The sequence below is a fragment of the Tachysurus fulvidraco genome, chromosome 26, assembly GCF_022655615.1.
Source record: "Tachysurus fulvidraco isolate hzauxx_2018 chromosome 26, HZAU_PFXX_2.0, whole genome shotgun sequence".
In the NCBI taxonomy this organism is placed as follows: domain Eukaryota; kingdom Metazoa; phylum Chordata; class Actinopteri; order Siluriformes; family Bagridae; genus Tachysurus; species Tachysurus fulvidraco.
In genome coordinates, this window is record NC_062543.1 from 7,854,575 (window position 1) to 7,926,663 (window position 72,089).

The 72,089-nt window shown below is 40.5% G+C and overlaps 3 protein-coding genes across 5 annotated transcripts; 2 read left to right on the forward strand and 1 right to left on the reverse strand.

Annotated features, from left to right (window-relative positions):
• Positions 1 to 1,050: 1,050 nt before the first annotated feature.
• timm8b (translocase of inner mitochondrial membrane 8 homolog B (yeast)) lies at positions 1,051 to 3,577 on the reverse strand. Its single transcript, XM_027165369.2, has 2 exons — positions 3,330 to 3,577; positions 1,051 to 2,405 (listed from the first exon to the last, which is right to left on the reverse strand). The coding sequence occupies exons 1-2, from the start codon at positions 3,444 to 3,446 to the stop codon at positions 2,238 to 2,240; spliced, it is 285 nt and encodes a 94-aa protein (XP_027021170.1). The 5' UTR covers positions 3,447 to 3,577; the 3' UTR covers positions 1,051 to 2,237.
• Positions 3,578 to 5,636: 2,059 nt separating this feature from the next.
• On the forward strand, positions 5,637 to 30,517 carry bco2a (beta-carotene oxygenase 2a). Of its 2 annotated transcripts, none has more exons than XM_027165362.2 (13): positions 5,637 to 5,772; positions 14,995 to 15,081; positions 15,584 to 15,770; positions 16,982 to 17,193; positions 19,015 to 19,130; positions 19,907 to 20,009; positions 20,223 to 20,351; positions 20,888 to 21,048; positions 26,963 to 27,130; positions 27,242 to 27,379; positions 27,519 to 27,701; positions 29,200 to 29,310; positions 29,405 to 30,517. In XM_027165362.2, the coding sequence occupies exons 1-13, from the start codon at positions 5,712 to 5,714 to the stop codon at positions 29,519 to 29,521; spliced, it is 1,773 nt and encodes a 590-aa protein (XP_027021163.2). In that variant the 5' UTR covers positions 5,637 to 5,711; the 3' UTR covers positions 29,522 to 30,517. The 2 variants fall into 2 exon arrangements, with proteins under 2 accessions (XP_027021163.2, XP_027021164.2); XM_027165363.2 differs by lacking the exon at positions 5,637 to 5,772 and adding an exon at positions 7,378 to 7,534.
• Positions 30,518 to 32,524: 2,007 nt separating this feature from the next.
• LOC113655077 (carotenoid-cleaving dioxygenase, mitochondrial-like) lies at positions 32,525 to 45,120 on the forward strand. 2 transcript variants are annotated; one of them, XM_027165365.2, is made up of 13 exons: positions 32,567 to 32,674; positions 35,324 to 35,359; positions 35,449 to 35,635; positions 35,830 to 36,041; positions 38,872 to 38,987; positions 40,430 to 40,532; positions 40,606 to 40,734; positions 41,876 to 42,036; positions 42,142 to 42,309; positions 42,410 to 42,547; positions 43,213 to 43,395; positions 44,600 to 44,710; positions 44,838 to 45,120. In XM_027165365.2, the coding sequence occupies exons 1-13, from the start codon at positions 32,647 to 32,649 to the stop codon at positions 44,952 to 44,954; spliced, it is 1,689 nt and encodes a 562-aa protein (XP_027021166.2). In that variant the 5' UTR covers positions 32,567 to 32,646; the 3' UTR covers positions 44,955 to 45,120. The 2 variants fall into 2 exon arrangements, with proteins under 2 accessions (XP_027021168.2, XP_027021166.2); XM_027165367.2 differs by lacking the exon at positions 35,324 to 35,359 and having other exon boundaries at positions 32,525 to 32,674.
• Positions 45,121 to 72,089: the final 26,969 nt, after the last annotated feature.

Sequence of the window (72,089 nt, forward strand, 5' to 3'; positions counted from 1 at the left end):
CAGCTGTACACATTATCACGGATCCGATAATAAACTAAGGGGAAAAAAGTAAATAAAAATCTTATACTGCAATTTGATTAAATAGTTGAATCCCGAGCAAGTTCTAGTTTTAGACTCAATGTCCCAAAGTCACAACTAAATCTCTCCCATTGTCATAAATCATGACTTTATACAAAGGCTAAAATTCATTCATTCATAATTCACACAGCAACCTTAAAGCGAGGTGCCAGACTTAGAGAGGTGCATATTATTATAAAGCGATTATTTTGATCTGGAAACCGGATTCATTTTCAAGCAAACGTAAGATACTTTGTGTTTTAGAACGATGTACTGTACTTACTTCCTCTCCTGTCAATCACAGGAGCACTAGCTAACAATCAGGGTATCTGTGAGTTCACGTATGCAGAAGGGGGTGTGTAGCGCTTTACTCTGAGAGTCGTGCTGCTCCATGATGCAACATCAGCAGATTGAAAAGATGTGTTTTGGAGACTTAACGTGACTCTGAGGAAGCATGTGTTAAAACTTCAGCTTCCTGAGTTAGCCGATGTTTAACAAACGAGTGGGAAATAGTCGAGAATAAATTCTGGTTAAAATAAAAATTAAAATTAAAAACCCACCCTACCCTCAACCCCCACTTATACACATATATAATAACAAGAAACATTTAAAACAGGTCCAGACACCACACTGACAAGCCGCTCAGTACACTTCCTTACTAATAGATTACGGTTATAAGAAAAGTTGCCAGTTTTATTGCCGTTATTAAATTCCATGTGCTGTTGTTAGACAACAGAATCATTTTTAAACATAAAATATATAATTGTAAGCACACACTTTTTCTTAAACCTCACCGTTATAGCTAAAGGTTGCTGCTAAAATTTATCAAAGAAAAATTCCAAAACAAAACTATTGACAAATTTGAATTTTCTCCAAACAAATCTAGATTTCAACAATCTAAACCTAGCACAATTTTTCAAATTGAATTTCAGACTTTTGCATAGAGGTTTGTAAATATACACCAAAGACATAAGAAATTCAAAGCAATGGAAATCAGGATAATTATTTATTCTAACTTGCAGTAATGATCTTGAATGAGTTAAGAACAGTGTGAAACTGTCCTTAAGTGTGTATATTATACATGAAAAGGTTAACTGAAAGCACGAGAGCACGCACGATGTCATGTCTTGCTACGTTTTCATTAACACTGGTGTTAAAGAAACATCTTCAACTTGAAACATAAGGCTGAACTCCCCAGACTTGACAGTGAATCCAGACGATCTGTGAGCTTATTGTTTCATCTGATCATTAGAACCGTAGTTGGAATATAATTTCAGACAAAAGTCCAAGAAGCTGCAGGGACATGGACAATAACAGATTGGACATAATGATGTGGTTGAGAGGATCATTACGTAAATCTGGTTCTATAATCATGCACAATCCACTGGGAATCATCCCTAGTTATTCTTCTGTAAAAAATAAGATATATGTGAATGTATGAGACCTCAGACACTGAGGCTAAATCCCAAATGGCTCCAAATTTGAAGCAAGAATATTATACAGAACATAGTGATTTGGTGATTAAAGCAAGTACCCCAAAACTCTTTCAATTAAAGATGGATGATTGCAAGAACGGTTTTAAAACATTGGATCAAATCTGTTAACACTAGTGTTAAACAATTCACTACGTCAAATCTGTCACAACTGCTTGTTTATCTTACCGAGTTTATCTAGTAAAAATACTTGGATTTTACATTTACATTTCTGGCATTTATCCAGACTACACTATCCAGAGTGACTTACATTTTATTTCCTTTTATACACCTGGGCAATTGAGGGTTAAGGGCCTTGCTCAGGGGCCCAACAGTGGTAGCTTGGTGGATCGGGGACTTGAACTCATGACCTTCTGATCAGTAGTCCAACACCTTAACCACTTAGCTACCACGTTCCCTCAACAATGATTAGAAATGTACAGATTTTCCTGAGCCAATTGTAGTGAGATAAAATGGTACACTTGGGGTTACTTTAAGGTGGAAACTGCTGGAGATGGGAGGAAGGGATTGACAAAACTGGAGAAGAATCATTTTCATATACCCTAATTAGTACGTCTGTAGAAAGTAAAGTGTCATTTGGGATCCAGTCCAAGACTATGGCATTAGATATTTCCTTCCTATTCATCAGAGGACGCTAATAAGAATGTAAGCCATTTGTCCTTGAGAGGTCGCACGGTGACAGCATATTCAGTGTGTGCCCTTCTGCACCATCTGTGTGAAGCGGTTTGTGATGGCGAGAGTGGTATCAATGAAGCGCTCCACACAGCTCACGAGACATGCTTCAGTGCGCGAGTCCAGTTTTGAGCTCGGCTTATCGATGCATTTGTCCCAACAAACGTCGGTGAAGTTGTGCACCTGTAAATACACACCGTCTCAGCATCAATTCAAACAGGACGTTCTGATCAAATCCGATCAAAGCAAGGTCAATTATTTGTATATTTAACATATTTTGTAGCAAAACATATGCTGCACGTGAGTTTCTACCTGGTTACAGGATCGGATCATGATCAGTACCGGATCATTATCAGTATATAATCATTATCAGTATCAGTATAGAATCATTATCGGTATAGGATCATTATCAGTATCAGTATCAGCACAGAATCATTTATCATCAGAATAGAATAGAATCATTATCGTCTCATTATCAGAACAGAATCCTTATCATTATCAGTATCAGAATACGTAGAATAGAATCATTATCAGAATAGAACAGAATCATTATCAGTAGAAGATCATTATCAGTATCGAATCATCAGTATTGGCTCAGTATCATTTACATTTACGGCTTTTAGCAGACACCCTTATACAGAGTGACTTACAATTTATTATAATTTAAAAAACTGAGCAATTGAGAGTTAAGGGCCTTGCTCAGGAGCCCAGAAGTGGCAGCTTGGTGGACCTGGGATTCAAACTCATGACCTTCCGGTCAGTAGTCCATCACCTTAACCACTTAGCTACCACGTCCCCGGTATCAGTATCGGCTCAGTATCGGCTCAGTATCAGTATAGAATTAGGATCATTATCAGATCATTATCATTATCAGTATCGAATCAGTATCATTATCAGTATCGAATCATTATCAGTATCGGCTCAGTATCATTATCAGAATCGAATCATTATCAGTATCGGCTCAGTATCATTATCAGAATCGAATCATTATCAGTATCGGCTCAGTATCATTATCAGGTGCCGGCAGTAATGAGTTAAGATATCCGGGTTCAGCAGATCCCTCTTTCTCTAGTGAGTGTCTGCAGTTAAAGTGTTAAGGTAACAAACCTGAGCCTGAAACTGAGCTTTTTGTTGTTCCACAGCGATCAGACGCTGAAGTTCAGCAGCCTCGGCGTTTTCCGGCGAACCCATTGACGGCCTGTCGAAACTACTGAAATCTGCCATTTTCCGTTTATGCAATATTTTATAAACCAAGAACGAGCTGGTTGACAAAAGTCACCTCAAAGGGCAAAGCACAGCGAACACAAGCATGCAACCTGGAAAGACTTCCGCAGCCGGCGGAAATGACGTCAAACCCACGCGCTCGACCAGCCCAAAAACATAAACGAAATATTTATGTTTTAATAAAATTAAGCAAAGAATGACGTGTTACGTAAAATCTCCACAGTTTTGTTCTCGTATATTTTCGTGTCTCAATTCCATGTAATTATATTGACCTTCAAGTTCATACTTCTTTATTCCGCTAGATGGCAGAAAATGAAAAGTAAAGAAAAACATTGGGCCATGCGTTTGGTATAAGGGCCATAGAAAGGAAATCACGTGGTGTTATTTACAGTATTGCGATGCGAGAACGCGTCCGCCATATTGGAAAGGAACACTTGAGCAGAATCAGGTTTATTGGCCGAGTGTGTAGACACACACAAGGAATTTGGTTCCAGCTGTTGGTGACTCACAAAAGTACAGACATAAATAACACTATACATTTAGCTTGGACTAAACAGGACAAAAACAGACAAAACAAGACAAAACAGACTATACAAGAGAAAACAGACAAGACGACAAAACAGACTATGCAAGACAAGACAAAACAAAACAGACTATGCAAGACAAAAACAGACAAGACAAAACAAAACAGACTATACAAGACAAAAACAGACAAGACAAAACAGACTATACAAGACAAAAACAGACAAGACAAAACAAAACAGACTATACAAGACAAAAACAGACAAGGCTGTACAAGACAAAAACAGACAAGACAAAACAGACTATACAAGACAAAGACAGACAAGACAAGACAAAACAGACAATGTGCGACAATATAGACAATGCCAGATAATATAGACAGTTCGAATATTAAATATGAATACAGAATATATGACAGATCAGTTATGTACATAAAGTGTGAGAAGTGTGTGGTAGTGCAAATAACAGTATTGTGCAATATTTTGATTTGTACAATATACAGCAGCAGTAGTGTGTGTATTATATACCATGATGTGATGATTGACAGTCCTGATAATGCAGCACTTATAGATATGAAGCAGGGAATTTAATTATTGTGATTTGTTAATCAGGGTGATAAGGGGCCTGGGAAAGAAACTATTCCAGTGTGTCTGGCAGTTTTGGTAAACAAAGCTCTGCAGTACCTGTCAGGACACATAATAAAATCTCCCATAATGAACTGATTCGTTGCACACATCATAAATTCAAACTGAACACATTAGCTAAATTTAACATGAGTGCCACCTCAAGCTTACCTTCTGGCTAAGATAACTTCCATTCCTTCCATAATCATATCCAAAACATTTATGCTAGTGCTACTCAATTATAGATCAACACACACACACACACACACACACACACACACACACACACACACACACACACACACACACACACACACACACACACACACACACACACAATGCATATCTAATTTTACGTATACTACCAAATGTAATTAAAAATGAGCTAAATCTCTGTCTTGTAGTAAACAGTGGTTCAACAAAATACAACATCCTGCTTTATTTTGTTTTCTGGTTTGTTATTTTGTTTTGCACTTCTTGGCCACCATAGATTTCCAACCAAATCTACAAAGTTTTTTTTTTTTTAAGCAAAGTTTAATAGCATTTCTAAAACCCTGGATGTTCCCAGAAGTACAGTGGACTCCATAATTGTAAAATGGAAGAAGTTAGGGACAACCAGGACTCAAAAACTCAGGAATCCAAAATCAAAAACCGGGCTAGAGGTCCTTGGTCAGGGACATTAAAGCATGAGGAAAAATATTCTCTGGTCTAATGAGACAAAAATTGAGCTCTTATGGTGGTTTAAATTAGCCTCCAATTTCAGAAATATGTTTTTCCTATATGTTTATTCCACTTTAGTCCAATTTGTTGAATGGAAGACTCATACTGTATCTCCATAACCATGTTTCCCAGTGTATCTAAAGCACAGTGGAAGGGATAACATTTAAAATAACAATTCATTTACAACAAACAAGCAAAAAAAATAAAGCATTTCCTGTACAGAACACACCCACTTCTTTGGTGAATGGAAAAGCATCTCAGAAAGCGTAGCATGCCAAAGCGGATTGGTCAGAAAAGCAAAACTCCATATCAGGTTCCATAAACCTCAACCAAGAACAGTAATCTGAGACTGCAGTGGGCACAGGCTCAACAAAACTGGACAGCTGAACACTGGAAAGTCATGCCTGTTCTTTCCGGTCTACATGAAGTTAGGCTGCAGATAAACAAGCTGCTGAAAATGAGTGAGTAATTCTAAATACAAACTTGTGTACTATGTTACTGTCTGAAGAAGTAACCATTATAAAAACAAAATATCAAAATATAACATATTTTAATAGATTATTTAATCAATAAATGCTGATGGGATATGCTGTCATAGAAAAATAATCAACAGGGTGTGATACATTCCCATCTTGATTTTTTTTTTTAATCTAAATTTATTAGCACTTTGCATTGTTTTTTCCTCAATTACAGAAAAGAAAACATGCTTTTAATCAGTTTGTAGCTAGAGTTAATATTGTGGAACTTCTGTAAAACAAAATTAATTCTTATTATCATTTATGTTTTAGCAGGATTTAGCAATCATGTCCTGATCTGATTTTGATAATCTGACAAAAAAAGGATCTTAATATTATGACAAATATTAAATATTAGAGCTGGGGCTGTAGAGTGCTGCATTACAAGCAACAGAATCTGAACAGAGACTTTATATACAGTATCCACTGTATATGCATCCATCCATCCATCTATCCATCTTCTGTACCACTAAATCTACACAGTGTTGCAAGAATATTGGAGCCTATACGCAGGGCCGCTGAATTGGGTACCAACTCATGACTACTGTGCTGTGTATGTATTTTAATAAAAACATATCAGGGCTGTCAAGTGTCACGCATTGAGAGTGACTGTCACCCATTTGGGTCTTTTGTCACGCTCTCCCGCCACACATCTTATTGCTCACACAGAAAAACATTTTGACTATTTATTATATATTTAATAAGCTGCAGCACTCAAAATGTATCAGTCCACGCCGCTGTCTCTATGGAACCGGGCAGGAATCAAGCATGTCTCCCCTGGAGCTCTTGGTCAAGCCTGACACTTATCAGCCAATCAAAAAAAGGAGGCTACACAAATGCCAATCAGAAAGATAAGATACAACCAATGAAGAAATAAACATTCATTAGCGAGGTTATTTTCTATGGTCGGTTTGAACAAAACCTCAACACGAAACAGCTTGTCTCTGGACGGGACATTGTCCTCAACCATGACCCTAAAAATGGCTGGGCTTGAGCTGAGCTGTTTTAAATGTTTTAAATTACTAATGATAAAGGTGTCCAAAAAGGCAACAACCACTTACAATAAACAACACCAGTCATAATCTCTCTCTCTCTCTCTCTCTCTCTCTCTCTCTCTCTTAATAAATGGAAATTATTCTCTCCATTAATAAATTCTCTCCATTAATAAATGGAAATTAAACAAATACTTTGTATTTGTTTAAATTGCGGTCAGTGATCCTTACCAAACACAACAACTCCCCCATTATTTTATTTTATTTTATTTTATTTATTTATTTTGGTGGAGATGTCACGCTTGCCTGTCTTCAAAACTTGAGAGCCCTGACAAAACAAAGAAACAGATGAAGTTATAGCAAAAAAATTTTCACACCCATTTTCCTGCTCATTTACGGATCAAAGTTCATTACATTTCACACTCTTTTGCACTAATTACACTATAAGATTAGATATAACTTTATTCGTCCCACAGTGGGGAAATTTCTAAGAATATGCTTGTCTTACTCTCAGATCAGGAAATGAAAAACCCTGCTCAGAAGCATGTTTATTTTTATTAGCAGGAAGTGGCCCAGTTAGAAGCATGCTTACATAATACAACCAAAGATTGCACTCCTGCTCTAGTACAGAGCAAAGGTTTCTGCTCTACATTTGCTGTTTGCTTTTCTGTTAGCTTTCAGTTCTGGATAAAAACATATACAGTTAGCCATGATAGGTAAGTCTGATTTTTACTTTTGATTTGTGATCATGTTCTCAAAGTCTACCGGCTATCACATATGTTTGTAGCTTTAGGCTTATGTAATTCACATCAGAGTCTCACATCATGTCCTTATTTTGCAATAGAGGTAACAGATAACAGCCACTCTGTCACTAATGCATGTGATTTTCCCATTTAAACACAACACACCAATATTATCCATCCAATGGGGCAAAAAAAATTTGATTTAAATCCAATTGCTTAACCACATCAACAACAGTAGGTCTTGTATTAGGTATTGTACTGTAACCACTGCCAAGTCATGCTGCATTATAGAGACATTCTGTCAGGAGGGGTTGTTCACATCACAAACACATTCACACACACTGTGATAGCTGAAATAGATTTTGTACAGAGGATTTTAGGACTGGCATGCATCAATCAAAGGAGAAGGGGTTGTACTGTGCTTCTCCTTACGTTTCCAGGCAAATATATACGTTATACAGTATATGCAAACATATGTGGGTTGCTGAGCAATCACACCCATTAACTTTTTGAACATTGTGTTCAAGATTTTGGTCCTCCCTTTGGTGGATCTCTACTCTTCTTAAAATACTTTCTAATGGATTTTTAAACATAGCTGTAGGGAGATTTGCCATTTCAGCTACAGGAGAATAAGTCGTGTCTATCAGTGAAACAGATGAGGGTGCTGGGAAGGAGAACCCAAACGCAGGCCAGGGTCCAAAAAAAGAAAATTTATTAACATAAAGGACATTTATATTAACATAAATGTCTATATATGAAAACATAAATGCACAGAATGTAACCAGGCAAAGTCTTGGGCTGAAAAAAAAAATAATCCAATCAGAAACGGGCAGTAATCCACACAGGAAAAAGGGTAATCCGAAATGTCAATAACCGGAGCGCAAAAAACGGAACCAAAACAACCGGCAGCAGAGAAAACTCACGTAAGGAATGACAGGGAAAAAAGGTAATCCGAGACGGGAAAATCCACACGGAAATAGAAAACGCGAGGCACAGATAACACTCGGACCGGAGGCTGGCAGGAGTGACTCAACAAAGCGACGTACTGACGAGAGATCATCTGGCGAGAATCTAGCATGAACGGCGTGCTTAAATAGCAGTGCCGAGTATAAAAGTCATGCGACAGGGAATGACGTCACCAGAGTGCGCCGCGAAGGTGAGCTTCGGATGAGTGCGCTGACAGTACCCCCCCCCTCCACGGGGCGTCTCACGACGTCCCACCAGGCTGGTCGGGGTGGTCACGATGGAACTGGGAGAGGAGGTCCGGGTCCAAGATGAGGCGTGCCGGAACCCAGGAGCGTTCCTCAGGGCCGTACCCCTCCCAGTCCACCAGGTACTGTAGACCCCTCCCACGGCGTCTGGAGCGCAGGAGCCGACGGACAGTAAACGCAGGGCCGCCATCAATGACCCGGGCGGGAGGAGGGGGTCTGGTGGAGGGAACCAGTGCACAGGCCTGGACAGGTTTCAGCCTGGAAACGTGAAAGGTGGGGTGGATGCGAAACACTCTGGGCAGCTTGAGCCGGACCGCAGCTGGATTGATAACCTTAGATATAGGGAACGGTCCAATGAAACGGGGAGCCAGCTTCCTGCATGCAATCTTCAACGGGAGGTCTTTGGTGGAAAGCCACACCCGTTGCCCGACACGGTAAGGAGGAGCGGGGCGGCGTCTGCGGTTGGCCCAGCGAGCATAACTCCGGGAAGATCTCAGCAAGGCGAGGCGGGCTCTTCTCCAGACGACAGCGCCTCACGAGGGCCAAGGCTGAGGGAACTGAGGCTTCTAGCTCCTGTGTGGAGAATAATTGGGGCTGATAGCCATAGGCAGCCTGAAAAGTGGAAAGACCCGTGGCAGCAGTAGGCAGAGTGTTATGGGCATACTCGACCCAAACAAGGTTGGAGGCCCAAGACGAATGATCCTCGGCACAGAGGAGACGGAGCCCCGTCTCCAGCTCCTGGTTGAGCCGTTCCGTCTGCCCATTGGACTGGGGGTGAAACCCAGAGGAGAGGCTAATGGAGACGCCTAAGAGCTGGCAGAATTCCTTCCAAAAATTGGAGGTGAACTGGGGTCCCCTTTCCGAGACTATATTCCGGGGAATGCCATGGAGCCGGAAAACGTGTTGGAGGAGGAGCAACGCCGTTTCCTTGGCTGAAGGGAGTTTGGTCAGGGGGACAAAATGAACGAGCTTGGAAAAGCGATCGACCACAGAGAGGATAGCGGAGTAGCCATCAGAAAGAGGGAGGCCGGTGACGAAATCAAGTGAGATGTGGGACCAAGGTCTGCAAGGAATCGGCAGGGGCCGCAGGAGGCCGGCAGGGCGAGATCGAGAGCTCTTGTGTTGCGCACATACTGGGCAGGTAGTGACAAATTCCCGTGCGTCATGTCTGAGCGAAGGCCACCAGAAACGACGCTGGAGAACCGATAGGGTCCGAGGGAAACCGGGATGACAGAAAAGCCGAGAGTTGTGACACCACTGAAGAACTTGGGAACAGAGCTGGTCAGGGACATAAAGTTTGCCTTCAGGACAGTCAGTAGGGTTAGCAGGTTAGACACGGCTTGCTGAACCCTTCTCTCTATCCCGAGTCGAAGCGCCCGAACAGTGACAGAGGGGGGAAGAATGTGTTCAGCAACGGCCTCGACAGGATCGGGGGAGAACTGACGAGAGAGAGCATCTGGCTTCCCATTCTTCGTTCCCGGCCGATAAGACAGCACAAAGTTAAACCTGCCGAAAAAGAGTGCCCAACGAGCCTGTCGGGGTTTCAGTCTCTTGGCAGTCCGGAGATATTCAAGATTCTTATGGTCAGTCCAGACCAGAAACGGTAGTTCCGCACCCTCCAGCCAGTGCCGCCATTCCTCCAGGGCGAGTTTGACTGCCAGTAGCTCACGTTCCCCGATAGTGTAGTTACGTTCAGACGAGGAGAGACGGCGTGAAAAGAAAGCACACGGGTGAAGTTTATTGTCCTTGACGTCCTTTTGAGACAAAACGGCCCCAACTCCGGTATCAGATGCATCAACCTCAACCACAAATTGTCGCGTGGAATCCGGCAAGGAGAGGATGGGGCAGAGGTAAAAAGCTGCTTCAGCTTCTTGAAGGCTTTCTCGGCTTGAGGCCCCCAAGAATAAGGTTGAAGAGGAGAAGTGAGCTGGTGCAAGGGTGCAGCAACCGAGCTGTAACCCCGGATGAATCACCGATAGAAATTAGCGAATCCCAAGAACTGCTGGAGCTGCTTACGTGTTCCAGGGCAGGGCCAGTCCCGAACAGCCTTGATTCTGTCAGGATCCATCCGAACACTCCCTGCTGCCAGAATGAAACCCAAGAAGGTGGTTTTCGTGACATGGAAATCACATTTCTCAGCCTTGACATATAACTGGTTCTGCAAAAGCCTCTGGAGCACTGCACGGACGTGACGGATGTGTTCCTCAGGTGTGCGGGAAAAAATGAGGATGTCGTCCAAGTAAACAAACACAAATAGGTTTAACATGTCCCGTAAAACGTCGTTAACCAGTGCTTGGAATACTGCTGGGGCATTGGTGAGGCCAAACGGCATCACCCGGTACTCGTAATGGCCAGTGGGAGTGTTGAATGCGGTCTTCCATTCGTCGCCCTCACGGATGCGGCCTAGGTGATAGGCGTTCCGAAGGTCCAGCTTGGAGAAAATGGTGGCCCCCTGAAGGAGCTCAAAAGCGGAGGCCATGAGAGGCAACGGGTAGCGATTTTTAATGGTGATGGCGTTCAGACCCCGATAGTCAATACAGGGTCGTAGAGTCCCATCCTTCTTCTCCACAAAGAAAAAACCTGCACCGGCTGGGGATGAAGACGGGCGGATAATGCCTGACTCCAAGGACTCCTGTATATACTGGGTCATGGCTTCCCTTTCAGGCTTGGATAGGTGGTACAGGCGCCCCCGGGGGGGGGCAGTGCCTGGCAGGAGGTCGATAGCACAGTCATAAGGTCTGTGTGGTGGTAGGGAAGTGGCACAAGCTCTACTGAACACTTGTCCCAGATCATGGTATTCAGCAGGCACCAGAGAGAGATCGGGGGGCAGGTCCTCCTTGACTGATAACGAGCGGGGTGCCAAGGTGGTCAGGCAATGAGCCTGGCAGTAGATCCCCCAACCAAGGACCCGGCCGCTGGACCAATCCAGGTGAGGGTTATGTTTCTGCAGCCAAGGTAATCCAAACATGACTGGTGCATGGGGCGAAGGGATAACGAGGAAGGAGATCCACTCCATGTGTTCCTTGGTGACGGACACCAGCAGGGGCTTGGTAAGGTAGCGAGCTCGGTGAAGGATATGGCCATCCAGGGCCCGTACCTGGAGACTGGCGGGTAGAGGTTCAGTCTCGATCTCCAGCTGACGCACTAACTCCTCATCAAGGAACTTTGCGTCAGCTCCAGAGTGAACGAAGACCGCTAGATCATGTTCTTGGCTCTTGATCTGGAAACGGGCTCGGAGAAGTGGCTTGGGGGAGGCTAAACACCAGAGGCTCGCCGCGGGCTCCTCCATCAACGGCGAGCCCTGTCTTTTGCTGGGCATGCGAAGGCAAAGTGGCCGCTCCTTCTCTGCTGCGGACAGGAGACGCCGTCCTATCTCCATGGGCTGGGGAGGTGGGGCGAGTGTGATCTGTAAGACTCCGAGCGGGTCTTGACATATGGGTTTCTGGGAGGCCCATATGACCTGTCTGGTTCGACAGGGGGCTTGGCATTTGGGGTTCTGGGAGGCCAGGAACGGGTTGGGCGTCCCTCCTCTCTTCGTTCCTGGATACGGCGATCGATCCTGGTTGCCAGACAAACCAGGTCATCAAGCTCTTGAGGGAGTTCTCGGGCCGCGAGTTCATCCTTCACCTGGGGGGACAAGCCGCGGTAGAACGTGTCGTAGAGCGCCTTGGGGTTCCAGCCACTGTCCCCAGTTGCCATGCGGAAATACATATCATACTCAGCCACTGAGCGGGACCCCTGAGATGATTCGAACAAGGCTCGAGTGGCGTCCATCTTAGGCAGAGTGGAGTCGAAAACCTTGCGCAGCTCAGCCGAAAAGGCATCGAACGAGAAGCAGATGACTGACTGACGTTCCCACTCTGCTGTTGCCCAGATCTTGGCCTTCCCAGATAACAAAGAGATAACATACGCTACCTTGGACCGATCCGAAGGGAAGGAGAAGGGTTGGAGCTCGAAGATCACTGAGCACTGCATCAAAAATGCACGGCAAAGTCCCGCCTCACCAGAAAAACGCTCGGGATGGGGCAGATGTGGCTCCCGAATGGGGTTTATGTTCTGCTCGACCACGGGTTGGGGGGGCTGGGCAGGTGGCCTCGTAAAGGGCGAGGAGGCCTGTGTCGTGGTGAGCATGCTCATGCGCCGAATGAGCTCATTGGTGGATGCGGCTATCTCCTTGAGTTGGCGCTCATGCGCAGCGGAGGATTTGGACAAGGAGTCGAGCTGGGACTGCATCTCCTGAGATCCTGCTGGGTTCATTATTGGCCAGATGATACTATCAGTGAAACAGATGAGGGTGCTGGGAAGGAGAACCCAAACGCAGGCCAGGGTCCAAAAAAAGAAAATTTATTAACATAAAGGATAGTAATAAATGTCTATATATGAAAACATAAATGCACAGAATGTAACCAGGCAAAGTCTTTGGCTGAAAAAAAAATAATCCAATCAGAAACGGGCAGTAATCCACACAGGAAAAAGGGTAATCCAAAATGTCAATAACCGGAGCGCAAAAAACGGAACCAAAACAACCGGCAGCAGAGAAAACTCACGTAAGGAATGACAGGGAAAAAAGGTAATCCGAGACGGGAAAATCCACATGGAAATAAAAAACGCGAGGCACAGATAACACTCGGACCGGAGGCTGGCAGGAGTGACTCAACAAAGCGACGTAGTGACGAGAGATCATCTGGCGAGAATCTAGCATGAACGGCGTGCTTAAATAGCAGTGCCGAGTATAAAAGTCATGCGACAGGAATGACGTCACCAGAGTGCGCCGCGAAGGTGAGCTTCGGATGAGTGCGCTGACAGTGTCAGTCAGTGTTCCATTTTGGTTGAGGCCGAGGGTCTGTGCATGGCCATTTCTACACTTCCACTCAAACTTAGCTAACCTTGTCTTTACAGAACTTGCTTTGTGTAAAATGGCCTTGTCATGATTGAACAGGTTTGGGCCTCTTCAGTTCCAGTGAAGGGAAATCTTACTTCTGTTGGGAATAGAAGTAATACTTCTGTTAGTTCTTTGTAATAAATCCAGGAAATACTTACATGGGGAATACTTACTTTACAGGAATATGAAAATAAAAAAATCTAAAATTTTAATTCATATTTATCCATAATGAGCAAACCAGAGACAATGATGGAAAACCCATACTCTAGGTGAAATATGTGTGTGATGGTCAGGTTTCCACATACCTTTGGCCTTAAAGTGTATTTAGGCTTGAGTGCCTATTTATTGGGCAACTAAAAAAACCTGAAATCCTTTTTACACTTCAAATGTTTGCTTATTCGTCCTACCAGTAACACAATAGCAGATATATAAGCTGCATAATCAATTTCATTGTCCTCTTGCATGCTTTTATGTGTTATTGTATAATTGACAGATAAATTAAACATATATCCATGTTAAATATTTAATGCTGTATTACATAAACATATGGATTTAATGAAATTTCTTTAAATATTAAAAATATATAATAGAATAGTAATAGAATAAAATAATATACTTGCAATCAAATATAACCTGGTGTTATTTATTTATTCTTTTTTTTTATTTTTTATTTTTTATTCAAACTGTTTATCTGGCCAGGGGGGCACGGTGGCTTAGTGGTTAGCACGTTCGCCTCACACCTCCAGGGTTGGGGGTTCGATTCCCGCCTCCGCCTTGTGTGTGTGGAGTTTGCATGTTCTCCCCGTGCCTCGGGGGTTTCCTCTGAGTACTCCGGTTTCCTCCCCGGTCCAAAGACATGCATGTTACAGTAGGTTGACTGGCATCTCTGGAAAAATTGTCCATGGTGTGTGAGTGAATGAGAGTGTGTGTTCCCTGCAATGGGTTGGCTACCGTCCAGGGTGTATCCTGCCTCGATGCCCAATGACGCCTGAGATACAAGTGGTAGAAATGGACAAGTGGTAGAAAATGAATGAATGAATGAATGAATGTTTATCTGGCTAAATATACTATGAGTTACCCTAAAATTAGTTAATTAGTTAGAGAACCCTTACAGGGTATATGGGTGGGAAAGTGTTGTAGTAAGCATTTACATCAACAGTCATAGTCATAGTCATAGTCAAATAGAATGAACACAACATCATATTCGGTGACAGAGAAAATGTTTTATGTAATTTCTCTGTCTGTCCCAGCTGCACAAAGAAATTGGAATATTGTATTGTAATATTTATCTATAAACATATATTAAATGACATTGAACTGATCTGTCTTTTCTTCCACAGCCCAGCGCACACGCTTCCACTTTTTCCGCTCTGCCATCAGCAGCACATCACATTTTACAATTTTTCATGGAAAGCATCATCCAGCAGGTACGATCAAATCACTTCTGCCATGTGTGCTACTTCTTTCTCTCTCCAGATGTAGTGAATGTTATGATATATGAGGTTATAAGTGTTTCAGCTGTGTTCATATCAGTAGCGACGTGAATTGAGGCACTCATTTGAGTCTGTGTTGAATGAAGGATCTCACTACTGTATACTCTCTGGAACTCTGTTTGTTCAACCCTTTGACTCAAATGACATTACTCAAATGTATTCAGTAATATTTTTCCATGTTTACCTTGTTCCATGTTAATCTTTATATTAAAATTTTCTGACAAGTAAGAAGATTGCATACCTTAAAGCTGTTATTGTGCTTTTAAAATGTATTCTGATTTAAAGAAGGGTGTAATATGTAGGGGATAAAGGTACTCTGGATAAGGGTGTCTGCTAAATGCCAGTAATGTAAATATACAATATGAAAATAGAATTCATAAAAGATAAAGGTCTTTTTCTGGACAGATTGTGATGTCTGCATTTGTCTTTTCTTCAGTTGTGATCAATAAACAAAAACATACCTTCAGAAAGCGGCATGGGCTTCCAGAAATTTCCCCACTGGTGCAGAGTGTGGAGGAGACTCCTGAACCTATCCCTACCACTGTCAAAGGCATAATCCCTACATGGATTCGTGGGAATCTTCTCCGCAATGGCCCTGGAAAGTTTGAGTTTGGAAATCAACAGTGAGTAAAGATAAACAAGGTTCTACTTTTTTATAGAATTAAATTAGAACAACATCATTATTACACTATTACTCTTCTTCACATTTCTTAATATATAATATTGTTGACTAGTCAGTTAGCGCAAACAACATTGGGATTTCACTATTTTGCACGACATTTCACCACCACACCAACAGTACTTCACTTATTACAGGTACTTCCTTGACTGTAAAGCACTTGGTCTTGGCTTGCCAGTTACCTGGTGATTTGTGTTAGTTCTGAGATTTTATTATTCCTGATTGCTGTTTCATGCATGATTCTTGATATTCTTTTGTACAGATTCGTTCATTTATTTTTTAGTAGGAAAAAAAACCTTTTTTTTTATGCCAGAAGCCTTGGTATACTGAACGTAGTGACATCTTATGCTTTGGATAAAGCACAGTTCATTTATACAGTATACGTTAGCAGTCGAATATGCACTGAGAGAATATTAATTTAAATCAAATACATTTAAATAATTGTAAGCTAACATTTTAAACAACATTTTATTCAAACCTATTCATGCTTTTATGTTATATGGTGGTATTATGAGCTTTGTTTTCAATGAGAGTTTCTAGACTTTTCTACAAACTCAGTAGAATTAAGTGTTCACTATTTTTTTTTTGTTCTGTACACTAAAAATTTACAACCATCTTAAATATCCATTTGATTCTAAACATTTGACATTAATAATAGAGATTTTATATTTTTAGATTGATTCATTTCTATAAAATTATTATGCCTTTCTTTAATAAAATGAAAAAATAATTATTGTAATAATAATTGTAACACATTTTATTATTGTTATTTTCCAATAAGTCTAATCTTTTACAATGGGAAAGCTTTCCACTATATTTTGGAGAGTTGCAATGGGAATTTGTGTTCATTCATCCACAAGAGCATTAGTGAGGATTTGTGCCCATTCAGCCACATAAGCATTAGTGAAGTCAGACACTGATGTTGGGTGAGGAAGCCTGGGGCACCATCAACATTCCAGTTTAGGTTTAGCAACATTTTGTGCCTCAGTGCAAAGGTTATTTTTAATATTTATATTTGTAATGCAGGAGGAAGTCTTCATTACAGCCCACATTACTACTGCTGCAAATAGTGCAGTGAGAACAAACAGTGTCTGAATCCCCACAAACATAGTAGCAGGAAATTTGTGACTGTCTGTATTTTTTCTCTGTTCTTAGCTTCAATCACTGGTTTGATGGAATGGCCTTGATGCACAGCTTTCAGGTCGCTGATGGTCAGGTGACCTACAGGAGCCGCTTCCTACGCAGTGACTCGTACAAGAAGAACAGTGAGATGAATCGTATTGTGGTATCTGAGTTTGGCACTCTTGCACTCCCTGACCCATGCAAGAATATTTTCCAGCGCTTCATGTCCTTCTTTGAGATGACAAGTGAGTATAGTCTCCTGGGAACGAATGCAAAAATGTGCAGATGTTGCACTTTGGTGTCACACAGCCCCAGGGCAGATACAGGTTTTGTCACATTTTTGTGTTTTCCTTAACATTTTATTTTTAGTTCATTAAGGTACATATTTAATACCTTACCGTGCTGGTGTGGATTTGTAAGAACAAGGGCAAGAACTAAGGTGACAAATTTAACTGATGGTGATAGGGTGCAACTATAAAACTCAAAGCATAAGCATAAAATAAACAGTGAAACAGTGAAGTGACATACGGCTAAGTACGGTGACCCATACTTAGAATTTGTTCTCTGCATGTAACACATCCAAATGGCACACACAGCAATGAACACACACACCGTCAACACACACCCGGAGCAGTGGGCAGCCATTTATGCTGCGGCGCCCGGGGAGCAGTTGGGGGGGTTCGGTGCCTTGCTCACGGACACCTCAGTTGTGGCCGGCCCTGGACTTGAACCCACAACCTTCGGGTTACAAGTCAGACTCTCTAACAATTAGGCCACGACTAATGGTTATGTCTGTATAACAGTAATAGTTAACAATTTTTATTCATTAAATGCAATTATACCTAATTTTAAAGTTAATTACTGAATTATGTTTTACAAAACTAAACAGGTCATATCTTTTTAGTTGGCTGCTTTTTAATTGGCATGCACTCGCTGGTCCTGTTCAATGTCACTGTTCTCCCATCAAAATCTAATCTAGGGCATCATACAGTATATCTTTCCATAATAGTAAAAATGTCAACCTCTGTGACTTCAGTAAATACAGACAATCTATTCTCTAAAAATAACTGGTGCAGATTCTCATGATTTCAATTACTTGTCTATTTTCAATCCTAATTTTATGTTGAATTCTTGAACTTACTAAAGTATCTCAGTTCCAGGTTGATTTGCATAGCAATTATCTTTATGAGCCATTTCAATCTGTTTTCTGGCCCCAACACAGCACTAAAACAGCCATTGTTACATTGACCAACCATCTCCTTGGTGCTGCTGACTCTAGCCTTCTCACCATCCTCATCCTCCTTGACCTTAATGTTGCCTTTGATACCATCTCCCAATGTCTGGTATCTCCCAATGGTAAACTATTACCATTGACAACCACATGATTTCCATTTCTTTGATGTCACATCAGTACCATCTCACAGACTGCTTTCTTTCACTCACACAATAATGACAGACTCCAGCTTTTTTTCCCTCTCATCACACCACTCAGGTACTCATTCAGGCCCTGGTAACATCCAGTATTGTCTACCGTATTTTCATTTGTCTTGTAGAAAATATCATCTTTCAAAACTAATCTCTGGGCATCTTTGGGACGTCACTTGTTTAATCAGTTCACTATGAAGTGAGCCTCCAGTTTAGCTGTAACGAAATCCTGCAGCCACACTATCATTTTCCAGATCATTTTTAGGCAACCTCTAGGTTTAACCCACAAACCAAAATCCCCTGTAGCTGTTAATGCTCACTGTGAGTCTCACTGGTAACACATTGAAAGAAACAACTCTGAGACAAAGAACAGATTTAATATGTTTTGCTGAGTGAAGAGCAGACAGATTTTTATTCAAGGTTCATTGTGCATCTTGTTGCAACTGACCTCACTAAGTGCTGTTTATGTTTATTCAAGGTCTTTAAGATTACAATGTTGGCACAGGTGTTTTCATTTTTTTGACTCTACCTATCTATATGCAATAAGATTTTTATTTACTTCTTGTTATTTGATGTCATGAACTTCCAGCACCCCGAAACAGTAAGCTATTTCGTTTAACAGTACAAATTTCCCTTTGTAGAGCCCACAGACAATGCTAATGTGAGCTTCGTCAAATACAAAGGTGACTACTATGTCAGCACAGAGACCAATTTTATTCACAAAATTGATCCAGACACTCTTGAAACAAAAGAGAAGGTACGTAATGCAGAATGTAATACCACCAGTCAGTTTTTCACTCTTTTCTCTGTCAAGTTTCTTTTTGTTCATGATGTCATTTAATGTAATCCATTCAAATCATGTCATTTAATGTAATCCATTCAATTCAAGTTTATTTAAAAAAAGTATTAACCTTTTCAGAAATACACAATTCACAAAATAGTGTCTCATTCTGCACACACAAGCAAAATATACTGTAGATACTTTCTCAAAAAAATTGAAAAATAACAGATTTGCTCCATATTGTATTGAAAATGACTTTATGTATATTTGACCATGTGGCATCTTATTTACAGTTGACTTACATGTGCATAGTAAATGTGTTTATAATTGCACACACTGGTTTTCAGCTTGCATTTGCCAAAAAAACACAGACGTTTCTCAATTACACACGACTCTAATATTATATATAAAAATACGATATTCGTAAAATCATCAGATGAGACAGCAATCGGAAAGATTGCTTAGCCTAAGTACTGTTTTTTAATCTATGTATAAAAAGAATACAATGGCACAAAACCATGTTACTCAATATGCCACCATACTACCCATAAACCATATGGCATACAAATATATATATATATATAAAACCTCATCACATGAACATACATTTAACCTTAACAAATGTAATTATCAGAGAGATATTTGACTCACTAGGAACTTAAGCATGTTTTTAAATCAGAATATAGATCTTTATGTGGTTGTAAATGCTGTTTTCTTTTCACTATTTTTGGTTTTCCACAATAATGTCTAAGGTGGACTGGAGTAAGTTCATTGCTGTGAATGGTGCAACCGCACACCCCCATGTTGACCCAGATGGTACAGTCTACAACATGGGCAACTCCTATGGCAGGAAAGGTGAGATCATGACACACATACACACTTGAATAACAGAAGAAATTAATAATACAGCTCTTATGTTAGTTCAGTATAAAGATTTATGAATGTACTTCAGACGTTTGCACAAGGTTCTTGCAAAGAGGTCCTAGATTATTCAATATCCCATTATTCATATGCATTAGATTTGAGACATATGGTAAATCATAGTCACATGTTGCATGTGATTGGTAGGTACTTTATACAACATTATCAAAGTGCCTCCCGGAAATGAAGCCGGTGATGATACGCTGCAGGGTGCAAAGGTGCTGTGTTCCATTTCACCTGCTGAAAAAAACAAGCCTTCCTATTACCACAGCTTTGGTAAATCCACACACCAGACATTACACATCTAATCATGGTTGCATTTATAATTTATTCTGAACAGTTAATTAGAAATTAGCAGAAAACAAAGGCAGTGTGCATCAAAAAACAAAAAACTCTGAAAGAGGTTATACATGTTTAGCTGCCATGAATGAGACCAGTTTTTGGAAAAACAAAAAACAAAAACAAAAAAAACCAAAACAATAACATTTCAAGAAAAAAGCTTTATACAAATTTAAGAAGAATTTTGAACTTAAAATTTGGTAAAGTAATGCCTATGAGAACTTATCCCACTGAGATTTGATGTACTAGGTATGGAGCAAAAGTGATTTCAACTGAAATGGCTTAAATTTTTAATTTTAATTGAATTAAATATGGCATATCACTGTCCAACATAAAAAGATTAAACACGATTGCCCTTCAGCTTTAATCTTGGCTTTGTACTACAGTATATTTGAGGAAGATACTAAATGATGCAACATACTGTTATAGATGTGTAAATGTAAAATCTGGTTCTTTTTCTTTTTTTTTCCTAGCCATGTCTGAGAACTATGTGGTTTTCATCGAACAGCCCATAAAGATTGATATAATGAAGATAGTGACAGCTAGAATGAAGGGGAAAGGCATAAGCGACTGTATCTACTGGGACCCAAAACAAGAGACTGTCTTTCATGTTGTAAACAAACATACTGGCAAGGTGCTAATAAAGAACCGGCTTAACATACAAGCTAAAAACAGTATTCCATAAGGTTTTTAAATGACAATTAGTTTGAGATTTTCATACTGAAATTTATTCCCCTGTTTATTTTATAACATGTTATAACTGTCATGATCAACACACCTGCCTCACCTCCGCACCCACAACGGAGAGAATCGTCTCCGGAGTACTAAGCGCTCCCGGACTACACTTCCCACTACACCCCGCTCAGCCTAATCAGGGCGGCACCTGTTCTCCATCAGCTGACGCACTTAAATAAGCAAATGAACTTGATCCCATTGCGAAGTATTGATTTGCTACGGCTGTCATTCTGAGCGTTGTCTGGTTATTTCTGTTTCTGGTTTTCGATCTGTTTCTGTATTTTGCCTCACGACTGATTTCTGCCTGCCCTGACCTTTTGCCTGTTGTTCTGACTACGTTTTTGCCTTACCTACACTGTCGTGTTTACCGGTACTGAACTCTGCCTGTTGTTTCCGAGATTATATATTAAAGCTGCAAATGGATCCTCAGTCTTACGACTCATCGTTACAGAATACTTCGCCACCGAGCGATCCAGCAGCCGTCTCTCAGCTTGCCACCCAGCTCTCCGCTCAAGCCCAGCAGCTCGCCGGACACCACCAACAACTAACATGACTTACCTCGCTCATCGGAGAGCTCGCTGCGGCGTTACAAGGTCTGCGAGGCCCCGCTGCGGCTCCGAACCCTCCGGCACTGGCGCCCCGTCCGCCGACTGATCCAATCGCGACCCCAGCTGTCACCAGCCCGCGGCTCGTGTTTCCGGAAAAGTTTAACGGAGATCCTGGAAAATGCGGAGGTTTCTTAATGCAATGCCAGCTCTTTGTGGCGCAACAACCGTTCCTGTATCCGACTGCCGCTAGCCGCGTAGCGTTTGTGTGCACGCTCCTCACCGGGAAAGCGCTGGAGTGGGCCACGGCGGTTTGGCAAGAGGATGGCTCCGCCTTCCCCACGTTTGAACACTTCCTCTCCCAATTCCACGCTGTCTTCGAACACTCCGCCACGGGTGAGAGCGCAGAGGAGCGTTTGTTGGCCATATCTCAGGGCGACCGTCCCGCCGCTGAGTACGCGCTGACATTCCGTACGCTCGCCACCGAGACAGGTTGGGAGGAGCGACCCCTAAAGGTGATCTACCGCAAAGGGCTGATTTGACGGAGTTCATTGACCTGTCCATCCGCATTGACAATTTGATGCGGACACGTCGACCTCCTACGCACGCCGTCCGACATGCGCACGAGACACTTCGCACAGCCCGACCGGCGGACCCCGAGCCCATGCAGCTCGACGCCACGCACCTCACGCCTGAGGAGAGAGCAAGACGCTTCCGCCTCCAACTCTGCCTCTACTGCGGAGAAGCCGGACACAGACTGGCCGCCTGCCCCAACAAACCGCCCAGCAGACGGAACACATCGGTGAGTCCTGACCCGCTCATTCCTCAATCTTCGAACTGCGCGGTGGTGCAAGTACAAATTGAAATACGGGGGAAAATGATTAATCAGTCCGCTCTAATCGATTCCGGCGCCGCGGGCAATTTCATGTCAAGGGAGTTTGCGCAAGCCTATAACGTGCCAGTGACCCCATGTGCTTTTCCTTTGGCAGTGGAGGCGGTAGACGGCAGGCCGCTCAGTGAGGGCCACATCACGCACATCTCCAGGCGTCTCCGGCTGCAGGTGGGCCCTCACCATCAAGAATACCTGCCTTTCCACATCATCCGCTCCCCGCGTCACACCCTCATCCTAGGCTTCCCCTGGCTCCAACTTCACGACCCCGTCATCTCCTGGAGAGACCTGCACATCTCAAGCTGGGGCGAAGCATGCCACCGACACCAGCCACTGTCTCCGAAAACCCCACGACCCAGCACCACGCTTTCTGTATGCTCCACTTCCACCACCTCTAAACTCCCAGCGGAGTACCAAGACCTGACGGCGACCTTCAGCAAGACTCGGGCCACCGAACTACCACCGCACCGGCCCAGTGACTGCGCCATAGAACTTCTGCCTGGAACCACTCCACCCAGAGGGAGAATCTTCCCGCTGTCGCAACCAGAGACGGCAGCCATGAAAACCTACATCGAGGAGGAGCTCCAGAAGGGCTTCATCCGACCCTCCGTCTCCCCGGCATCCGCCGGTTTCTTCTTCGTGAAGAAAAAAGATGGAGGCCTCCGCCCATGCATTGACTACCGGGCGCTGAACGACATGACAGTCAAGTTCCGGTATCCTCTTCCCCTCGTGCCGTCGGCTCTCGAACAGCTCCGCCGGGCCCGATACTTCACGAAATTTGACTTACGCAGCGCTTACAACCTCATCCGGATCAGAGAGGGGGATGAATGGAAGACCGCCTTTTCGACCCAATCAGGCCATTATGAATATTTAGTCATGCCGTTCGGCCTTTCGAACAGTCCCGCGATGTTCCAGTCATTCATTAATAACGTGTTCCGCGACATGCTGGACCGCTGGGTGGTCGTATACATCGATGACATCCTTATATATTCAGAGACTATGGAGGAACACATCCGGCACGTGCGGGCAGTCCTTAAACGTCTCATCCAACACCGTCTGTACGCCAAGGCCGAAAAATGCGAATTCCACCAGACCTCCACGACCTTCCTAGGCTACGTCATCTCAGCCGAGGGGGTCGCCATGGACGACTCCAAGGTGCGCGCGGTACTACAGTGGCCCCGACCACAGAGCCTGAAGGAGTTACAGCGCTTCCTGGGGTTCGCTAATTTCTATCGCCGCTTCATCCGTGGTTTCAGCACGATTGCGGCCCCGCTCACCCCTATGACCAAAAAAGCATCCACTCGGCTTACCTGGTCCCTTGAAGCTATAACGGCATTCCGGCGCTTGAAAGCGAGCTTCACCTCAGCTCCCATTCTCCACCACCCGGATCCAGACCGGCCGTTCATAGTAGAGGTGGACGCCTCTAATACGGGGGTGGGAGCCATACTGTCTCAACGCCAGGGCTCGGCCAACAAGATGTTTCCGTGTGCGTACTTCTCACGCAAGCTATCTCCGACGGAACGCAACTACGATGTGGGGGACCGAGAGCTGCTAGCCATGAAGGTAGCATTCGAGGAGTGGCGGCACTGGCTAGAGGGCGCGGTACACACGTTCACCGTGCTCACCGACCACCGGAACTTGGAATACCTTCGCGCCGCCAAACGCCTGAATCCCCGTCAATCGAGGTGGGCCATGTTCTTCACAAGGTTCAGATTCACGGTGACCTACAGGCCGGGGACCAAGAATATCAAGGCCGATGCTCTGTCCCGCATGTTCCGTGAACCCGGCCCGGACCCAAGCCCCGAACCCATCATCTCCGAAGCGCACATCCTCGTGCCCATCCAGTGGGACATCATGACGGAAATAACCCAGGCCAACGCCCACACACCACCACCTGCCAATTGCCCTCCATCCCGGACCTATGTGCCCAAGAACTGGCGCACAAAACTCCTGGAGCTCCTACACTCCAACCCCAGTGCCGGCCATCCCGGCGTCACAGGCACCCTACACCTGGCTCAGAACTAGTTTTGGTGGCCGACTCTAGCCACAGACGTGCGCGAATTCGTCCGAGCCTGTACGATCTGCAATACCTCTAAGCCCTCTCATCAGCTCCCCGCGGGCTTACTGCTTCCCCTGCCCACGCCTCAATGCCCCTGGTCCCACATTGCACTTGACTTTGTCACCGACCTTCCCCGTTCCAACAACCACACGGTTATCCTCACCGTGATCGACCGATTCTCCAAGGCCTGCCGTCTGATCCCCATGCCGAAACTTCCCACAGCCTTCGAGACCGCGGAGGCATTGTGCAACTTTGTCTTCCGGTACTATGGCCTGCCTGAGGATATCGTGTCCGACCGCGGCCCCCAGTTCACCTCACGAGTCTGGGCGGCATTCTTCAAACAGCTCAACGTGAACATCTGCCTCACCTCGGGGTACCACCCGCAAGCCAACGGACAGACGGAACGGCTGAACCAAGATCTCGTCCGGTTCCTACGCTCCTACTGCCACGATAACCAGACCGACTGGAGCACATACTTGATGTGGGCTGAGTATGCTCAGAATTCTCTCCTCAAACCCGCCACCGGTCTAACCCCGTTCCAGTGCGTCCTGGGATTTCAACCTCCTTTGTTCCCCTGGTCCGACACACCCTCGGACTTACCGGCCGTTGACGAGTGGTTTCGTCGCAGCGGGGACACGTGGAGCGCGGCACACCGGCAGCTACGGCGAGCCATTCGCAGGCAAAAGACACAGGCCGACAGACGCCGCCGTGAGCACCCCGACTACCAACCCGGACAGTGGGTCTGGCTGTCCACCCGCGACCTCCGCCTCCGTCTGCCCTGTCGTAAGCTCAGCCCACGGTTTGTGGGCACATTCCAAATCATCAGACGGATTAATCCGGTCTCCTACCGCCTGGCACTACCCCCGTCATACCGCGTATCTCCCACCTTTCACGCCTCACTGCTGAAACCCGCGGAGAGACCACCGAGAGACCCAGAAACCTCCGCCGAACCACCAGCACCCCTCTTGGTCGACGAGGGAGAGGCATACCAGGTCCACGAATTGCTGGACTCCAGGCACCGACGGGGCCGCCTGGAATACCTAGCCGACTGGGTGGGGTACGGCCCGGAAGAACGCTCCTGGGTCAAGGCAGGGGACATCCTGGACCCTTCACTCACCGCTGACTTCCACCTACGCCACCCGGACAGGCCCGCTCCCCGGTCTCGTGGAAGACCCCGACGTAGCACACGTCGTCGCGTCAGGAGCCGCTCGCAGGGGGGGCGCTCTGTCATGATCAACACACCTGCCTCACCTCCGCACCCACAACGGAGAGAATCGTCTCCGGAGTACTAAGCGCTCTCGGACTACACTTCCCACTACACCCCGCTCAGCCTAATCAGGGCGCCACCTGTTCTCCATCAGCTGACGCACTTAAATAAGCAAATGAACTTGATCCCATTGCGAAGTATTGATTTGCTACGGCTGTCATTCTGAGCGTTGTCTGGTTATTCCTGTTTCTGGTTTTCGATCTGTTTCTGTATTTTGCCTCACGACTGATTTCTGCCTGCCCTGACCTTTTGCCTGTTGTTCTGACTACGTTTTTGCCTTACCTACACTGTCGTGTTTACCGGTACTGAACTCTGCCTGTTGTTTCCGAGATTATATATTAAAGCTGCAAATGGATCCTCAATCTTACGACTCATCGTTACAATAACACTGATGAAAACACACTGGGAACATTAAAGTTTAAAATCTTTACTTATATACAGTACAGAGAAGAGAAAATAATGTTATAATGGTCAAGCAAAATCATCAATCCATGAGGTCTGGATTCAAAAATGCATAGAAATGCAACATGAAAAATGAAACTGTGCTGGGAGACACAACAAACCTCCGTGCAGTGGCAGGTATGGATGTGCAATCCTGGATGAGCTGGATGTCCTGCTGGATTGGGTTGCAGGTACTGCCTCATGATACAAGCAGTGACAAGGTCTCTAATAAAACACAATATTACAGACAAATCAGTCAAGAAGGATAAGGGGAAAGGAAACCATTCCCTTCTTGGGGGTTGTCTTGCTGTTGCCTCTCCTGTCACCCTGCAGTCAATTTGCTTTGCACCAAAGCAGATAAAACTGATTCAATCACTTATGCTTCCTAACTGGACAGACACATTGTTTCATTGACTTTTGAATTAGTCTGTCATGATTAAGTGTTCCCTTAATTTTTTGATCAGTGTAATATGTCCAGTGTTAATTACATCTTATAGATAATAACCTGTTTTTTTTAATAGATAATACTATGTGTTTGTTTTTACAGAATGTTGTATACATGCTCATAATAACTTTAATTGTTAAAATTTTCCTGGTTATATACTGTAACAGGTGAGTCCAGTGAAATACCACACCAAGGCTTTATCCAACTTCCACCAGATCAATGCATTTGAGGAAAATGGCTTCCTCATGTTGGATATGTGTTGCTCAGATGATGGCCAGGCCCTTCAAGTCTATTTTCTTCAGAATTTACGCAAGTCAGGAGAAGCACTGGATGAGGTTAGAAATGTTACATTTCCAGTTTTTCTCATTGTTGTTTGCATTTCTCAACATCACGTGCATTTGTATTGTAATGTGCATGTAATTTAGTTTGTTGTTTGGTTTCAACAGGTATACAACAGCATAGACAAATATTTTCCTCGCCGCTTTGTTCTTCCTTTGTGCATCACCAATGATACTCCACTGAACCAGAACCTCAACACACGGCCTAAGAGCTCTGCTTCTGCAGTCTGCCTCAGCAAAGACAAGGTGAGCTGCTGATTGAGTGGACTGCAGAGGTCAGGTTTTTCAAAGCTCCAAGTAGAGGACCGCAGCATTATTTACAAATCTTTTGATTTTACAAGTTTACAAGTTCATATCTCTTTTAAAATTCAAAATTATCTTCTAGGTGTTCTGCATGTCTGAGGATCTCCATGACCATGAACTTCTTGATTATGGTGGCTTTGAGTTTCCACACATTCACTATGACCGATGCAACACCAAACCATACCGCTTCATCTATGGCTGTGGCTTTGGTCACCTGGTGGCAGATTCATTGATCAAAATAGACCTCGAAAGTAAGAAAATTAAGGTAAGCCTATATTAGTATTATACTCAGTATGGCCAAAAGTATGTGGCCATCTGACTATCACACCCTTATGTGCTTGTTGATGTAAGAAATAAAAAATGCGTAGCGTAAAAATAAGACGATGATGTTGAAGATCATAATGAAGAACAAGAAGTTTATTCCAGCATAGCAGTGACAAAATACATGAAGTACTTTGGGTTCCTCGGAGTCCGTAAGAACCCCAAGCAAATCCTGCTCAAGTTTTCCCTTTTGGTAATTTAAATGAAGTTCCGCTTTGAATGTGTATTGAGTGTAAGAACTGAATATCTCCCAAATGGCTGGGCTACACCTTGATGTCTATCTGATTGTCTTTAAATCATGGTCATGTACACCTTGTCTTGGTATTGTTACAATTGTTATCAACCAAATGGTCACTTTAAATGGTAATCACTGTCACGTAGACCCTTTGTTCGTGGTGATCCTTGATGTCCTGCTGCCGTTCCCAGATTTATATTTGAATAAAGTTTATACGTTTAGAGTCCTAAACGTATTACCTTATGATACTTGAACCTTTTTAGGAATGAGCTCTTTTAGATGTGTACCTTGGAGTGGAATTTGGGTGCAATTTCTGTAATTTTCACATTGAACATCAAATTGCAAAACCATAAGCATGAATATGGAGTTGTTTTCCCATTGTTACTATAATAGCCTCAACCCTACTGAGAAAGATTTTCATAAAATCTTAAGATAAAAGGCTGTGCAGAGGTACTGCCTCTGGGTTTCACATTGCATTACCTAACTTGACTAACACAAAGCAATGGCCTCATGCAGCCTATTTTAATGGCCTAAAACGTCCAGTCTAATTAATTTAGGGAGTCCATGATTAATTGTAATGGGTGAGATGGCACTTTTAGGGTGGAGAGTAGAGTCAACGTTCACAACATTCCACATACATTACCACCAACATGTGAATGATGGATGCTAGACCAGGAACCACCACCATGTCAGTTGTATGGCTTCCATGAGTCTTCCTAAAATTCCAGGTTTCTGCATCACTTTAGACCCCTGGCATGTGAGAGTGTGGAGAGACACTCAGGAGGCTGAGAAAGAATGTTAGCTGAGCTATATAATTTATTCAGTCTTTTAGCACACTTTTACAAATACTCAGCAAAAATATAACAGCTTACTGTAAGTTTAAGTTTGCACTCTGTCAGCATTTATATGAGTGTTGCATGGTCAACCAACTCAGCCACTCACTTTCTCTCTTGTTATGGCTGTCACTGAAAGTACGAGGAACAATTTAGTAGACTGGTGATAATGAGACACAGATGAGAATCATCATGCATTATCTGCCAAGTAGACCTTATTCCTGTTTGTCCCAAACCTCAGCCAAACCTCAACCATCCACCAATGTGCTAATACTGCATTGTTATGTAAATTAATGCCCTGAATTGTACATTTATGTTTTTTTAATGCTCATTTTATTTGTAACGTTACACCTGTTTCTGTGCTCAACTTTTAGGCATGGCGTCTGCCAGGTGTCTATCCATCCGAGCCTGTGTTTGTCCCATCACCTAATTCAGAGGAAGAAGATGATGGAGTCATCCTCTCTGTTGTGCTCACACCCACTGAGGTGTGATACTGCTGAAGTTCTCATTTAAAAAACAAAGACAAAAACAAAATCCCCTAAAAAATTCAACCATAACTGTTTTCTGTGTTGTGTTTAGGATAAAGGCACGTTCCTGCTGGTTCTTGATGCTAAGACATTTGAGGAAGTTGGAAGAGCTAAAGTGCCTGTTAACATTCCATCAGGCTTCCACGGAACCTTTAAATCTTTGGTATAGGACAGATTTCATTTAGTGACATTAAAGGCCAACAACTAGTGTCATATTTATACATTACTTTACTTAAAAGTTCAGCCTCTGTCACTGTTTTACAATTTGTTCCCCAGAAATTAAAACTTGGCCTGCTCTTTTCATTTTTCATTTGCTTTCAATTAGGTTTCATCACTTTTAGTTAGGTACTGTTTTTATGTGTTTCATTGTTTTGAAATGAATTGTTTCTTTTTTTTTAATTGAGTTAGATGCCATAAAAATACAATTTTTCAATTCAATTCAATAGTAAAACAATGGCTTTGGAAGGCATTAAGGGCACAGTAAAAGATATCAATACCTATGTTGTATCCAGTATTTTAATGGTTGTACCAGGGCTATCAAGTGTCACGCATTGAGAGTGACAGTCACGCATTTTGGTCTTTTCTCACACTCTCCCACCACACATCATATTTCTCACGCAGAAAAACGTTTTCACTTTTTATCATATATTTAATATGCCGCAGCACCCAAAATGTATCTGTCTGCACCGCTGTCTCTATGGAACCGGGCAGGAATCAAGTGTTTCGCCAGGGGTTTGGAGATGTCACTCTTGCCTGTCTTCAAAATTTGAGAGCCCAGTTGTACATAATGATGTACCAGCTCAGTCAAATTAAAATTCTATGGTATTTTATCTGAAATGTCCAGTTTCTCTGAAACTCTGTGTACTACACTTTATCTATTTTTACTACATCATACGGAAGGTGTATGTTGCAGACGGGACATGGCCAACCACCAGTTTGTGAATAGAGGAGTCTGGACGAACAAGTGAGAGGCTTCACGCACCTGCGAGTAATTTCACTAATGATGTGTTTGCTTTCCCAGCAGTAAACACCAGAAGAGATTTAAGTGATGAAAGTGAGAGTTGTGAGAGAGAGAATACACCCAGAGCCATGTGTGTGATAGTGTGTCTATGTGTATAAAGTTGTGCAATATAGTTGTGCAATAAAGTTGTTTATGAGACAGTGATATTGTCTGCCTTCCGCGTCCTCACACTCTCATAGGGACATTTAAACTAGTGATGAAAGCCAATGCCATCATGGAGTCCTCACCACTTACAGAAATAGTTAAATCCCTCAGCAGCCTCCACCAGTCACAACATTATGCACTCCTGGAGCTGCACACAGAGCAAGAACAGCGCTTCCAGACATTAGTCCAGATGCAGGTGAAAGACTGGAAGCTGTTCTACGGATTTGCTCCAGTGTGAGGGGGTGCTGGCCACCTTTCCCCACCTCATACATGACAAGATGGGTCCTCAGGATGACATGGAGGCCTAAATTAAGCAATGATTGGGGCTGGCCTGAGTCACATCAGCTCTCTGTGGCCAACATGCTGGAGTACACCAACCTCAATCAGGCATTTCTAGGCATATCGGCCGAGATCTGGAAAAGAATTGCTGGCTATTACGGACGCTGGGAATCAGGGATGTTAAAGGCACCCCCCCGTGTCTGTGCCCTTTTTCCACACAGGTGAGTGAATCAGGCCACACAAAGGTAGGTACGAAGCCTTGGCCAGTCTGCTGGAGAAACTAGGCATTTCCTGGTCAAATGCCCACCGATGGAGGTCAGGGTCCTGGTTTGGAGTCCGGAGGCACAAAAGGCTGCCTCTGATTGAACTTGGATGTACCACATTCTAGTAAATGTTCAATAAGTTTACATATCATGTTTTGGTGGCTTCAGTATAAGAGCAGAGCTCAATCTACCAAAGCTTGGTTCAAAACATGGAACTGGAAGCTGCACAAAGGGGGTGAACATGGACATTTTCAATTCTCCTATAGTCGTCAATCCAGTACAATTTTGGGGACAAAAACATAGTGTGGAGGTGGCGGTTGGTCCCTGCCTCACCCATCCGCTAATCTTGGGGACAATTTGGCCACCATTTTCTTTGTTAATATGGGAAATATATGTGGCTGGGTCTTGCAAAATAGTGACAGAGTTACAGTGTTGGGTTTGCTGGGCTTTGGCTGGATCAAGCGGTATCTGAGCTGTCGGTGTTAGCACTGCATAAAGGGCAGCCCCACTAAGAGGGAACTCCCCCTGGAGAAGCCACATGATGAGACGCTCTGCCACGCTTATGACCAAGTGAGAGCAAGATATAGACAATGCCTCCAGCCAAACGTTCTGCTTTCTTGCCAGTACTGTTATTGTGTTTTTCTGTATTTTTCTGTTATGTTTTCTGCTTTTATTGGCCTGGCATTTGCGGTGACATGCATAAGTGGTGTGTGGTGTGTCGTGAATGTCAGGTTGTGAATCCACAGCCCACTCCAAAAGCACCATTATATCGTTTAACTCTAATCAAGGTTCATTAGAGCAGTCAGCATGGAGATATTGTGTTAGTTATGGTGGACTATGCAACGTGATGTCCGGAAGCCATGCCTCTTCCACATTATCTCTCGAGTCAGAATCTCGAAGGAGAACCCTGGATGTAAACAACACATTTTAGACAATCCAGCATGGTCCACTTTATCAGATGCTGCACTTATGTCCAATAAAATTAAAATAGCACACCTTATAATAATTAAAAGTAAATCATTTGATACAGTTTAACCGAAACACTTAAACTAACACTTATTTTCCTTGTTTGTTTTATGTGTTAAAGAACAAAAACCCTGAACAGAGTTTAGGTTGATGGTATCCTAAATCTGTAACCCACTGAACCAATGTAAAATCTACAAAGTTCTAGCATTCATGTGGACCATACTTTAACATAATTTTATAATTGATTGTAATCATTTAAAAATGTTTAATCATTGATATAATTATTGTAATATTGTTAATTTTATAAAGTCCTTGATCGAAGTAAAAGCACATGGGATCATCCATGATGCTGTTTTATTGAGCTTTTACTGCCTCTAGAACATGTTCTTATGCAGAGATCATGAGAAATATAATACAAATAGAATACAGTATGGTTTCTTAGGACTTTCTGAACTTCTGCCATCTAGAGGTAACAGGCAACACGTGATTCCTAGCACAGTTCATTAATTGGGCAGGAGGATTCATAAAAGGCGGGGTTTCACGTTTATATGTGGATCAGTTCTCACTCTCTCTTGTATTTCCTCTTTATCTGCTCTGCCATCAGCAGTATCATCTTTCACCATGGCACATATGAAGCCTCATCCCACAGGTAAGATGATGCCACTTCTGCCATGCACCATCACGTCACTGTGAAAATGCGACTAGTGCTTAGTTCAGCCTGGAGAGAGACACAGGAAGAGAGGACAAGGAAATTTACTCATTTATGCCGTTTTTTTCACGTTATATGATGCGCACGTTTTGGACTTTTCGGGAATATACGCAACATAAGTCACGTGATTGCTATAATGAACGGCCATGATGACGCACTGTTTGGAAAGTTACAAGCGTTTAGTGTTTATGATAAATGCGGTGAATTCAGGTAAACCGGGATAACATTATATGTGCCTAATATTAGATAATTAGAATTGTTATGTAATACCATATAAGGACAATAATCTGAGCTCAAAATCTTGTGCTAGTAAAATAGGGTGTGTGCTCCTATCTATCTATCCTCATTTTTTGTAAAGTTAGAAAATTGTCTTGGCTAATGTTACACATATTTCTGTTAGAAACATAACGTTAGTTAGAGGAATATTTTAACCAAATATGGTTAAACCTACTGTTATGCTTAGATGCTGCATCTATAGACAACGAGATGTTTGTGCTGCTAATGCAAGAATTAAATTCTAAAATACTGCTTGTTTTGTTTGATATATGGTGTGTGTGTGTGTGTGTGTGTGTGTGTGTGTACAAAATTACATATATATATATATATTTTAGAAAAGACTGCTTATGAATTTAGAAAATAAAGATTTTCTAAATCTTTTTTATAACTTATGTACAAAATGTTACTTAGGCGAGCTATCTAATTTGTGCTCATGCATTAGATGTCAGTGATGAGTTTAAAACATTTCTGATGCATGAAAACGATAAATAGAATGTTTTAAATATGTCACTATGGATGAAACTCAAGGCTAAACTCAAATCAGATGATGCTGTATGTTTGATTGTGTCCCATAAAGTTATATCCCTAATTAGCAAAAATTTCAGTCAGCTGACAAAAAGCCTTGAGAATCTTTTTTCATACATATGTAAATATTTGACATCTTGAGAATATCCTGTGTTGGATCATGTTTTGCAAGAAAGCTTGGTCAAATTCAATATAACAGATTTCACCCAATATATGCTCATATTTGTGCCCAAGACAAACAAACAAAAGTGAATGAGGACTTAATTTAGTCTATATTTCCACATTTTACCTAGTGTAAATATTAGACCATTCTAAAATGTTCCTTTTCACTGTATGCATTATTTTTACACTTTGGCGATTTGCCCTTATTTATATAAATAAAGCAAAATATAGCCATGTTAATAACCATGCTTTTGAATCATTGTGGAATAGCTTGCCTCATTTGTGCCTGTATGGATGCCATTTATCTGCATTGTTGCACCTCTTTGTTGTAAGAACATTTATTGCATGGGTCAATAGATAAGGTCTAGCAAATTCCTTTCGGGGGGAAATGCACGGCTGTTGTGAACAACTTGAATCAGCCTCGCCCAGGTATATTATTCACTACTTGTTATGAATATCAAATGTCAGTACTTCAATCAGCAGGACAGGCCAGATGCTATGTTATGTGCAAAATAAAAATAAAAAAAAAACTCCCTTGGCTTGTCTGTATTCTTCACCCATTTCTGCACTGTAATCTGTAGCCTTTTCCCTGGATCAGAGAGGAATTTTTGAACAACATGTTTTGATTCTCATTCCTTCAGTCATATCAGTTTATGAACAAATGCTCCTACTAATGCTTTATTGATGAAGGTGCACGGTTTGTCCAAACAGTTGCACTTGGATACACCATAGATTTCATGACCTCCCTTTAAATGTACCGGTTTGTTGTTTTTATGTATGCATGCACATGTCCTTTTTCTGTTGTCCTTTCACATTAGTGCACACAGCTCTGACGAGGGCCTAAGGGAAGGGATGTTCCCATAAGGGCTAAATGCAGCAATAACAAACAGTCTCTTGGATCTGCTTTTAAATTTCCTGTCGGATCATTTTGAGATTTTTATTTATTTATTTTTGCTTTTCTGGATGCTGATGCTTTCTTAATTTTATTTTGTTTTTTTTCTCCTCCTTGTGAGCACTTAATTAAAATCGTCTGTGCTGATTTCATTTTTTTTCTTCCTCATTTGGTGCTTAATCGCAATCACATTTTCTTTAGGTTTTTTCCTCATTTGTGTAAAATTTATTCCACTGTTTGTAGTATAATAATAATACATTTTATTTAAAGGTGCCTTTTATGGACTGCAGGAGCTCATTTCACAAGTACAATTTCCTTAAGTATTTTCTTTGCATATGCCCATAAAAACCCAAAGCCATATCCTGCCAACAATCCCAAACTATAAATGTTTTGTTTATCTATCTCTGATGCAGGAATGCGAAAGCAAGCACAGTATTGTACTGATGTTCCACAGATGACACCAAGTTATAAACTATTGTTATTTAGTTCCTTAGTTGGGAAGATAGAATCATTACATTTTCTCTCATTTAAGAATTTAAATCTATCATCTAGGTACTAATTTGTTATATAAATGTTGAAACAAACACTATATTGAAACAATTCAGTGTGTTTGGATGTAAACACCCTCAGATTAAAGTTGTGTAAATTCTGCACATTGAGCCCATATTCAGTACATAATTTCAGATCCAATAGTAGACTAGTGTGGTTTTTTTTTTTTTTTTTTCCTCTTTCAGATCTAAAATCAATAAACTCCCAAATGGATGTATGGGGTAATATTAGCTGATAAAAGGTGCGTTGATCCAAACTTCTACTGATAATTTATTATTATTTAATTGCTATGTTGTGATTCTTGTTTTAGTTTTGAACAATAAGCCGAAAAATACCTTCATTGAGCGGCATGGGCTTCAGGGCATTGTCCCACTTGTGCAGAGTGTGGAAGAGACTCCAGAGCCCATCCCTACCACCATCAAAGGCACAATACCTGCTTGGATCCATGGAAATTTTCTTCGCAATGGACCTGGAAAATTTGAGTTCGGGAATAAACTGTAAGTCAAGAAGCACAAAGGCAAAAAAAATCAAGTTTTTGTAAAAAAAAAAAAAAAAGTTACAAAAAATCAACCCAAAACAGCATAGCATTGCACTTTTATTCTGTATGACTTTTTTCCAATTTTATTAAACATTTAAAAACTCTCTCAATCCTCAGTTTTGCCAATTTTTGATTGACTCTCCTCTCTCTTAGTTTTAATCACTGGTTTGATGGGATGGCCATGATGCACTGCTTTCAGATTGCTGATAGTCATGTGACCTATAGGAGTCGCTTCCTGCGCAGTGATACCTACAAGCAGAACAGTGAAATGAATCGAATTGTGATGTCTGAGTTTGGTACTCTTACTGTCCCCGACCCATGCAAGAATGTCTTCCTGCGCTTTCTATCCCGTTTTGAGATAATGAGTAAGTACTGCTTACAAATGCAAAGATTTGCATATGTGTTATTTCAGTGCTACTAAATCCCAGGCCAGGGGCTGTTCACCCTGAAGCAGGGGTGTCCAATCTTATCTGAAAAGGGTGTTGGTACAGGTTTTCTCTCCAACCAAGCAGAAGCCAGACCTGAGTCTATTGTAGCCAAGACCAACTTAACGGGTCAAATCAGATGTGGCTCTTGCTTAACTGGTATGATCAGAACCTGCACCCATACCAGCCCATTCAGGATGGGATTTTACACCCCTGCCCTAGAGACTTTGTCCTATCATGTGTAACACATCAGACAGGGCCTGGATGCTGCCTGAGATGTAGAAAACATTAAGTGTAAAAGGTAAGAACTTGGAAATGGAAATTGGGCCAGATAGTGTGGAGGTTTGCTTTTACTCACTTGCAAGGCTCTCATGTCAGTATTGAGTGATCCATGTACCTGGAGAACCATTAAAAGACTACCTTTTGATAGGTGTTGTCTGTGTAGTTATTCTTGCCTGCATTGTGCTCTTATAAGCTGTTCATTTATTTTGTATCCCATTTGGTCCCAGAGGTGAGGCAGTCCTTGTGCTTCTCACCAACTCCTTGATCTGACTTTACATGGGAGGTCTGGCGAGCTAACTGATGTTCATAGGGTGGCATAGCTGCTTCATGGCATAATGCTGCTGCTGTTCTATCTCAATTTCCACTCTTGTTCTTCTCCAGAAGGCCTTGTTCATACTTGTACTCTACATCTTCTTTTGGCTTCTTCACTTCCAGATACTTTGTTGACTATCTACTCCTGATTTGGTTCCAGTCTTAGCTTTGATCATTCTATTTTGTACTTGTGCCTTTCTTCATGTTCTCCTAAATATCTTTCTCTCCTTCAACAAGAATACACGATTTTGCTTTTGACTCATTGCAGTCTAAGAAAGTGATTGTTTCCTTTGAACTTTTACTGGTGATGAAGAAATTATTGCCTTGTCATCTGCTTTTAGCTACTTCATCTTGCTCGGTTGAGTTAGAATAAAAAACAGCATCAATGACTAGATGGATCCTGTAAAAATCTGTACTTCACCCCAATAAGGTGGGTGAACAGGGAGGTGGGATGCTTGGCATTTTTGTCATGCACCTTCGGTGTTGTCACTAGACCAGCTGTAGGGTCAGAAATCAAAAAAGCCTGAAACACTTGGACATCTCTACTATGCCCTGCAATTTGTCATAGGATTGTTTCTCTTTTCTGCACTTAATATTTACTTAGGGAGCGTGGCCAAAAGGGAGACACTTCCTAGAAAGTTCATGTAAAGAAAAATCTTGCAGCTTTAAAAAATTCTTTCGGCCAATAAGAATAAATTTGAGTTATCTGGTCTAAAGCCAAAGCATAGTGTTGGCACAAACCAAATACCAGATAATACCATTTCTGTGCTTAAACAACATGGTTCTGCTTTTCAGCAGGAGAAACTGGAAAGCTTGTCACCATTAGAATCACCATGAATGGAGCAAATAAGAAATTGTTGACCAGAACCTGTTCTGCTCAGCCAGATACCTGCAGTTAGGGGGAAAATAAATTTTCCACAGGACAATGAAACCACTAGGTTTAAAAAAAAAAAAAAAAAAAAAAAAAAACTTGGAATCTTTGAGCCCAGATTTAAATGCAACTGAAATGATGTGGCTTGCCATGAAAAACTGCTGGCCACAAACCTTCTCTATCTAACTTGTCAAGTTTCTTTGTCATTTCACTACATGTTGAGACATGCAGTGGAACGAGATGTCGTGTCTCACAGGTCAAATGGTGCAACATCCATACAGACATTAAACATAAAAACACAAAGCAATACAATTTAAATACACAAGAATATACACTCAAGCAGTAAATATAGGTATGAAGACTCTACAATGCTTCCTTGATATTGTACACGTGCAACAGGAGGCATTCAAAGTCAGCAACTGGTAGCAGACTAGTGCAAGATGTGGTGTGCAACATGAGCATGTAAACATTTAAACATTTTTGATGTGCCAGTGTGCTAATGCTGAGGAGAATGTGACTAGCAGACAGGTGGGTCACGGCACAGGAGGCCTGTGTATTTTTAGGGGGAGGCAGTGGCGGTTTGAGTTCAGGGCTCTCACAGCTTGGGGGAAGAAACTGTTTCGTGGTCTATCGGAGCAGGCTCTGATGCTCCTGTACCTTCTTCCTGATGGTAGAAGCTGAAAGATGTTGTAGGAGGGATGGGTGGGGTCCCCCGCCATGCTTTTGGCCCTGCTGAGGCATTGCTTCATGAACAGCTTTATTGTGGAATGGGAAAAAAAATGCCAAACTCGATGTCAAATGCCAAGGTCAAAGCTTATACAGACACATCCAAAAACTCTCAAATCTGCAATTCCTGCAAAGAACAATTCAGATGGAGGGGGTTAACTATCAATTTATTTTTTTCCCTAGGGTTGAGGGTTCAGTTTCTCTGGTGTTTTTTTTTTGCTTTTTCCCCTTGCTTTACGGGTTTCCTCTGGGTACTCTTGTTTTCTACCCTCAGTCCTAAGACTGGCATCACTAAATTGTATATAATGTGTGTGGATGTGATGTGCAATGGGTTGGCACCCCATCTAGGATGTCCCTTGCCTTGTGCCCTAAGTTGTGTCCTTGTGCTCTAATTGTTATTTTAATAGGAAGATCATGATTCTGAGATGAAGGAAGAAAGTGGCGTTAAACATGAGGGTTTTTTTTTTTTTTTTTTATTTAAATTTTTTATATGCAATCTGATTTCTTGGTGTTCAGTGTCATGCAACTGCATGTACCCAAAGATCATTTCAGCTAACTGCAGTCTTCATTCCTTTTCAGAGCCTACAGACAACGCTAATGTGAACGTGGTGAAATACAAAGGTGACTACTATGTCAGCACTGAAACTAATTTTATGCACAGAATTGATCCGGACACCCTAGAAACAAAAGAGAAGGTATGGAACATGGATCAACATGTCACTTGTTTAATATAAAAATAACCTGTATCAAACTTTTTGTATAGAATACACAATTTTACATACAGTATGAATGTCACAACACATTTGGCATGAAATTTTATGCATATATTTCCAAATATAGGTGCAGTCTCTAATAGTTCCACAAATATTTCTTATAAAAATTTTTACATTTTTATCATTTAAAAAAAAAAAGATTTGAAAAGGTAAAGAAACATGTTTTTTCAAGCACTTAAAATTATAATAATAAATGCTGCAGGCAGTACTTTGGGGGCAAAGCACGAAGATTGTAAGCCTCATATTCATAGACAGGCTAACAGGCCATAACTTCAGTGGAAAAGGGATTTTGTAGTGTCACTCGTGATGTGTTTTTGACCATGGACAGTAGTGAAATTCTCTGGTTGTAAATGGAAAGATATAGATGAAGAAATGGGTGGCATGGTGGTGTTTGTTACTACTTTTGATGTCAGGATATGAGCTAATTCTCTTGATTGAACAAAATGTGGAGGAATATTAATTTTTTTTTGGCATGTTATTATAACTTTTGGCCACTAGGTAGCACTGGCAAGAAATTTGTTGCATAGTTTTAGGGCATAGTTTGGTCATGGCTGCCTCGGAATTTTCCCTTCCAGTCCACCGAACAGCAACCCTGTACATATGCTAACTCTTCTTCTGTTATGTTTCCCATTTCCCCAAGTCATTGTGTTGACCTTTTTGTGTTTTGTCATTTAGCACCTTATTTTAGTATCATGATGTCTAGCTTCTGTTAAGATCACCATGTGTCTGTTTCATAGCCTTGATCTAGAGTTTGTTAGTTATTGTCTTTTGTTTTGCCACTGCAGTTTTATTTCCTGGTTTGTCAAGAAAATCGTCACTTGCTTCCGACCTCGCCTTCCAAACAGAACACCAAGTTGTCATTGAGGCTGAAATGCACTTTAGGTAGAAGAAGCGCTTGCCCCAATAATAGGAAATGGTAGAATCTTTGTCATTTTGAATATCCTTTTTCTCACATCCAGGTCCACTTTACAATTGCAAGAATATAATAGAAATATAATAAGTATAAAGCACTAATGCATCATTACCAGGCAGAAAAACTGAGCATTGCACCATGAATCGATCAGATTGCACAGGTTTCACACATGAGCTGAGCTAATCAGTGAAAGTAACACAATCCAAAAGTGATCAGGAGGTATACTCCTTTCACAAGTGGGGCAAGTAGGCATAGTGGATCAAGGCAAAGCAGACCCAATCTTCTCACCAAGCCACAACCAATCAACCACACCTGAATCATTTCTCTCCATAAACACAATCTTTATGCTTATAAACATACTTTTATTCTAACCGCCATAATGTTTGTGAAGGCTTCTCGTGCTGTTTGTGTTTCAATGTTACATATTGGTCTTTCCACAATAACGTCTAAGGTGGACTGGAGTAAGTTTGTTGCTGTTAATGGTGCAACCGCACACCCCCATGTTGACCCAGATGGTACAGTCTACAACATGGGCAACTCCTATGGCATGAAAGGTGAGATCATGACACGACATTTTTACATGTGCATTACATTAGAGCAAAATCATAACTACATATTGTTTGGTAGGAGCTTTATACAATATTATCAGAGTTCCTCCAAAGAACGAAGACCCTGATGAAACACTGCATGGGGCGAAGGTGCTGTGTTCCATTTCCCCTGCTGAAAAAAACAAGCCTTCCTATTACCACAGCTTTGGTAAATACTCACACTCATACTTACATTAATGGTTGCATTGATGGTTTAAACTAAACACAAAAAAAAAAGATGTTTTTTTTTATTATTACTGATTTATGTTGGTTTTGTAGAAACCAACATTGTTTTCCTATTTAAGCTTGGACACAAATATATAAATGCTAACTCCTCCTAGGGCTTTCGAGCCCCATGCACCAAAGGTGGATATGTTGTAGACCCTGGTCTGAAGTTTGTTGCTATTTTCTAAGCAATCAGAGTACTGGTACGTCTGGTACCGGGTCTTAAAGTGGCCTTTTGTCCCATAGACTCCCATTATAAACTTTGGAGGTTTATACCTCGGAAAGCTTTCGAAGTACCTACACCAAACTCGGCCAGCTCCTTTATGGTGATACTCTGAAGAAATTTTTTAATTGGTGCACCGACTGGCCTTTCAGTTGTCCTGCAGCCCGACCCCCAAAATATGCAAAATCAAAAAACTTTACAACTTGGACAAGTGACTTATCAAAACAATCAGCCCAATGTGGGGAACTTGCTCAGAAGTATTTGGATGATGTCACATGCTTGTCTCAGCTTGCCTCCAAATGTTTTGCCAACCTAGCTTTCTGTCCACTTGCCTCCAAAAGCAACACTAACCCTTATGTCCACTCGCCTCCAAAAAGCACCATCCGTTGCGAATACTTGTTGTGACGAACTTTACAAAACTAGTTTTAACTTTAACTATCTCTTGAGTCACTTATTCGTGAAGGTCACTTTTCTGCCTTTAAGTTGCACTGTTAAAGGAGCTGTCATTGCATTACATTGCATACAAGCAAAGAACTCAAACAAGATTGTGAAAAGATCCTTAATTTCTACATTACAGTAAAATCTGCACACATGCCACATACAGATTGAGAAACATTTGTATGTTCAAGCCAAAAGATTTCAAGATTTTACAGGCTATCCTGTTGCTAAATGACAGCTAGATATATAGTAAGCGTGTTTCCCAACTATGGGAATGGTCCCGTTCAACACTTGATTACATGATTTAAAAATGCTGAAACAGGACTGTTAGTCTTTTTTAATTTCAGCCTTGTACTGTTTTTGAGCAGATTGCCGGATGAACCATAAATGCCAAATGCATGCAACATTCTGTTCTTCTTCTCAGCCATGTCCAAGAACTATGTGGTGTTCATTGAACAGCCCATAAAGTTCGACCTGCTAAAGATAGTGACCTGTAAGATGAGGGGGAAAAGCATAAGTGACTGTTTCTATTGGGACCCAAAACAAGAGACTGTCTTTCATGTTGTAAACAAACACACAGGACAGGTGACACCAAAGAGCTTTGATCTGCCCTACTTTTAAATAGTTTTTTGGAATTATAATATACACACACTGGTTATGATTGCAGTATTTTTCTCGGGTTTGTAACAGGTGAGTCCAGTGAAGTACCACACCAAGGCTGTAACCACACTCCACCAGATCAATGCATTTGAGGAGAATGGCTTCCTCATAGTAGATGCGTGCTGTTCAGATGATGGCCAGATTCTACAAGTCTACCTCCTTCAGAACTTGCACAAGTCAGGAGAAGCACTGGATGAGGTTAAAAATGCTTTCATTCATGTTCAGCTTTATATGCATTGGAGAAGCCACTTTTTTTTTTTTAATATAGTAGTGGTCATTTTTTTTTTATTTATCTCAGGTCTATAGGAGCTTATCCATGTCATTTCCTCGCCGCTTTGTTCTGCCTCTGTTAATCACCAATGATACTCCAGTGAACCAGAACCTCAACACATTGCCCAACAGCTCTGCTTCTGCAGTCTGCCTCAGCAAAGACAAGGTGAGCTGCTGATTGAGTGAAATGTGTTTGCAGTAATATAAAATAATAGGCTTTTTTTTTTTAATTTAATATTACCCATATGTAGAAATTTTGTTTAAAAATCCTGTTGAATCTTGTTCCAAGTGCTTTCCTCCAAATTGTTGCTATTAGAATTGTATAGACCTTTTGGTAGGCATCAGATAGAAGGAAGACACAGGAGACGGGTATCTCACAGAGCAGAGCCTGCCTCGTGTGTGGTTTTTTTTAAAGGATATTTCTGCACTTTCATTAGCAAACTAAATCACCACTCACAAAAGTCTTTTCCATTGTACTCAATAGTTTTGTGCCCAGGTCACCAATATAGTCATAGTTGTGGATTAAAGGACACGGCAGCACAAACAGCTTATGAATAGACTTCATTAACCATAGTCCAGTTTTTGGTTGTTCTCTTTAGTTTCCTCACTAACATTAAAGTAAGTCAAACGCAACCCTGCAACGCAACCAGCCGATATTTACACCTCTACCAACCACGCAAATGTGTATCTACTCATTCATTACCCACTCATTGTGTCCCCCATTCACAGCTGATGGTTGACCATGCTCACACTGCCACAAAACTATGTCCAGATGTTTATAATTGTATAATGTTGTTGCCTCTCAGTGTATAGTTCTACATTACCCATCAGGTCTTCTGCATGTCTGAAGATCTGCATGACAGTGAACTGCTGGATTATGGTGGTTTTGAGTTCCCTCACATTCACTATGACCGATGCAACACCAAACCATACCGCTATTTCTATGGCTGTGGCTTTGGCCACCTGGTGGGAGATTCATTGATCAAGATAGACCTGGAGAGTAAAAAGCTTAAGGTATGCTTATACTATACCACCTTAAACAGTGATGTTTTTGTTTTTTTAAATCTGTTATTAGTACAGGCTCTGACTGTATGGTCAATTGAGTCTACAGTGTATGTATTGTTCAAATAAAAAATATTAGAAAAGCATTTTATACTGATACAGTTGATTTCTTAATTCCTTTCAAAGTATTTATCTATCATGCATTTTATCTGTTGTATGTATTGAACCAAATTGGTATAGAATTATGTAATTATGTTGGCTTTGTAGAAGCCACCATTCTGTTTTCCTACTAGTTATTTTTCTTAGCCAACTTTTTATAAAATTTAATGCGGCCTACAGCTTTCGAGCCACATGCAACCATATTAGGATATGTCATAGACCCTGGTCTGAAGTTTGTTGCTATTACTTTTCTAGGTTCTTTAGGACCTTACTCCAGACGAAGTTTTATTTCCGGCGGAACTTTTGGTTTTTCCATAGTCGACGATCGAATATCCCAGAAACTCCCGTAGACTTGAGTTTGGAATTCTTAAAATTCCTCTAAGCTCTCACACGTGTGCAGAGCTCAGGCACGGCTTCTGTTCTGTGTTCTATGCAGTATAATAAGTAGAATCCCATAATGACTGCAGTATTGACATGAAATATCCAAACCCTCAGTAGCCACTTTTCGCCAAATGTATTGGCACCCCACCGGGTATTCTGGTGACGGCGCTCAACACCACATGTAGCCCTGCCCCCAAAATAAGCAAAGATTAGCACAACATGGACATGTCATATACCAAAACACTCAGCCCAATGAGGGGAAGTGCCTCACATGTATTCTGGTCACGTGAAAATAAAATATTTGCACAACATGGACATATCAAAACACTCGTATCAAAACACTCGGCACAATGAGGGGAACTGCCTCACGGGTATTCGGATCACATGCTCATGCCCGCTTGCCTCCAAGTATTGGCACCCTAGCGGTCCAGTAGCTTTCACAATCTTTCTGTCCACTTGCCTCCAAAAGTAACACTGACCCTTATGTCCACTCGCCTCCTAAAAGCATCGGCCTTTGCGAATACTTGCACCGTCAAAGCCAACATCAAAATTTGTTGCAATGAACTTTACAAATCTAGTTTACATTCGATTGTATATTTACGAGGCTAGGAAGTTTTAATGCTGTTTCGTCCATGTTGTAACGGAGCGTCTGTCTGTTTTTGTGTTTGATGGTTAGGCGTGGCATCAACCAGGCTTCTATCCATCTGAGCCGGTGTTTGTTCCCTCACCTAATGCAGAGGAAGAGGATGATGGAGCCATCTTATCTGTTGTCCTCACACCCACTGTGGTATGACAATATTCTTATTAGTTTCTAAATTGCCGATTTATAGACCCATTCAACTAAACATCTATCAATTTTAACAGTTTAGAGTTTGTTTACATTTTAGTGAGTTTATTTTCTGTGTTGGGTTTAGGATAAAGGTTCATTCATGCTGGTTCTTGATGCTAAGACTTTTGAGGAACTGGGAAGAGCTGAAGTGCCTGTTAATATTCCGTACGGCTTCCACGGGACCTTTAATGCCTCAGTATAGGGGAAAAAACTCACTTAAAGCAGTGGCACAAGAAGGCTCAACTCTGCCCACATTTGTGTTGCTTCACTTTTTTTGCTATTGATTTGCTTACTCCTACAACAAACTAATAATATTATTTAAAATATTATCCATCCATCCATTTTTCTACTGCTTATCCGGGGTCGCAGGGGCAGCAGTCTAAGCAGGGACACCCAGACTTCCCTCTCCCCAGACACTTCCTCAAGCTCTTCCGGGGGAATATTGAGGCGTTCCCAGGCCAGCCGAGAGACATGGTCCCTCCAGCGGGTCCTAGGTCTTCCCCAGGGCCTCCTCCAGGTTGGACATACCCGGTACACCTCCCCATGGAGGCATCCAGGAGGCATCTGAAACAGATGCCCGAGCCACCTTAGCTGACCCCTCTCGATGTGGAGGAGCAGCGGCTCTACTCTGAGCTCCTCACCCTATCTCTAAGGGAGCGCCCAGCAACCCTGCGGAGGAAACTCATTTTGGCCGCCTGTAAAAACTCATGACCATAGGTGAGGGTAGGAACGTAAATCGACTGGTAAATAGAGAGCCTTGCCTTACGGCTCGTCTCTTTCTTCACCACAACAGATCGGTATATCGACCGCATCACTGCAGAAGATACACCGATCCGTGTGTCGATCTCCCGCTCCATCCTTCCCTCACTCGTGAACAGGACCCCAAGATACTTAAACTCCTCCACTTGAGGCAGGAGCTCTCCACCAACCTGAAGGGGGCAAGACACCCTTTTCCAGCTGAGAAACATGGCCTCGGACTTGGAGGTGCTGATTCTCATCCCCGCCGCTTCACACTCTGCTGCAAACCATCCCAGTGCATGCTGAAGGTCCTGATTTGAAGAAGCCAACAGGACAACATCATCTGCAAAAAGCAGAGACTAAATCCTGTGGTCCCCAAACCGGACTCCCTCTGGCCCCCAACTGCACCTAAAAATCCTGTCCATATAAATAATGAACAGGACCAGTGACAAAGGGCAGCCCTGCCGGAGTCCAACATGCACCAGGAACAAGTCTGACTTACTGCCGGCAATGTGAACCAAACTCCTGCTCCGGTCATATAGGGACTGGACAGCCCTTAGCAGAGGGCCCTGGACCCCATACTCCCAGATCACCCCCCCCACAGGTCACCAGAAGGGACACATTTGAATGCCTTCTCCAGATCCACAAACCACATGTGGACTGGTTGGGCAAACTCCCATGAACCCTCCAGCAATCTGGTGAGGGTATAGAGATGGTCCAGTGTTCCACACCCAGGACGAAACCCGCATTGTTCATCCTGAATCCAAGGTTCGACTATTGGCCGAATTCTCCTCTCCAGTACCCTGGCATAGACTTTTCCGGGGAGGCTGAGGAGTGTGATCCCCCTGTAGTTGGAACACACCCTCTGGTCCCCCTTCTTAAAAAGAGGGACCACCACCCCAGTTTGCCAGTCCAGAGGCACTGTCCCCAACCGCCACGCGATGTTGCAAAGGTGTGTCGACCAAGACAGCCCCACAACATCCAGAGACTTAAGGTACTCAGGGCAGATCTCATCCACCCCCGGTACCTTGCCACCGAGGAGCTTCTCAACTACCTCCGTGACCTCAGCTTGGGGGATTGAGTCCCCAACCGAGCCCTCTGCCTCTGCTTCCTCAGTGGAAGACATGTTGGTGGGGTTGAGGAGATCCTCAAAGTACTCCTTCCACCATCCAAGGATGTCACCAGTCGAAGTCAGCAGATTCCCACTCCCACTGTAAAGTTTGCGCAGGGCACTGCTTCCCCCTCCTGAGGTGCCGGATGGTTCACCGAACTCCTCCCAGACCTGAGTTTGCCTCCGCAACCACCCAGGCTGAAGCTCACTTGGCCTTCCGGTACCTATTAGCTGCCTCTGGAGTCCCCTGAGCCAACCAGGCTCGATAGGACTCCTTCTTCAGCTTGACAGCATCCCTTCCTTCCGGGGTCCACCACCAGGTTCAGGGATTGCTGCCACGACAGGCTCCGGAGACCTTATGGCCACAGCTCCGTGCGGCTGCGTCGACAATGGAGGTGGAGAACATGGTCCACTCTGACTCAACGTCTCCAACCTCCCTCAGGATCTGGTTGAAGCTCTGCCGGAGGTGAGAGTTGAAGATCTCTGAGATCTTCAACTCTCTGATCTCTCCAAACATTCCCAGGAGACCCTCACAGTATGTTTGGGTCTGCCAAGTCTGTTCAACTTCCTCCCCTGCCATCGGACCCAACTCCCCACCAGGTGATGATCAGTTGACCCTCTCTTTACCCGAGTGTCCAAGACGTATGGCCAGAGGTCAGATGAAACTGGGGGACTACTGGGGGACTTCAACGCGCACTTGGGCAGCGACAGTGACACCTGGAGGGGCGTGATTGGGAGGAATGCCCCCCCCCACCTGAACCCGAGTGGTGTTCTGTTATTGGACTTCTGTGCTAGTCACAGTTTGTCCATAACGAACCATTTTCAAGCATAAGGGTGTCCATCAGTACACATGGCACCAGGACACCCTAGGTTGGAAGTTGATGATTGACTTTGTGGTTAAAATATTATCTACTCTTTTAATATTAATTATGTTGGCTTTGTAGAAGCCAACATTCTGTTTTCCTATTTAAGCTTAGACAAACATTTATCAAGAGTAACTCCTCCTAGTGCTTTTGAGCCACATGCATCAAATTCGGATATGTTGTAGACCCTGGTCTGAAGTTTGTTGCTTTTACTTTTCTAAGCAATCAGAGTTCCGTTTTTTTCCGGTACCGGGTCTCTTTTTTTTTTTTTTTTCCCCAGATAGACTCCCATTATAAACTTTGGAGGTTTATAACTCTGCAAGCTTTTGAACTATCTACACCAAACTCGGCCAGCTCCTTTAGGGTGATGCTCTACTCTGAAGAAATTTTTAAATTGGTGTACAGACTGGCCTTTCGGTTGTCCCGCAGCCCCTCCCCCAATCTATGCAAAATCAAAAAGCTTTTTACAACATGGACATGTGACTTATCAAAACATTCAGAACAATGAGGGGAACTTCCTCATGGGTATTCTGATGACATCACATGATGCCCATGTTGTGTTAATTTTTTTATTTTCACATGACGTGTTGTAGCAAAACTCTCAGCACAATGAGGGGAACTGCCTCACCTGTATTCTGGTCACATGTGAAAAAATAATTAGCGCAACATGGAAATGTGACATCAAAACACTCAGCCCAATGTGGGGAACTTCCTCGAGAGTATTCGGATGACATCACGTGCTCGTCTCCAATTACCTCCTAAATGTTTTGGCACCCTAGATTTCTGTCCACTTGCCTCCAAAAGTAACACTAACCCTTATGTCCATTCGCTTCAAAAAAGTACCGGACTTTTACGAATACTTGGTCAAAGCCAACATCAAAGTTTGTTGCGACAAACTTGGGTTTCTTCCACATATTTGCCTGAAATTTACCAGGATTGTTCCAAATTATGAATTTTGCAAGTAAAAAAAATTAATTTTTATATTTTCTTTGAACTATGTGTTCAGACCAGTGTATATAATATGCGTTTTGGATCCTCCCGGGTCATTTTGCCACATTTAGTTGGGCAATAGATCACACTTGCCCTTTTCAGTGCAATGAACATGCATACAGACACAAATGCACACAATGTCCACTAACACGCGCACCCAAAACACACACCACACACGCGCACACAAATTGGGCATTGCATTTCATTAGGCCTCCAGGAAGAAGAAAAAGCCAAACATTTGTAAATATTTCACACTTTTGATATGCCTTTGTCTAGCAGAGGGCAAAATATGAACTACTGAAATGATACTACACACAAATGCGCCCACAGACATGCACACAAGCATTGGGCATTGCAATTCATTAGGCCTCCAGACAAAACAAGCTACTCATTTATAAATATTTCACACTTGCTTTATGCATTTGTCCAGCTGGGGGCAAAATCTGATCTGCCAACAAGCTTCTCACACACACACACACAAACACTGTTCAAATAATTGTGCATTGCATTTCATTTGGCCTCTTGACAAAACAAAGGCTACACATTTGTAAAGGTTTCTCTCTCTCTCTCTCACACACACACACACACACACACACACATGTTCAATTTCTATAAAGAAGTTCAAAAATAAAATACATGTTTTGCAAATCATATTTGTTTCCTCTCTTATTTATATATTTAGTTGCATCAGTCAGTTTTGGCCTGGAGATATGCTGAGTAATGTTTGACATTTATCAGTCAGTGGTTATCTAAAGTAATATTTAATAATTCCTGCTTATTTTACTCAAAAACATGGCATAATTTCATAAGGTTTATCGTTCATAAGTTAAATATAATTAAAAAAAAAACATGTGTAAAAAGTTTTATTCACCATGAAATTATGCCATGTTTTTGTGTGTAGCCTGTTGGTTGATCGGATGACATCAGGTGGGCAATATAGATTACATGTGTAAAATAGATATTACACACAGAATGGTGATAATTGTAGAATTTTTTTTTTATTTAGAAGCATTCAAGTCAATTTGGCCTGGAAAAAAATAGGTTTTATTATTTGCTGACATTAAAAATGGTCAAAATGGTTTCGAAACAATCTCCTGCCTTTGAAATATACCAGCCTGTACTTTTGTGCCTCTATAGTGAAAATAAATAATTAATTTTTTTACACAAAAAAATATGAAGCATTTTTGTATATAAAGGTGTTTTTTTTGTTTGTTTTTTTTTTGCAAAATATATGGTAATATGTTGGAAACAAGTTAGACTAGAAAGGTGGGGAAAATGGGAATATATATATATATATATATATATATATTTTTTTTTTTTAAGCAGTCAAAACAGACAAGGTCAAGTTGACTCGGTGCTCCTAATTTGCATAGGAGGAAAATACAAGGGTTAAAAGGATAAAACCTTTTTGATTATAAAAATTTTAACACTACGGTCATTGCTATCATCAGATTTCAACCCAGGTTTGGGACTGAAGTATTCGACATCAAGACATTTTAAAATATTAGTCTCTTTCCATAAATGTTAAATAAATTTGTACCACAGTCTTCTTTTGTGTATTTCATTGCATGCTTCCACATCTAAAAAAGGTACAAAGGTGCAATATATTGTCTATCAATATTACATGTTTAAAACCCCACATGTACATTTTTATCAATACATTTAATGGTGCCCAGTGCCATCTGCTGGAAATCCTGCATCTGTAGCTTCTCAAAAGTGCACATCTATAATGCAAGAACAGAACATTTGCTGAAACAGTGTAAACATTAACAAGGGAAAAACTTTCGTTCGTTCTTAAAAAAAAAAAAAGTTCATGATCCTGCAAATTATATTTGAGATCTCTTGGATTTTTAAAGTATGTTGGAATGAACTTGTTGACAATCATTTAAAAATAGAAATGTCAATGTTTTTCCACTCTGTTCTATTAGCCATAGTCCATAGATAACTTTGTGGCCGAAAAAAAGATAAAAAAGAAACTTTTTGCCCATTTAGTGTATGACCAACATCAGGCCAATTATATAGAATAGTTGAGATCTTGTCCACTAGGCGGCAGTACACCTTCACTGCAGTTCTATTTGAATTACTGTAATAAAATTCAGCATGCTGGTTAACATGCAAACCCTTTAGAGTCTGTTTGGTCACCTTGAAGATATAATGAATAAATCTATACATTCTCTGCTCATCTTTTGCAATAAGAGCTTGTAAATTTCCCACAATCCCCTGCATCAGTTAGCACTAAGAGTGCCAGACAGATCAACACACAGAGCCTGATTTATAAGATCCAAAATAACTAGCACTAATTTGCATGAACATCAGACTGCACAAGCAAATAAAAGGGTGTGTCATGGATGATTTGTAAAGAATAGGTGTGCTCAAGTTCAATGGAAGCTAAAAGTAGTGAGCAGGTCGCTGTCTGCAAGCATCAGGCCTATAAAAAAAAGATTCAATGAATTTCATGGCAGATTGATTTAGAAACAAGTGTGATTAAAAAAAAAAGCAAATGTTAAACATATTATCCCCAGGCGCCTAGTTTATGAAAAAGTTTAATAGGCTACATGCTGTTTTGAATACAGTACGTCTATATAAACATATTCATATATTCTTTATTTACTCTGATAAAAATGATTGAATGAACACGAGACATAAAATTAAAACATACGATTGCACTAAGAGAAATTCTAGCCTACTGTAAGGGTTTATAACATTACCATGTAGGCTATTATCACACATTTACCAGCATTTATTAGAAACAATTATTCAGGTAGCCTGGAGTCAATCCCATGGGACTTGGGGCACAAGGTGGAGGAAACACCCTGGACCTGCTGCCAACAAACTGTACAATAGCCCAAACAACCATACACACATGATGGGCAATTTAGAGATTCCAATCAGCTTAAAGCTCATGTCTTTGGAGTCTGGGAGGAAATCAGAGCACTCAAAGAAAACCCCTGAGGCACAAGGAGAACATTCAAACTCCTAAACTTGGATGTGTGAGCTAAACAACCACTAAGCCTTCCTTGCCTGCCTCAGCGCAATCATATATTTTTATTATTTTATATATGATTTAGAATTCTATATTAATATAGTGTTCTACATATAGAGTAGAGAAGAAAAACACACACTTAGGGCACACACTCTTGTGTGTTAGGGATTAGTAATAAACATCTAAATCAGTTTAAAGTGCTGCCTTTTAAATGTACACGAATGACAGAATTCTGTTCTCTTATCATCAACTGGGTTCGATTCGCAGGCAGGGAACCAACCCAGCCACTAAAGGGTTCATCCTGAGTGCCCAGCCCTAGTCCCAAGCAGAAAATGTGAGGGTTGCATCAAGAAGGGCATCTGGTGTAAAACCTCCCCCAAAAACAAATATGCAGATTAACCACTGTGGTGATTAAGTGACCAAAGTGTAAAAACAGCAACAACATGAATATAATACATAAAAATCACAAAATTATTCAATTCAATTCAATACAAATGTATTTGTATAGCGTTTTTATCAATGGACTCAAAGCAGACTCAAAGCAAATCTCAAAGCAGCTTTACAGAACATAAACACAATACAAAAAAATTATATTATACAAAGATTAATATAATACAAAAATTCAAGTAGACTTATATTTAAATGTGTTTGTATTTATACCCAATGAACGAGCCTGAGGTGACATAGGCGACTGTGGTAAGGAAAAACTCCTTGGATGGAAAAGGAAGAAACCCTGAGAGGAACCAGTCTCGCCAAGAAATCCACTTCAGAAGGTCGACTTCAGTAGCCGGTTTGCTCATATGTGATATCAAATTTTACATCACACTCACACAATACTTGTTTATATATATATACTGTATATGTATATATAGGTAGCCACAGTGATTAAACTGAACTTGAAGCCCAGCTATAATGGTCATACTTCATACTTACTGATACAGATGGGTTCAAAGTTACACTACATTATATAAAGGCTGCTCTTGATGTATGAGGAATTAAAAAAATTCAAGTGTAAGAAGTGTTGGTAATTTATGTGGCAGACAGAAGATCTTTTCAATAATGTAAGAGTATAATATTCTTGCAATGCTAGTGAGCCATATAGTTGTCATCTGATTGTCTTTATACTATCTCCAATGGATGATGATGATGTATGTAGATGTATTTTAAGTTCTCTCTTTAAACATCTTCATTTTTCTGTACTTCTAGTCCTTCTCTGCATTTTCTCTGGATTCTCAGGTTTCTTCCCATATCCCAAACCCATGCCAGTAGGTGGATTGGTAAGATAAATCGCCTCCAGGTGTCTGCATGGTGCCCTGTAGTGGGTGTATTCCCTACTCACACACAGTGTTCTCCAGATCCTCCATAACCCTCACCACGATAAAGTGATTGCTTAAGAAGAAGAATGAATGTCTGGCTCTGCATTGTCATGGTGGGCCCTAGCACAGGTAAATGTCTGTTGATGTGCACTCACCACACAGTCGGATTTGGTTATGGTGAATCAAATGCTTTCCCTTTCACGAAGCTGACTGTCTGCCAGGTGTCACCATACTGCAACCGTCATCCACCACAGAAATGCGGGAAAGCTATCCGTTGAAACTGATAGCAGTTGGCATGGAGAAGTTGCAAGTACATGCATACTGTGTCTGTTTTTCATTTATGTTATTCTTTCTGTAGTGTGGAATGCATAGCATTGTACAGTAGTAATACTTAAGAATAATCATAATAATCATATCCCACTGTCTGGTCTTGTGTTTTTATTGAGGTGTGTTGTAATTACAGCTAGTGACATATTTTACTACATTACATTAACAGTGTTTCAGAGCATTTACCTAATATTTATCTTAACCAACACTCTCAGTGCAAACATTCACTCCACATAGTTGAGCTGAAATGCTTGTATTAGCATCTCAGGAGCTTTTTTATTGGAATAGTTCTTCATGATTGACAGGATTTCAGCTTCATTATGATCATCTGAGAAGGTAATAAGTAAACTTTAGCAAAGTAGGAAAAGTTGTAGAAGATATCTCAGTCATTGAACTGCTTGACTTAACTGTCAGTGTCCCTCATTTTTTTAAGCACTCATCAACATCTGGTGCGTCACTGGATGTGATATAACAATATCGGAAATCGGGCTGAAAGAGAAGTTCTGTTTCAAATTCGATGGGTATTAAAAGCTGATCTATTTCCACTAACACATTGGTTTAGCCATGGTGGAAAGCAGATCTGTGATAAAGTCATAGTGCTCTAGTCTAATAAAAGTTTGGTTTCATACATTAATAACCAGAACAAGCCATTCCTCTGCATTACAAAAGCAAAAACTCTTGTTATCCTCCATGCGGCACAATAGGAAAAAACTTCCAGAAGTGGAATACGTTTTGGGGCACAAATGACCTAGATCTACAAAAGGCATTTAGAGAATGGCATAATCTAATTTATCTCACCTTGTGGGAATGGACTACTTCAAAATAGAGGATTTCTTAGTGACACCTTTGTCTAAGCTAAAGTCATAAAAGTTCATAAAACAATTAACACAGCCATCGAGACACTCCAAATTTTGCAGACAAGAGCAATTCAGCTACAAAATGAAATACTACTTTCTTTTCTGATGCAATTTCATAAGGGTGGCTATATCCTTCAACTTTAATCAAACAGGAACATAAATAAAACGCTGTTGTTTTTTACTTCACTACAGCTTTTCAATATTTTTTCCATCCTTCGGAAGAAGTCTTTATTACTGTCACATACAGTATACATTACAGCACAGTAAAATTCTTGCTTCACATTTCCCAACATGGGGTCAGAGCACAGGGTCAGACATAATACAGCACACTGGAGCAATGAGGGTTAAGGGCCTTGCTCAAGGGCCCAACAGGTGGCAGATTGTCAGTGCTGAGGCTTGAATCCTGGTCTTACAATCAATAACCCAGAATCGTAATCACTTGAGCCACCATTACCCCAGGAATGCTGAAGAGAGGAACTCTTAAGCATGAAAATGTTCAGTAGTATGGATATGTCTCAATCCACTTCTTCACCAGTGCTGGCTTTTAGAATTTTACATCATCTCTGCCCATGATGAAGTGCCTCAAGAAATATTTACTTCAAAATATCTTAAATGCTTGTGCATGTTTTTCCACAGAATATAGTGATTCCCTTAAAACCTAGCCATCCTGCCATGTGTGTTGGGGTCAGTGTGAAAACGCAAAAAAGGCAAAATCACAATATAGTTACTGCAGTTTGCCATTGTAGGTCATTACACATTTGAACGACTGATTTATTGCCTTATTCATAAATACAAGACTTCAAATGAACCGATAAGCCATAGCTTTACTACCATTATAAATCTTTTGAGCAGAAACAAATAATTGAAAGCTGCATTTGTTCCAATTGGTTGATTTTATATGGAGAAACCATAGTGTGTTACTAACAAAAGGCAGCTGTCAAGTTACTTCATAAGACTTTGTGTGTGTTCATGCCCTGCTGCCCTGGAAATCCACCTGAGACACCTGCACACTGCGCTTCGCACTGCCTCTTCAAACAGCTGCCGGGGTGAGGAAAAAAATCTCCTGAGAGCAGAACAAAAAGGCTTAGAGACAGAAAGGGACAATGTGCATCAAGAAACTTTGGTTCCTTCCTTCTGCAAAGCTTTCACAATATATTATTGATTATACCTTCTATATTTCATAGCAAACAGCATTCTCAACTATGTAGGAGCTAATTCATTATTTCTTACTTAAATACTGTATGTCTATCATTAACTGGTGCTTTGGTGTACGCTTTTGGCAGCATGCTAATAAACGGTGGAGCATCGTGTTTCATCTAAAATGTTATTATCTTATTTGAAGGGTTTATACATGGAGCATTAAAACACATTCATAACCACTGGATTTGTCTTATCGATTATGGAGATTTTTTTTTGAAAGCCTAGTGCCAACTCTCGTAAAGTGAAATTTATTTTGTAGAACTCTCAGATCTCATTGGAAAACAGATCAAGCTTCACATAATATGGTATCCTAGGGAATTGTGGCTGAAGTTAAAGTATAGTGTTGTGTTCAATACTTGGTCCATATGATTGCTCCAGAGTACTTAAGACATGCCAGGAGTTACAATGGATGCTGATACTTGGATTTTCAATTTTAAAACTTTTTTTTGAATGGATTTTCAGTCGTATATATGTACAGTATATGGGAATAATTGCAAAGCAGATTTACAGGACTATAAGAAAAATTCTAAAGGAAATGATGTAAATTTTTCTTATTTAGCCCTCATGAGCAAGCCAGAAGCACCGGTGGCAAGGCAAAACTCCTTGAGATGACACGAGAGGAACCAGAATGAAAGGGAACCCATTCTCATCTGGATGACACTTGATAGAGCGAATGCAACTTATTTCCATTGTATAAACGTTCACTGTATACAGTATTCAAGTGCATTGGCAAAACCAGGAGCTGTTGAGTAACTTGTGAGTATGAGCATCAGTGTAATTTCGGAATTCTTCACATGTTTTCCACATGATAGCGACCTGATGTCTTATGATGCAACCAAGAAAGATGAAATGAACTTGCATTTCTCCACATGAGATTCGGGATCCTTCCCAAGTTTGCTGAATTTGAAAGAAGATGATCAGAACATGTCTTTGGGTACGTTATAATAAATGCTTGGAAAGTAGAGCGGCATTGACCAGTCCATATGGCATCACTGGGAATTCATAGTGACCCCGAGGTCATACAGAAGGCCGTCTTCCATATGTCATCTTTTCTGTTTTGAATCAGATCGTAAGAAGATTTTCAGTGTAAAGATAGAACTTGGTCATTATTTTTGAGCTGTTACAGAGCTAAGGGTACAGATGCCAGTGGGTATTTTTTGTGCTACTTCCCTTAAAATGACTGAAAATTAAATACAGTATACAAATTAACCCAATACTACTAACATCTATTACTTATATATATTTTTTCTACTCAATACAGTATTGCTGATAGAAACAAATTCAAATATTTGATCTCATGCTTGGGGAAGGAATTGGATTTATCTCTATAGTTTAACAAAGGTGGCACTAAGCCTCAAATGGTGTTGGACAAATGAAAGAAAAAAATGCCCTTATTGGATAGTAATTTTATATTTATTAATAATAAGTTAATTTAATCTTTAACATAAAAAAAAAGTTTTATTAATTGAATCTCTGCTTGGTGGTGTACAGGTGTTTTGACCAGAATCTTATGGAACACTGATACATTAAATGACTATGTCAAAGTCATAGAAATCTCTCGCTTACCACACACACACACACACACACACACACACACACACACACACACACACACACACACAGCCTGCCGTATTTTCAACACTACTCAGAGACTTACTCTAACCCATAAAACATGTCTGACATATTAATTAAGTCTGCTGGTGTGCTCTCTCTCTCTCTCTCTCTCTCTCTCTCTCTCTCTCTCTCTCTCTCTCTCTCTCTCTCTCTCTCTCCTGCTGATTCCTGAGTTTTGATTGGATAATGAAAAGGATCTTCACAGCCAATTAGAAAGAGCTGCTTCTGTGCTTTCCTAGCAACACAGACGCTTCCTTTCAGCATCAGAAAGCAAACCAATATTACAACATGGTGAGTTAAGGGTTTTGGCATGGGGGCAGGGATATGGTAAGTTTCTTTCCCTTTATCCCTCTGTCTTCCTCTCTGCTCTCATGCCTGCTCTGCTGCATAAGCTTACATGTTGGCCTCCATATTGAACTCTCCTCTTTCCCTCCCTTTCCTCACCTCACGATTCCTCTATTGTCTCTCCCCTTTCTCTCTCTCAAACCTTCTCTCTGTCCATTTTTTCTATATCACCTCCCTCTCATTATCTCCCCTCCTCCCTGATCTCTCTCTCTCTTTCTTCGCTCTGTCTTGGCTGCCTGTGTGTCTCTGTTAGGGGCTTGCAGGCGGCTCCTGTTTCATACTCTTAAAGGACCAGTACAGTGCAGCACATTTGACTTGGCCAGGGGAATTCTGGGTAACAGGACGCACTCGTTGACCCTGCGAGAGTGAGAGGCACTACACAGGGAGTCGCTGTGGAGTAACAGTCACACACACACACACACACACACACACACACACACACACACACACACACACACACACACACACACACACACACACATGCATCAAAGAACTTAGCATCACAGCTGTTTAAAAAGTATACAAAGATTTAAACTATGGTCGAGTTATCTATGTAAATATATAAAGCCATATGTGGTCATTTATAAAAAAAAAAGCAGTAAAATAAATGAATTCCAGAAAATGACAGCCCCCTCCAAAAGTATTAGAACATCAAAGCCAGTTCTTTTGTTCTTGTTATACACTGAAGAAATCTGGGTTAGAGATCAAAATATGAACATGAGATGATGAATCAGAACTGTAGTCATCATTTCTTAAAACATTCTGCTATATGTGTTAAACATAATTATGCAATTTGATTGCATATCCCTCACTTTTAATAACTGCACCAAACCGGAGATCCACCCATCTAACAAGACTGTTGTAGTCTTCTTTCCATTCTAGAGATGCATTTCCGGACCGCAGATTCTTTCAGTTGTCGTTTGTTTTAGGGGTTTCTCCCTTCAGTCTCCACTTCAGGAGCTACAGTAAATTGCTGCTCAATTGGGTTAAGGTCTGATGATTGACTTGGCATGTCTAAAATCCTGGAGTGCCTGGCAGTGTATTTTGGTTGCTGCATTTCTCTTTAAATAAGCAGACTAAATGTTCTTGTAGACATCATCGATAAAGATCAGCGTGTCTGTTCCAGAAGCGGTCATGCAAGCCCAAACCATGACACCACTGTACTCATGAGTTTATATGTTTTGGATAATGAACCTATTCTTTCTTCTACCCCACTTTGAACTCACCAAATCTTTTGTGGCTCATCTCTGTATTTCACTGTGAATTCCAATCTGGTCTTCTGATTACTGGTAATAAGTGGTTTGCATCTTGATGTACGGCCCATATATTTCTGATCTCTAAGGCAAAAGGTGGGTTGTGATACCTTCACCCCTGGCCTGTGGTTGTTGGTGATGTCAAAGACTTGTTTTGCTTCACAGCTCTCATAATGATGCTGTTGTTTTTCTTGGTCAACCAGTACAGTATCGGGTTGTTAGTACACCAGTGGTTTCTTTCTTTTACAGGAAATTCCAAACTGTTGTATTAGCTATGCAAAATGTGTGAACAGTGGCTTTGATCTATTTTCCTTCTTTTCCCAGCTTCAAAATGGCTTGATTTTCTCCCATATTCAACTCTCTGGTCTTTATGTTGCTTTATCATTTTCAACAACAAATGCAGCCTTCATAGTCAAAACCCAGGGCTCAAATGAATTTTTCCAAGGGAAAAACTGGGCAACAAGAAACACCCATCAGTCATGCTTTAAAATTATATATATAAAAAAGGTGTTTATATATATATAGAGATAGATAGATAGATAGATAGATAGATAGATAGATAGATAGATAGATAGATAGATAGATAGATAGATAGATAGATAGATAGATGGATGGATAGATATGGGTGTAATTCATCCTACTTATTGTTATATATTTACTTAGTGTTACACCTTTTGTTTGAAACATCCAGAAAGTCTGTTATACAGTATCATCTTATAGTTATCTTTTTATTTCAAACCCATATATCTTCATATTTGCTTAACAGTAGGATGAATTGGATTTACAGTTCCAATCATTTCAGAGGACTCAACGAGTCATAGAATTCATTTTAGAAGTTAATAAATTAATTTTGTGCCAAATTAATTTTGTGAAACATAAAATTCCTGCTGTGATTTTGATTCATTTTAGAATTCATTCATTTTACAGTTCAATTAGTTTAACTGTTATGTAGAAGAAAAAAAAAACATTTTGTACAACCACATAAATACAGAGCAGTACATAATGGTTTTCTGCCACTTGTGGACATTCATTCACAAAATAATTTTCTTTCATTCATTACAATATTCCTTTTGTTCATGTTAATATAAGGGTTTATTGTCTTCCCAGGTCATTACTTTGTGTGAACAAAATAAAGCAATGTCTTATTTGGTTTATGTCATGAAATCTATGTCATTTTGTGCACAAAAACAAAACCAGGCATCAAACAGTTTTAAGCTTGGAAGCTGTTTCTCTGTTTTTATAGACATGTCTTTTTTTCTCCTCATCATTTCAATTTCAGCTGGCCACAGAACCATACACTGTGCTCCATTCACTACTAAAGCTCCTCCACTAGCCTGGCACTAATCTAAAAATTATCTCCACTAAAATAACCCAGCTCAGGTCTAGATTCAATAACCGAGGACATGCATTAAATATAGACCTGCAGAGAACAAAAGCTCTGATGATGGCAGCCTTGATCTGATATACTTGACCGTACCCAAGGCTAAGTGCTTTATACACTATAAATGGAACTATTTGCCCCCACCTTCAGCTGACACAAATCATAATCTTAAATTTAGCACTGGGAAAGTTTTGCATTTTAAATAAATAGTGCCGTAATACTCAAATTTTCATTAAGTAGTCAGTTTATCAGAAGGTAGTCAATTTTAGTTAAAATTAATTTAAAGTTGTGACTTATGGAACTTGTGTGTGTGTGTGTGTGTGTGTGTGTGTGTGTGTGTGTGTGTGTGTGTGTGTGTGTGTGTGTGTGTGTGTGTGTGTGTTTACATGAAGTTACAGTGTTGTCTACACCTAACAGTTAATTTCAAGCTTCTACCTGTCATTTCGTGCTGTATGTGCCGTGTGCCATAAATAAATTAACCAAGCTGACCAAGTTTGTCTGACGTTCAGAAAAAAAAATTCTGGTTTTTATGGCAGGCCAAATGACTAGAGACTTGTACTGTAATTTAAAAAAATATAATTATCCTGATATCATTTATCTGGTATATTTCTACAAACTTTCTACAGAAATTCATAAATTACATAAAAAAAACAATATAATTGTGCCAAATATATGTAATAATATTATTTAATGTTTTTATTTAAAGATATATATTTTACCACCAAAATCATCCAAGTTCAAACTGCATACATTTTGTATATTAAAAATATTTCTACATATTACTCCCGGTTGTCCCAGGAAATGGCCTAAGAGTTCATTCATTCATTCATTCATTCATTCATTCATTCATTCATTTTCTACTGCTTATCCGAACTACCTCGGGTCACGGGGAGCCTGTGCCTATCTCAGGCGTCATCGGACACCAAGGCAGGATACACCCTGGACAGAGTGGCCCAAGAGTTTCTTTTTTAATATATGTACATTAATGTCAGGCAGCAGAAACAGTGATATTTGCAGGTTGAGAGCACTTATTTAAAAACAGACAAATAAATTGAAATCGTAAGGCAGACTTCAGGTCCGAATACAGATAGACGTCGGGTGATGAACAAACACAAACACAGTAAATGGGATAAAAAACAAAGACATACATTAATAAACAGTCATGTTTGTCAATCAATCTTTGTTACCTGGCATGGGGAGAAACAAATACCCATGTCAAAGAAATTGTTCAAGAAAATAGTGGGATTATAAAAATAATTTACACATGAAAAGTTTAAATATGTATCTTAAGAAAATAATAACTATGTTGAAAAGATTCTTTTTAGATAAAAGGTTTACGTCGATTACAAAAATATTAATTATTTATCCACATCTGATGTTTTTTCTGATGAAGATAAGAATTTTAGTATATTGTCACATAAAATGAATGAAGCTTGATTATTAAATGTATCAATTTAATCAATATCACTGTATTAAGCAAAGATTAAAAAAAAAACTTTTTCAAAACTTAATAAAAATAAAAAAAAATGATTAAAAAAATCAAACAGAGCTGCAAATTTTACTTCTTAATGTTAATGTAAAGATTTACAGTTAATGTCTTCCTTTTGAAATCCTGTCCATGTTCAAATTCAGGGGGTTTGGCTCACAAATACTTACAGATTTGTAACTGATCGTTCTAGAAATTTATTCAAGGTAATACATTTTGATGATGTGGAGTATAATTACTACTGCCTCAATTCTAACCCCCCCAAAAAACCCCAAATGAGTGACTCTGATGCTGGAACATTAAGCTGCATGAGTCCTGTGAGATTGTTTCATTTCTCAAAATTACTGCCTCTGGAGACCTCATTATACGCCCCTCAATATCCGCTCATCAATAGTAGGCTTGTCTAAGGATCATATTGCTTTCCAAAGTTTTTCAAAATCTTTCAGCGTAACTTCACTCATGGTGCTACAATCCACCCTAAAATTGCCCATTCATGACCTTTCATATGACTAGACATGTGCATAATCGTAAATGAATGTACGTATGAACTTATGTCAGTTACAGTTATGCTGCAGTCTCATGTAACACTTTAGCTATGATATTGGAGCAGGCTGATAGCATTTCTCTCATTTTTGCTTCTTTCTCTTTTCTTTTCTCTTGTACTCCTCACCTCTATTCCAGAGGAATTCTGCCTCTGGGCTTTTTAATATTCCCGGGCTCCAGTGCAACCCAGCTAACCCGAGCTGACACCACAGATTAAGCGCAGACAGCAGGAATGTCGCAGAGCTTTAATGCTACGTGGAGAGCCGCCAACTCAACGTCTTCAGTGAAGAACCGAGGGAACAGGGAGTACGTTACAGAGGCCCCATTGCAGCCTTCAAAATAGTGCTAGGACAAGACCTCATTTCCCAGAAGCAACCTGAGAATATAAAAAATGCCAAAGGCTAGCCGGGACCTGAAGCAAGCTGCAAGTGTGGGATGAGAATTTGTTAATGAGATGAAAGGAAAGAGCAGGGGCATTTAACAATGCTTTACAATTTAAACAAATAAGTATTCATGTAATCTAAGTCTTAGGAATCACTGAAATGAGTAAGGTAAATTTTAGTAATCATAGCTTATAGTTAAAGTATAATTCTTAATCGTGTGAAGTACGACTACATCAATAGTGATCATTTTTACAAATTTTATTAAATAAATAAATAAATAAATAAATAAATAAATAAATAAATAAATAAATAAATGGTTTATGAACCAAAATGCATAATACTTTCCAAACAGCCCAATTCAATGGCTAACTCAGGTTAATCATCTATTCAGTGTCTAATTATATTTATGTATCTATCAGGTTGCCATAATGGCCAACCTTCTGGATCCAGTGCTGAGTTTGGACTTGCTGTCTTTTTGAATGTTCTCCCTGCGTCCATGTTGGTTTCTTTCCACAACCCCAAAAGCATGTCAGTAAGTAAAATCGAATTTCTACCAGCTATGAATGAGTTTGCAAATATGTATGTGTGAACGATGCTGTGTGGTGGACTGGCATTCCAACGTAGGTGTATAAATGATCAAAACTAATGAATGACTAAGCATTTTTTGGCACATGTGTGATTGTGTTGGATTTTTCATACAATAATTCATAAGGAAAGCTGGAAATGGTGACCACATTCCTTACCAAAATCTTAGCCATTCATGAAAATATACGTTAAAATATGTTTTTTAACTAACAAACCATTTTCATCAGAACAATATAACGTCGTAGAATGACCATTCTGTAATATTCAGTTGAACTGATATTCATTTATTCAAAAATTCTATTGTGCTTATAAAGGAAGTAAACAAGCTGCAAGCACTTATGTAGTAAACTAATATCTGGTACAAATACTAAAATTAATTAGGGGATTTTGTAACCTATTGGTTTATGTGTTGGACTACCAATAGGAAGGTTGTGAGTTCCCAGGTCCAATACGCTGCCACTCATTTACATAAAAAACGTAAGTCACCCTGAATTAAGACATCTGCCAAATTCTGTAAACGATCGACAGAAATCCTGCTATATTATGGATCATCACTGTACTCTGGTTATAATAAAAGCTTGTAATTAATGAATATTGATCGATGGATTTTCTTACCATCAAAGAGGTGTCTCTTTTCAAAGTTATTAAACCAACAAATAGTTTTCTTTTCAGATTCTTTTCTGTAATGGTTTTAAGTCGCATACTCTGCTTGTATGTTCCGCTTCAACGTCATTTAAATATTTATTACATTCTTTTAATTATGTTTCCAGATGGTCTCAAGATATCTCAAAAATGTGTGGTGAAATGTTTCTAGGATTTCTTTGGAATTATCATTGAACTGATTAGTCTTTTGAATCAGTCCAACAGGGGTCAAGGTCATAGCAAGCTCTACTGTCTGAAATTTTTTTTTTTCTTCAATAGCTTCCTTCCTGTTTGAAGTATACTTAGAGTATGAGTATTTTTTGTTATACCAAATTAGTAACATGGAGGACAAGACTTGTAGGTCAATTCTGTTGGCATTGAGCTTGATTTGTGTTTATTTATAACTGGCGAACATTTTTGTTTAGTTATTGGTCCATAGACATGTTGTAGGCTGACTTGCATCTTTAAAAGTGTGTGTGTGTGTGTGTGTGTGTGTGTGTGTGTGTGTGTGTGTGTGTGTGTGTGTGTGTGTGTGTGTGTGTCCCCTCCATGTGTCCTGTGATAGGCTCCAGGTTCCCCATGGCCCTGTGTAGGATAATGGCACAGACAATAAATGGATGAATATTTCTACAGATCATAACATCATTTTGTTGATTGATTCCCTGTGATGAGTGAAATGCAGGACAGTATTTTGTTTGTGGAGGGTCTGATTTATGGGATTGTCGTGCGAAAGCTAGGTACAGGCTGTCCATGTTCAAACTAATTGCACTTTAAGTCATGCTAACTATAATGAATTTGCAGTGCAAGTTGGAAATAAATAGCTTTTAGGTTCATTTTGTCTAAATTCCAAAAGCAGACTGATTGAGGTACTGAGATTAAAGATTGTCGATGCATTTGGCTTGATGATTCAGTGTACTTCTAATTGCAGCTTTTAGAGAATTCGAAAAGTCCATCCTGCTCTTCCTTTTAACTGCACCAGCTTATCAGATGTCTGTGCATGATGAGAAGAGAGGAGTGGAGAGCCCCTTCAGTAAGGGATGGGAGACCCTGCAGTGCCAGCGGTGCAGTCGCACACACTTGGCATTCTGCTGGCGGTCCAAGTTGCTATGGTAACACCAGTGAGACTTTGTTGATTTCTCATTTTGCATGCAGGATTCAAGTCTATAACGTATGCAACAAGCTTGAATATGGACCACATCCGGTACAGCATATCTACTTTAGTTGTGTGTGTTTAATATCTGGGATTTTTATATAAAGTTAGGGATCGTGTATTGCATTTGAAAACACATGCATATTATATAATGCAGGTTATATAAAACATTTAACCTCAAATAATAACTAGTAAGGTTTATTATTTTAGTCCAAAAAAATGGATACATTTTTAAATGAAATGGAGGAATATGGAAAAGAGTTTTTTTTATGTAAAAAAAAATGATATTAGAAGAGGAGAGAGGGATAATTGAAGGCATAATAGAGAAGTATTAGCCAGCCCAACAGGAAAAGGAGTTGCAGATTAGTGAGATGGCGGGAGGTTCAAAGAGAGATTAAAGATTAAAAAGTGTGTGTGGGCGAGTGAGAGGTAGAAAGTGAGAAGGGTGAGACAGGGGGCACTTTTGGCATTACAAAGATCTGAGAAAGTAGTTGAACCAAAAAGAAGTGAAAAAGAGGGAAATTCGTAAGTTAAAAGAAGGCAAGATGAGGGGAAAAGAGAACAAAACAGAATTAAAGGCTCACCAAGCAAAGAGGCCAGTGAAAGGGAGGACTGACAGACAACACACAAAGCCAGAGAGAGAGAGAGAGAGAGAGAGAGAGAGAGAGAGAGAGAGAGAGAGAGAGAGAGAAAGTAAAGAAAAAAGAGAGTGAAAGAAGTACAGAAAACTCCAGTGGTGGAAATGAACTGATGTAAAATGAAAATCTTGAAAACTCCAATTTCATTAAAAAAAAAAAACATGCAATCCCTCAGTAAGACATCGGCCTTGGGGGGAAAGTAAACTGCTGCACATGAAGTGAATGTGTTTGGAGAAGATTACTTTTTTTTTTTTTTTTTTTTGGAAAGACCATAGCAGTGGAATTGGGGGACTTTTAACAGGCTACAGCACGTCCAGATGTTACAGAACCAGACACACTGTAAAAGCAGTTTATGGGCTATGCTACTGCAGTGGAATGTGAGGGTTAATGTGTGTGTGTGTGTTCGTGTGTGTGTGTGTTTCTGTATCTTAAGAAACATGTAGTTACACTTTTACTGCTTGCCAACATGACACTTTTACACGTTAGTACCAGCTGACTGACAGATAGAATCACAATGAAGAAAGAAAAGTAGAAGACATTTTCACCAACATGTTAACTGCTGGTTACAGGATCCCTAATTAAAAAAAAAGTGCTGACACTGACAAATGTGAAACAAATTTTCAGAATATGATTTGAAATCCAGCTAAACTGATGGAAAATGAAAGGCTGGGAATATAGGAATATTTTTAACAATCAAGAAAAGAACTGTATAAATAGCATCTATTACGCATCTCTTAACAAGCCCAAGTCTTTAACTGAAGTGATTTCTAGCAACAAAACAACAAAAAACTAATTTTCAAAAAAATCTATTTTAAAATTCAGTGAAATTCACACAAAAACTTATAAATAGGGTCCTTCAAGGACTTCAGCACCTGTGTGATGTCCCATGCTGGGCTTTGACGGAGGGTTGTGCCGCTAATCACTTGCTGCAAATGCTCAATTATGATAGAAGGGACAGAACAACTTCCACATATGAGGCCCATGTAGTATTGGCTCTTGCATGCGGATGTGTTTCCTGGACTACTAAATCCAGTGTTGTAATGTAACGAAGTACAAATACTTCATTACTGTACTTAAGTAGAAATTTCACGTATCTGTACTTTACTTCGCATGCACAGTCAGAGCTGGAGGCATTTATTTATAACGTTAATCGGCAGAAAGCCGCAAAGACGGCATCCAAAAGCAGTGAAATTTCACTATTCTATTTACCAGAGTTGATAGAACAAACTAAATATTAATACAAGCAACCCATTCAATACTAAATAAAAATAACATTTATTGATTTGGTCTTTGTCTTGTGAATATTTCTTTAATTAATGACTGCATTCATTGGACACACTGTTTGTAGAGAATACACACATACATGAACTGGTTTGATTCAAGACTGGCCTCATTACATCACGCATAAAATTTTGGTGTCCACTTTTGCCATTTTAAATATTACCATAACTTTTGGCTTACTATGTAGTCATATAATATATATAATATAAAACTCTTGTTGTTTTAAATTCTCACTGAGGGCTAAAACCCCTAAAGATGAAATCCTAGAACCGCCCCTGCTCTTATGCCCACCGAAAATCACTGAAATTTTACTTTTTACTTTTACTTCAAATACTTAAGTACATTAAATATCAGAAAATTAGTTTTGATACTTAAGTACAGTAAATATCAGATACTTTAAGACTTTTACTTGAGTTGGCCTAATGGATGAGGTGTCTGACTTTCGAGACAAAAGTAGAGAGTTCGAGTCCAGTGGCGGACGTTTGTTAGGGGGTCAGTGGTGGCTCAACTGGTTAAGGCTCTGGGTTGTTGATCGGAGGATTGGGGTCCTCAACCCTCTCTGCTCCAGGGGCCCTGTATCATAGCTGCCCCTGCACTCTGACCCCAACCTCCTCAGTTGGGGTATGTGAAGAAAAGAATTCCACTGTGCTGTAATGTATATGTGGCTTTCATGCCTTTATTCTGTTCTAATATTCTAAAAGGTGACTTTCACTTCTACCAAAGTCTTTTTCTAGTACAATACTTGTACTTTTACTCAAGTATTGCTTTTTAGTACTTTATAGAACACTGACTAGATCACAGTCCTTAGTTAAATATTCTGATTAAGAGGTCATACCCAGAGACACTGTGCCAAATGTCATCATCTGTCAAGGAGCGAGATGTCAGGGTAAAACAACAGTAAGAGAAATCTGCAGTCAGGAGGGCATCAGTAGATGCTGATTCTGCAAGTAAGCTGATTGGCCAACGTTTAAATATCTGTCGCATATTGGGATGGTGATCTGGCTAGAAATCTTAGTTTAGATTTAATATAGTTTAATGCCTTTAGTGTATAAACTATGACTGTATGGATAATGATGTCATCAGAGGAAGACCTGTAGACATCTTAACAAAAGTATGATGAGGGTGAAATTGAAATTCTTGTGCTTGCAGTCATCTGTGTATCAGGACAAAGTGAACATGATATCAAGCATTGCACACATATGACTCAGACTTGTGGCTGCCTGGCATAAACCACACTCTTGTCTAGAAAGTAGCTGTCCTTACCAGTTGTTCCTTGGATCAGATTTGAATCAGGATTTGAGGATTCAAATCTGTCATGAAAGCATGCCATGTTGACACTGACAAGGTAATCAGTGGTGCTCCACTCAGTAAAATGTGAACTATGCAGACAGGGAATACCTATTCTGCCAGGTAAATTTGCTTCGGAATTAGCATGCAGTAAACAATATACTGAAGGACAACTTTAACGTCTGCATACAAACAGAGTGAGTCACTGGCCGCTAGCTCCATAGTATGTTCATGTAATCCAAAATATGCACAAGAATGACTGATAATAATGGCAGTATTTATAGAAAGTCCTTCATTACGTGACCTTGCTGGAAGATCTCAGCATTTGTATACATGTGCACAAGCTTCTATTGTGCGAGCTTTAAAATGTTGTTCATTAAGACCTGGGTACATGAAAAAAAGAAGAAATTCATGATTAAACTAATGCAAATTAATTAACAGATTAAAACATATTATTAAAATTGTTTTGATTCAAAGCACCAAAGAGTTCTGGTGCATTTGTGATCGATTAGCCACGCTAATGGAGGTTGGTGATTGATTAGCTTTGCCTGAAGATATACTAGAGTGAAGCTCTTACATGTTTTTTTTTCTCAGTCCACAAAAAGATTGCTGTGGAGAAACTTTGCTGCAGTTTTTAGGTGTTACACACTGCTCCTCACCATTACAAACAGAAACTATACTTACTTTTTTTTTCTTGGAAAACCCCAGATAAAAGACTGCAATTATACCCAACTGGCTCTTTCATTATAATCGATGATGCATGCAGTCTTATCAGACAACCTTGACTACTTTTACATCAACACCTCATCTTGTGTATTTTCATTTGCATAATAGATCTTTCACAGGAAAAAAGAAAAAATACCTTTCCACTTAAACACTTGAAGTCTGCCTGGAAGTGATTTTTTGCGTTGGTTGTTTTTCTTTTCACGTTAACTGGTCATGTGACACTATCTTCTAACAATGGAGTTGATACAAAGAGCTAAAGTTGAAAAGTGTTCAATTAACTGTTAAACAGCACAATAAATCATGTTCTGCATGTTTGTTTTCCACCTGTGAACACAAACAGTGTAGCGTTTATGTAGTTCGGTTCCATTAGCAATAAATGTGCTGTGCTAGGAACCAGAGAGTGATTTCTTATCTTTCTCTCTTACACACACACACACACACACACACACACACACACACACACACACACACACACACACACACACACACACACTACAAGTCTTTCTTTTTCTTTGTGCCTCTCCTTTGCTTGGTTAGCATATACCAATTGCAATTCACACAATGTAATTAGTTAAAGATTGACGTAATGCTAGGTTGTAAATGATTTTTAATGTCAAAAAAAAGTCCTTGATTCATTGCTACTGGCCAATATGAACGCTTCAGTTGGTCATACGGAATTAAATAACCAAACAATTTAATTTAAAGCGTTATTAGTTAATTGCTATTCTGTTAACTTCTAAAACAGAGAGTTCACAGTTTAGGTCCATTTCAGAAAGGAATCTGCAGCCATGTATTATTATTTCTTATTAATTTGGCATGACTGGTGTTAACATCCCTGCATGGGATATCAGCTTTGTAGTAAATTTACTCTCCTTTGGTGCCTAAGATGGATATAAAACTGAAATCACTTAGCAAGAAAAAGTTGGCTGTTGGTATACTTATATCAAATAGGTATAATAATATCACTTCAGCTTTATTAAAGTTCGTAGCATGCTAGGAATTCACACACTCCTTCACAGAAAAGAATAACTTAGCATAGCCAGTCCAGCTACTTGCATACTTTTGGGAAAAACTGAAAAACTCCACGAAAATAACTCGACGTAACTGGATTTCATGGCGTTATTGGGCAGCAATGTTACCAGTGGCACCACCATAATTCCCTGCTGCTGGTTTTTGGTAACTAGTAATACAATGAGACTGTAGACTAGTTAAACACATGTGCATGTAATGGGCAGCGTGAAGCTCTTGCCTGAATATGCAGTCATGGATTTAATATTTTTTAATACTTTTTTTTTTTACATGCAATGATGATTTTATTTGTAGAAAAAGTAAAAAAGTACCTCTGTTCCTTCCATCCATCCATCCATCCATACATCAATCCAGCCATCCATCAATGTATTCTTCCATCCATCCATCTATCTATCCATCCATCCATCTATTCATCCATCCATCCATCCATCCATCCATCCATCCATCCATCAATATATTCTTCCATCCATCCATCAATGTATTCCTCCATCCATCCATCTGTCTGTCTTTCCATCCATTTTCTCAGCAGCTTTTCTGAACCTATGCGAGGTCATGGGGAACCTGGAGTCTATCCCAGGGGACATGAGGCACAAGGCAGGGCGCAACACACTCATTCACTATGAGCAATTTAGTAATGCCAATCAGATAACAACACATTTCTTTGGACTGGAAATGAAACTAGGGTATGTTGAGGGAACCTCAGGAAAAACATGCAATCTCCACACACACAGAGCAGGAATCGGCCCTCCACCCCTCATCCCTGGAGGTGTGAGGCTGCTTAATTCCATTTACAGTACTTCTTTCCTTGGATTCTGATATCCTGATGAATGCTTACCTTTTACTGGCTATATATTAGGAGGTGTTTAATGTTTATGACGGTTAATAGGGGTTAATTTCACTGCAAATAAGCGACAAGACGTCTTTTGTCATGTGACTCTTTCAAGAATCAGACACAGAGTCGTTCATTCTTTATTCCAGGCTCTTAAACTTGCACTTGATTTTTTTGCAGCTTTGATGAATGCAGGCCAAGCTGTGCAATTTGCATTGTATTCATGTACGCTAAATAAAAAAGAAGTTCCATTGCATGTACTTATTCCTTTTAGATTATTTTGGATGAATTTCTGAACAAGAAATTCTATAGTATAGCTTCATCTCAGGTGTCCAATGTCAACGATCTGATGCTGAAGCTCTTACAGACATACTCATGATTGTGCTCATCTCATCAACAATATTTATATACAGTATTATGAATAATAAATGAAGCATTTTTTTAGATAACTTCAGAGCTTGTGTTTGAGGGTATTGAGGTTTTTCTATAATTCTTATCGCTTGTGTGATCTGATTTAGGTTATTGAAAGTTAGAAAAACCCGAATAAAACAGAGATAACATCATCACTCTTTGCCCACTCTCTTTGCTTGACAAAGAGGAAAAATAATAAAATGCTGGCTTGTGCGTATTTTAATATCTTTGATTTGGCGCTGCATTCCATTCTGTTATTCTTGGTGTTAGATCCAATAGCTAAAGGCCTGACCAAACTATTTTTGGACAAATAATACTCGCTCTGTCTGTCTTACTTTAGTACGTTCAACATGAATAGTGGCAAAGCTTTATGTTCTCTGATGAACTCAAATACTTCCAAATCCACAGCTTAAGTTATATTTGCAGCTCGCTCTGTTGAAATTGACCTCAGAACACATGGATGTGGATTTTGTCAGGAGAATGTTCATAGAAGCTTTGTGCTTCTCCGTCAGCTACAGACAAAACAGCAGGATTTACAGCAAGGCTTCTTTTTATATAAAGTGTAGCATAAACATAGAGCTCCGTGATTTCTCATAACAGCACTTTAAGTCCTTTTGTTATGGTTACGAGGCCAGTCGACACAAAATGCTTGAATGAGATTGCTAGTAATGTATGTTCAGCACTGACATTTCCTTTTATTACTCAATAATACACATTTTATTGTAAGGGTACTCTGGTGCCTCCACTACAAGTGTAACATAAACATGTGTGTGTGTGTGTGTGTGTGTGTGTGTGTGTGTGTGTGTGTGTGTGTGTGTGTGTGTGTGTGTGTGTGTGTGTGTGTGTGTGTGTGTGTGTGTGTGTGTGTGTATAAGAGAGAGAGAGAGAGAGAGAGAGAGAGAGAGAGAGAGAGAGAGAGAGAGAGAGAGGTGTTGAATGTGACCTTTTACTTGCTGGATAGAGAAAATCGTTCATAATCTAACTACCAAGGACATTATGTAGTAAATAAAAGGATGAAACTGAGTCTCATTACCATGAAAGAGTATGCATTACACCTTCTATACATTCTATACCATAGCTGTTATGCTATACTTTATACACGTCTGTGCCTCAGGGCTGGCATATAGATTTGGAAAGGTGTGGCAGCTGCTACACCCTGACTGTCAGATTATAGATAAACACTAAATCATAAGGTTACATGTTTCTCAGAAGATCTAGTTAAACAAAATCAATGCATATTATTACTAGTAATGAATTCCATATTTGAACTGAATTCTACCTTTAAATTATAATAATTATAACAACATCGGTTTTGGTTGAATGATATATTTGAATAAATTATGTGTTGAAAACTGTAAGCTTTCCATGA

What these genes read in the sequence shown, in the direction of transcription:
- timm8b (XM_027165369.2), bottom strand. Translation starts at nt 3,446, where the DNA reads ATGGCAGATTTCAGTAGTTTCGACAGGCCGTCAATGGGTTCGCCGGAA. An exon ending in AAGCTCAGTTTCAGGCTCAG is followed by an intron (nt 2,406 to 3,329) that starts GTTTGTTACCTT and finishes GTGTATTTACAG; the next exon opens with GTGCACAACTTCACCGACGT.
- LOC113655077 (XM_027165365.2), top strand. Translation starts at nt 32,647, where the DNA reads ATGGCACATATGAAGCCTCATCCCACAG. An exon ending in TTCCTATTACCACAGCTTTG is followed by an intron (nt 40,735 to 41,875) that starts GTAAATACTCAC and finishes TCTTCTTCTCAG; the next exon opens with CCATGTCCAAGAACTATGTG. An exon ending in TGGAGAGTAAAAAGCTTAAG is followed by an intron (nt 43,396 to 44,599) that starts GTATGCTTATAC and finishes TTTGATGGTTAG; the next exon opens with GCGTGGCATCAACCAGGCTT.
- bco2a (XM_027165362.2), top strand. Translation starts at nt 5,712, where the DNA reads ATGCCTGTTCTTTCCGGTCTACATGAAGTTAGGCTGCAGATAAACAAG. An exon ending in TTTGAGTTTGGAAATCAACA is followed by an intron (nt 15,771 to 16,981) that starts GTGAGTAAAGAT and finishes CTCTGTTCTTAG; the next exon opens with CTTCAATCACTGGTTTGATG. An exon ending in TAAACAAACATACTGGCAAG is followed by an intron (nt 21,049 to 26,962) that starts GTGCTAATAAAG and finishes ATACTGTAACAG; the next exon opens with GTGAGTCCAGTGAAATACCA.